The sequence below is a fragment of the Coffea arabica genome, chromosome 8c (genome assembly GCF_036785885.1).
Source record: "Coffea arabica cultivar ET-39 chromosome 8c, Coffea Arabica ET-39 HiFi, whole genome shotgun sequence".
Taxonomy (NCBI): Eukaryota; Viridiplantae; Streptophyta; class Magnoliopsida; order Gentianales; family Rubiaceae; genus Coffea; species Coffea arabica.
In genome coordinates this window covers 8,502,822-8,574,910 of record NC_092325.1, presented here as the reverse complement: position 1 = coordinate 8,574,910, position 72,089 = coordinate 8,502,822, and the positions used below count along the sequence as shown (strand labels likewise).

The window sequence follows — 72,089 nt, the reverse complement described above, 5'->3', positions numbered from 1 at the left end:
TCTCACTTCTCAAACATAAAAGCTTTCAAATGTAAACACAAGATTCGGAAAGACAGATCGTGCAAACTGGAAATAAAATTTCTGCAATTTCGCTGCTATGGGATTCATACCAAACCCAGGTAACAAAATGCAAGCAAAACATCAAGCTTTCATACCAAAACAACAAGATTATGGAGCCCAAGCATCAAGATTCAATCTTGGTTATCAAATTCGTGCCATAAAACCTTAAAAGCCATCGCACAAGGTGAGCAGGAGAAGTGCAGCAAGAGAAAAGAGTAACGCAGGCTAGATTCGGATGAATTTGGTCAAGATTTAAACTTGAATGGCAAGAGTAAAGTGAAACTACATCACCTTAAAAGCTTTGGGAAGTTGAGATGATGCTGTAAGCTTGAGGGAATAGGAGCTCAAACACCGCAGCTACAAGCAGATACGTTCGGCGCCGACGACGCAAGAGCTGCGAATCCAGCAGGTTTAGGCTTCGCTTCTAGGGCGTTCCAGCAGTTTTTCCCAAGAGCTTTGTATACAAAGATTCTTCCCCAAACACCGGAGATTATCCAGATCAATTAAGGTATCCCAGAAGAGATCTCTCCGATGGAGAAAATCGCATCGCAAGGTAACGGAAATCCAGCCTTTTCTAAAAGTTTGTGCAGAAAATTCTGTTTTCCTTCGTTTCTTTCCCCAGATTTTTCTTCACTCTTCTCGTTTCTTCCTCACTTGATTTTTCTTTCTTTCCTCAAACCCTCAGCCCGTAGCTACCTTTCTATCTCCCACTTCAGCCTCCGCACTAGATTTTCCAAAAACTCTCCTTCAGCCCTCGTTTATTTCTAGCCTTTTCTTGCTCATCTGGTTTTCCCTTTTGCTTTTCTTAGCCGAGAGCTCTCTTTCTTTTACCCTAGCCGTCACCCTAGATTCTTTTTTTTTTCTAAACTCCAGCCGCCTCCCTATTCTCTCAGATTTCCCCGCTTGCTAAAAACCAAGCTCTCTTCCTCTCGGCCTTTTCTTTGTTTCCGCCGTCACACCAGCTATTCCAATCTCTCCCCCCTGCTCCCCCTCTTGCATCCCTTTCTTTTTATACGGGACTTCCAACCCTAAACCCTCAGCAAACTCTTCTATAATTGAAGCCATAGGGCTGCCCTGAGCCCTTCCTTGCAAGCTGCGACAAATACGCAGCTTGCATGCCGCGGCTTGCCCTTTTTTTTTTTTTTAAATCACCTAGTTTAACTAATAAAAATAATAATAATTCAAACAAACTTAAACTTAAATAAAATGTACAGAATTAGTAACCAAAAGATAAAAAATAAAAAGCTAAGATTTTCCTCTTTTCCTTCTTTTTTCTTTTTTTTTCCTTTTTCTTCTTTTTTCTCTTCTAAATGAACCAAATAGTCAATAAACAAAAATAAAAGATAAATTAAGTAAAATTGACTAAAATAGATAAATAAAGCAAAATAAAACAAAATTGCTAATCTTACTAATAATTCTTTTTTTCTTTTTCCTTTTTGAGAAATTCTATGCTAAAAACATGAAAAACTAAAAACTAAAAAGTGAATAAAACTAACACGACAAATAAAAACTAAATGCTAAAAATTTGGTGTCTACAGTTTGCCCCTCTTTGTCTGAGTTTTGGAAAAACTTGAGACAAAGAAATAGACACCAAATACTTACCTGTGTTATTCGACCACAAAATGATTCCAACGGACAGGAATTTAAAACGGGACTGACCCGAACAGGAAATTTAATACGGGATTGACCCGAATAAGAATTTTAAAATAGGATCGACCCGAACAGGAAATTTAAAACGGGACTGACCCGAACAGGAAATTAAAATGGGACTGACCCGAACAAAATCTAAAATCATGGGACTGACCCGAATAAAATTTAAAATCATGGGACTGACCCGAATAAAATTAAAATCATGGGACTGACCCGAATAAGCTTTTAATCATGGGACTGACCTGAATAAGCTTTAAATCATGGGACTGACCCGAATAAAATTTAAAATCATGGGACTGACCCGAACAAAACTTAAAATCATGGAGTGCTCACTAGTGGGACTGACCCACGGCTAGTGGCGGTGCAAAAAGGAAATGCTCACTAGTGGGACTGACCCACGGCTAGTGGCAGAATAAAAGAAAATGCTCACTGGCGAGACTAACCCACGCTCCAGTGGCTGTGAAAATGAAAATGCAAAATGAAAAGCCGTATAAGACTTGTTTGGAAAATTATCCAAAAACTTGCTCCAGTGTGATGAATTGGTCAGTGGGATAGAACCCAACTCTACCGAGGTTGGCGGGATAAAATCCAGCTCCAACAAAAACCCAGCTCCAACGCGATATAAGCGGTCAGCGGAATAGAATCCAGTTCTGCCGAGGTTGGCGGGATAAAACCCAGCTCCAACGTGATATAAGCGGTCAGTGGGATAGAACCCAGCGGTCAGCGGGATAGAACCCAATTCTGCCGAAGTTGGCGGGATAAAACCCAGCTCCAACGCGATATAAGCGGTCAGCGGGATAGAACCCAATTCTGCCGAGATTGGCGGGATAAAACCCAGCTCCAACGTGATATAAATGAAACGCTTACTGGCGAGACTAACTCTCGCTCCAGTAGCGATGTAAATGAAATGCTTACTGGCGGGACAAACCCACGCTCCAGTAGCGATATAAAATGAAACGCTTATTGGCGAAACAAACCCACGCTCCAGTAGTGATGTAAAATGAAACGCTTACTGGCGGGACTAACCCACGCTCCAGTAGTGATAAAAAATGAAATGCTTACTGGCGGGACAAACCCACGCTCCAGTAGCTGAAAAATGAAATACTTTGACAATCGGACAATATGATTAGACCCGAGCCTGTCGTGATGAAATTTGATTTGATTTTTGATTTTTGATTGATGATTTTTCTTTTCTTTTTGCTTTTCTTTTTGACTTTTGAGAATCTTTCCAAAAAATTAATTTTGCCCCCAGTGTGATGAATTTTTGCAAATTGAGCCCATAGTTGATTCTGTATCGCCATGTTGTTGCACCTTTTGATCAAATTTGCTTGCAACATTTTCAAAACTGCCTTTGTTCATCGGAGGACTCTTCCCGACACCAATTCCAGTGCGAGGTGTGATTACTTTCATCTGTGCATGCAATTTTTCCTGTGAAAGAGAAAAAACAAAGAAATTGCCACCACCATTTGATCCGTTTTCCTTCGAGAATCGTGTAAACACGAGTCTTTCGACGCCTTTATCAACTTTTGCTGCGGCAGCTGAATGAGTTGAATTTCTCACCCTGAGGCTTTTCCGATTTTCAAACTGACCAGGTATGTGCTTTGTCATATTATGAAGTCTGTGTAGCTGGCTTGGCTGAATTTCAACTATTCCCAAAAGATGACTGAATCCAAGCATACTTTTTGCAATAAATCACGGGGATTGTCATTCACCACAATTCAATGATAAAGAATGAGATATGCAAGAAAATTCACATGTCATGTAAAAATGAATACACAAGAATGCACACCTAACCATTTGTGCTTAAATTCTACAAAAATGCCATGAATGCAAGTAATTTGGAAAAAATGAGTTTCCTAAGAATGTATTTGCAAAAGAATGTTTTACAAAATGACACAGCTTTGGCCAACGGATGTCATATTCGAATCTCTGGGTATCCTTGTTCTGGGATTCAGTATTGGCAGAAGTATGACAAAAATGAGGAGAAATCCACATGAACCAGGTCGCCAGCCGTTCCTCCTCGTGCTCGCTTACTGCAAAACCTTACCTTGGCGCCCTTTCGGGTTTTCACCAAGGTTGCCCCCACCCTTTTTGTTTTTGTTTTGTTTTTCTTTTTTTTTTCTTTTCTTTTTCTATGTTTTTTTTTCTTTTGAGGTGCCCTTTCGGCTTTTCACCTAAGGAAGCAATGGAAGAGCTCAACCATAATCGCCTCAGGAGTGTAAGTTGAACAAAATGCTGACATCAGTAAAATGCGCTTCCCTTATAGACTTAAGCGAAGGCACCATGGACATCACTTGGCAATTGATTAGCAAACTTCCCAATAGAAATACAACAAGTGATGAAAGCCAGGACTTTGGGCTTTTGTAATGGGGTCAGGTGGGGTGTTTTCAAGAAAAATTGAGGCTCGAAATCAAATTTGATGAGAGGTGTGAAATAATCTGAAATTGCATCATTTTGAGATCATCTCCAAATTTTGAACAAAACTGAGGAAAATTTGCCCCAATTTGATTGAATTCTTCTTTTTGTGCTTTTCATTGCATTTTTTTACTTTTACATTTTTCTTCAAAAACTAAATTTGCCCCAATGTGGGGTTCTCTTTTTCTTTTCATCTCTTTTTCAACATAAATTTGCCCCAGTGTGGGGTTTGCCTTTTCTTTCTGATCATCTCTTTTTCAAAATGAATTTACCCCAGTGTAGGGTTTGCAATTCTCAGGGGCTGCCAAACGAAAATTATTGTTCTGATAACTCAAAGGGGATGACTAGGGATGAAATGTTTTGATTGGAAAGGAAAATGGGCTGACTTTTGCCTCGCCCCTTGCATGATTTCCTAAAAGAAATTTGCATAATCAAATAAAAAACTTCTTACACATGTCCGAGTTGATAGGTTGAGGGGATGTTCGTCCATCCATCCCTTTGACTTCATCTTTCATTAGCAAAAACACTTGAGCACTTTGTTCCTCTCTTCAAAGGATCGGTGGCGGACCTTTTTGTTATGAACACAGGCCATGTATTTTGGTAACATTGGCCATGGCACATAGCATTCAACTGCTTTTCATCAATCAGAATCAATCGTTGATGCTGCTGCTTTAACCAATCGGCTTCCAACCTGGCAGGAAAGGGATTTTCTCAATGAAGGAATTTCTCAATGAAGGCTTTTTCGATGAAGGCTTTCTCCATGAAGGGGTCTCTCAAAGAAGAGATTTCTCAATGAAGGGATTTTTAATGGAGGGATTTTCAATGGCTTTCTCAATGCAGGCTTTCCCAAGGAAGGGATTTTCAACGAAAGGATTTTTAATGAAGGGGTTTTCAATGAAGGGCTACATCAGATTCCAGAACAGTGATATTCAAAGGATCAAATAATTTCATCTTTGGCCATCTCAAAGAATTAAAAAATTCAGAACAATAATCAAATAAACAAATAAAACAAATTGTGCATTTCATGAAACTCCAAATCGAAGCGAAAACTAGACAAAACTTAATTGCAAAAAGACGATTCCATTAAGCTATTCACATATGCAAGAAAAAGTTTTCAAGAACTTTAGTAAATAACAACCCCTAGATTTACCGAAATTCCCTTCAAGAGGGAAGATACTCGGCCATCCAAATTGTGCAAAACTCCTTCAGGACTTTCAAATTTCGTCTTTGGAGGTGGATGCCTCAAAGGCGTCTTTGTGTTCGGGAAAAGGGGTTTGTACTTATGTTCGGTCCTTGTTCTGCACTTCTTCTAATCAATATTTCCCCCGCCTCAATCATTTCTTGGACTTTCTGTTTAAGTGCTCTACAATCAGCAGTTGGGTGGCCAGGTGCTCCCGAATGATAGGCACAAGTGTACTGTGGGTTATATCCGCCAGAGATACCATGAGGGTAAGCTGGAGGGGGAATTTCGCCGATTTTACCTGCGGCTTTTAATTGTTCATATAATTGGTCCAAAGGCCGGCCGAAATTGGTGAATGTTCGAGAACGATTTTGATCGTGGGTTTCAGTATGTTGGAGGTAGTTGTAGATGGGTCTGTTTGGTCGGGGAAATTGTTGACTGTAGAGAAGTCGGGGTCGAACTTGTTGGAAGTTGAGTTGAGATATTTGGAAAGGGACTGTAGGCGGACTGGTGTAATTAGGGCGAGGTCGAGGATGAGTGGTATTGGTGTGATAAACAGGATGAGGGTTTGAATAGTAAGGGTAAGGGTTTGAGTAGGTATGGTATTGTCGAGATTTGGGCTTTGAGATAGGGTTTCGATCCCAGACAAAAGCAGTTTCCCCATCTTGCTTTTTGGATTATTGCTTCTTCCCATTACTACCTTGGCTTTGCAAAGCATCCAACTGCGATTTGAGGGTAGACACATTAACAATCTTTCCAGCCTTCACGAAATCATCATATTCTTCAAGTTTATTGACAATAGCGGCAAACGAACATCCAGTCATGCGAAAAATTTCTTCAAAGTACGGCGGATCATGTGCCTTAATGAAAGTTTGTATGATTTCGTCCTCAGTCATTGGTGGCTCGACTTTTGCAGCTATTTTCCTCCACCTTTTGGCATAAGTCTTGTGATCTTCAGATGGTTTCCTCTTTATCCCTTCCAACGTGGTTCGTGTTGGAGCCAGCTCGCAATTGTACTCGTATTGCCTTACAAACGCATTGGATAGGTCCAGCCAGGTCTTTGCTTCTTCGGATTTCAGCTTGAAATACCAGTCGAGTGCATCCCCCTCCAGACTTTCTGGGAATAGCCTCAAAGGCAGATTTTCATCATCTGTTGGCCTACCCAACTTGTTGGCGAACAATCGGTGGTGTGTCTTGGGATTGCCCGTGCCATCGTATTTATTAAACTTCGGAGTTTTGAACCCCTCAGGCAATTGTACATTTGGAAAGAGACAAAGCTCATCATAGTCCAGCACTCCTTGTTTGTTCAAACCCTGACTCCTCCTCATAAACTCATCAAAACGGTCAAGGCGTTTGAGCAGTTTTATATCAACGGGAGCGGAAGATTCCCCCATTTCTGGCTTGGCTTGAACAATATGGTCGGGTAGGAATGGCTCAACAGCAGTGTGATAAAAAGTATGTAGCTCTGGTGGTATGTTTGAAGTAGTTTGGGGTTGTGGGCCTTGTATGTAAGTAGGAAAAAATGAAGGATTAGGAGGGTAAGTGTATGGATAAGTGAAAGTTCCTTCGGGTGGAATAAGGAAAGGTGGAGTAACGGTGGTTTGAGTCGAAGGGATGACAAATAGCTCTGGCTCAGGCTGTCTGTCAGGTACAGGTTCAGGTTGAACTCCGCTGCTAATTAGCTCATCAATCAACTTCCTTTGGGTTGCCATCTCGGTAGCCATCTCACCAAACTTAGTAAGCACTTCAGTCAACTGAACCCCCAAACTCGCCGTCTCGGGTTGAGCGGTAGTAGCAGACCTATCTGATTGTTCCGATTGTGAACTCATGTTTACACGACTCCTCTGGGCTTGACTACGGGATCGCGTTATGATGGGGCTTCGACGAGAAGCTATGTTTAAATATTACCTGAGAATTTTTGAAAGATTGCCTTTAGATTCAACCCTCGCTTAATTATTCCAAAGAAAATAAAGAAAAGGAAAAGAAAAAGGCAAGAGTTAGTAGATATCCAAAAAATTCGGATGCATGTCCTATGGGAGAACCCTTTTTGTGCCAAGGGTAGGCCTAGAATGAGGATGCAATCCTCTGAGGTAGGCACTATACCATACCTGGTGGATCTGATCAACTCATTGAGTGAAAAATAATTTTGAAAGAATTTGGTCAATTGGAGTGACGAGAGATTTGTCAAAATGAGGACAACGTCCGAATAGATTGATCACCTTTGATTTGCAAAACGCACGGTTTGACCTTGACGAACCTCCTATCGAAGAGATTGGAATTCGTTGACAAAATTTCTCAGTGAAGCATGAGTCAAAACCCCAACTGATCAAATAGTTGGATACAATGGATGGTTTTCTCAAAAATCGACTAGATTTCCCAATTTGGAATTCGATATCGAAACCCTAATTGGTCAAACGGGTTGAATGAAATTGACAATTTATTTAAAATCGACCAGATTACCCTAAAAAGGGAAACTAGTCAAATGAATTGAGTGGAATTTAAAAACTTACTCAAATTGACCGAATCATCCTAAAAAGAAATTGGTCAAATGAAATTGAGAATTTTATTCAAAATGGACCGGATCATCCTAAAAAATTGAAATTGATCAAATGAATTGAATGAAATCGAGAATTTATTCAAAATTGACCAGATCGCCCTAAAAGGGTAAACTGGTCAAATGAATCGGACGAAATTGATGATTTATCAAAAATCGACAAAATTGCCCTAACTAATCAAATGAATTGAATGAAATCTGTGATTTATTCAAAATCGACTAGATTGCCCTAAAAATGAACAAATTGATAAAATGGATTGGATGAAATTGATGAAGGAAATGGTCCAATGGATTGAATAGAATTGGGAGCTTATTAAAAAAATCAAGCTATCCACTGGTAGTTTCAAAAAATTATTACGATGCATTAGCCTATGAGCCTTCTAAAATCAAATTTTGGCCTCAATTTATTTATCGTCTCAATAAGAGGAATCATTTGTGAATTTCTTCAAATTAATATCCTTTGCGCAAGGGATTTTTACCAACTTTGATAAAATGGCCAAAAAGTGATTATTAGACGCTCATATTCCAAAAATCGCTCTTATGAAGACGATCGGATCCTACCTTACCTTGTGCACTACCCCTTTGGATGGTACAAAATGTAAACGTGCAAGTCTCTTTGGATTAAGTATCCGAGACACAAGGTGGTTTATTCCTGATACGGGATCCCCTAAATGGCATTCCCTTTCTAGGGTTATGCATGATGCCATTTATTAAAGCAGTAAAATATGCAATTTAAAATGAAACATGACCTAAGGGACCCTTTATTTACCAGGGTAAGCCTGAAATGGCATGACATTATTAATTTATGAATGAAATATACCGAAATTTCTAAACGTGCAATAACCTATCTATAAGGGTAGGTCCTAAAAGAGGATCGTGCCAGACCTCTTATTTCCTAACGTTTGTGAATGCAAAAGACAAGAGACAAGGAAAGTTAGTTCAACACATAATCACATAACACGTTGGACAATTTAGATAAAAGCAACAAAGATATACAAGGAAAGGGGGTGGGATCCCTCCCCTCGTGAATGGTGTCCCTAATAGGGTAAGGTCGACTCTACCCTAGGCAATTCTAATATGGATGCATGAGGCTGGGGTTCGCTAATGCATCTAGACTCGATAAGCTCAGGTCCCCGAGCCTTCAGATTTGGAAACCAAGGGTCATCAATCCCAAGGTTCTTCGTTGGTGGCTCGAGCGATTCCCCAAACACCGCTACGCACACATCGTGTAACGGCTACGTGTTTGAGTGAATCTATCAAAAATCCTCAACCTTTGACTAAAAGCTAAAGGCTATCAACCCAAAGTTTAAAGCGGAAGAGTGAGTGACCCATCGGATCATGCTACACACACACCGTGTCGTGATCACACGTCCAAGTGGGTCGCCTAATCCTAATAGGGTGGAGTGGCGTGACAAGCCACTAAAAGAAAAAAATGAGGGGTAAAAATAATTAAAGCGTATGCACGTATGCTAGTGCTCGTTTGGAGGGGAGGGATCGAGAATCAATGCGAGGCTCTAGGGTAATGTGCCCCCACACCAATGCAATGCAAAGCGCGAGATAAAACAAATGCAACATAGATCCAATCAACCAATCATACATACGCAAGTGAGGGAATAATTTGATACGCGCGCGAGGCAAAAAGTCCTAAAATGAAAAATGCAACCATAATATCCAAATGCTATGCATAAAAAGGGTAGAAAAAGGAAAAGAATAGCTAAATCAAATGCTTGGACCCACTTAGGAAGTCCCCAGTGGAGTCGCCAAGTTGTCGCGCCTCACTTTTTGATTTGGTATGGAAGTAGTGTGTGAGATGTGTATGTGAACGTGTGAAAGTGAAAATAAAAGGCCGTGGGATTGTGAAATGCGACGATTTGGCCAAATAAAGTTCAAAAAGGATTTTTGGATAAAAGAATGGAGTCGCCACTTGGTACGGAGTTAGGGTGTACCAAGTCACCCAAAATGATTTTTGTTTTCTGAATGAAAAAGTAAACAAACCCTTTTTTAAAAACTTTTAGGTCTACGTAACCAAAACAAGGGATCGGGGGTCACATTTGGTAAGGGAGAAGGCAAAAGCGGAGCCTAAGGCACTCCCTTACCCTAGCAAAAGCTAGTTGCGTGACTTAGCCCCACTTTTCCCAATTTTTCTACCCAGGGTATGTATCGCATGTTGGATATGACTAATGGATGCAAAATGGGAAAAAATGCAATCCTAAATCTAAAATATTTCTTATGAGACCTTTTGGTCCCAACCACATGAATTGTGGTGGCCAATGAGGAAAGCTCTCATAGAAGTCGTGATTAATGCAAATGAGGACTCGAGTGTAAGTGTGCAAGTGTGAGAAAATAAAGGTGTTTGTGTGTACAAATGGATTAAAATATAATGGTAGATACATATAAGTGCAATTGGGTGCCATTTGTGAGATAGAAAAATAAATAAGTGATAGGAAGAAAGTGGTGAGAAAGTGTAAATTGAGAAAAGTCTAAGTAGTGAGAAAATGTGGCTAAAATAGTTAGGAGGTGATAAAAAGAATACAAGTGTATGACCCTAAGGGAATGCATCAAGTCGGGCACGGGAAGGACTCCTAACTTTACGATTTTGATTTTCCCTTGGATTAGAAGGAAGAACTAGCGTGCTAAGGCTATTTTGTAGCCACACTCGCTCGTTTCCCTTATCGAAAGGAGACTCTCAAGCAAATGTACCCTATAACTAGCATGAGATGCAAAAACCTAAAAATAAGGGGAAAAGGGGTTCGAGGAGCATGCCAAATGATAAAACTAAGAAAAATGCATGACATGTAGTGAACATGCAAATATGCACTATCGAAAGGGGGAAGGCGACTAGCCCTTTCTATGAATTCCTACTAGCGTTGGACTAGTGGAAATGGACATTGAGCCACAACTAGCATTGGACTAGTGTGGTGACGTACATTCATCCATCTACGACTATAGAAAGCAAGTAGACATGCCAAACACTCATAAACACATAGCACATAACACTTAGCATGCTCGACTAGATGCAAGAACCTAATAAAGCAAGTAACATATAACACATAGGCATGCAACCAAACTAATGAACCTATTACATTTGCTAGCTAGGCACACGTCTTCAGTAGGTCTTCATCAAATGCTCCCCAAGCCCTATCTATTGCAACCCAAGAGGTGTACACATACCCCATTAAAAGAATAACTTAATGAAAGTAAGAGTAAATGAAATAAGGGAACTAAAGAAAAGCAAGGAAAGTAAATTAGACATGCAATTCTCACTTAGCACGTTGGATCACATAGGAGAGACAAAAAAGGATAAAAGAAATTATTCCTTCCCCCCTTTTGTGGTGCTAATAAAGTGGACAAGACTTAACTTGGGCTATTGTCACCACAGAAAAGGATAACTTGGGCTAAAGCCATCCAAAGCAAAGGGTTAATGCACCACTTTAAAGATAGGTAGAATAAGAGGCAAAAAAGGAAACTCAAATCACTTTAGAAACTTCAAAAGGCACTAACAAACCAACAAACCTTCCCTAATTTCGACTTAAATGAAATCAAATAATACATGAAGACCAAGGAAACGGAACGACCCATCCAACTCCCAAATACATAGCATCTACTAAGGACCCAAAAGAAATCCTTAACCAATCATTCAAGTCTAATTGAAACAAATTAGGAACGCCAAAGACCCAAGAGCCAAGAAATATTCAAGTAATCGCAAATAAACACATAGACGTTGAAGCATTTAAATAACTTAAACAACCTATGTTTGCCAAAATTGGGGCCTAATTGGAAAGGAAAACAAGAAATATGAAGGGTCAAGGCATCTCAAATGAATAGTAAATAAAACATAAATGTAAATCATGACACTAATAGAACTCAACTAGTCTCAAATGTCAAAAATTGCTTAAAGGAAATGCCATTAGAATCAAATAAATCATTATTTACATTAATCACGCCCTTAAAATCCCAAGGATAAATGCCCAGAGTTCATATTGCAGTCCACAAAATAGTGATTAGTGCCCAACTAAAAAATCAAGTTGTGGGACTCAAATGCAAATGAGGTAGGACTTAATTGCAAGAAATTACAATATAATTGGGCCTTTGTAGAACGAAGATAAACATGTGAGGTTGAAATGCAAATTTTGGAAGATCTTCATGCATGCATACGTAAAAGTTTAAGCTTCTGCAATTTTATTTAGACAAGGCTTCTGCAATCAGCACTTCACCAAAATCAGCTTTCAAACACAATTAAATCCAAGCAAACAATCACACAATCCTCTCACTTTGCATCATGAAACTCGTAGATGCAAATCTGAACAACTCAAGCAACTTCATGCCAAGCTTTCAAAACATTTCTGCAACAAACATTTCTGCTGAAAGCTTTTCACAACGAATGCAATCTTCCTTTCATTCAAACATCCCTTAACAAAGTTAACCGAACCAAAAACTGGAATCAAAGCAACAAGATAACAAAGCTTTCTTCCCACTTTTATCCTAGAACCTTGATGTTTATACTTCCAGAAAATTCAGCAAAACAAACGCACACAAGCTGTCCGCGTGCACTGCCGCAACAAGCAGAGAGCTTGCAAGTTTATTGCAGCAGATTTCATGCACAAAACTCAGCCAAACATAATTTAAACCCAGGCATCAAGATCATCAAACATTCCATACTTTGCAACATAGCACCTTTGGATTTAAGCGTAAAGAACATGCAAAGCTAGAAACTTTCTGTGACTTCACAAATCGAAAGAGGACCTCTGCAACCTCCTCCCTACCATTTCAGCACACATACGACACATTTATAAGCTTCCAATGGAGCATACAGAAATTCAAACTGATGTCCCAACAAAAAGGCTCTAAACACAGCTTTAATATTGAGCCATAAGACTATGACGAAACACAAGAGAAAAAACATGGAGACTACAACAACTCAAGCTTCTTTTGAAATTCTGGTTTTTGAAAAATTCTTGCAAAGAGAAAAAACCATTTAAATTATTTGCCCCTAATCCAGCACCGAGCCCAAACAACAGGGTTGCCAAATACTCTTCTCACTTCTCAAACATAAATGCTTTCAAATGTAAACACAAGATTCGGAAAGACAGATCGTGCAAACTGGAAATAAAATTTCTGCAATTTCGCTGCTATGGGATTCATACCAAACCCAGGTAACAAAATGCAAGCAAAACATCAAGCTTTCATACCAAAACAACAAGATTATGGAGCCCAAGCATCAAGATTCAATCTTGGTTATCAAATTCGTGCCATAAAACCTTAAAAGCCATCGCAGCAAGAGAAGTGCAGCAGGAGAAGTGCTGCAAGAGAAAAGAGTAACGCAGGCTAGATTCGGATGAATTTGGTCAAGATTTAAACTTGAATGGCAAGAGTAAAGTGAAACTACATCACCTTAAAAGCTTTGGGAAGTTGAGATGATGCTGTAAGCTTGAGGGAATAGGAGCTCAAACACCGCAGCTACAAGCAGATACGTTCGGCGCCGACGACGCAAGAGCTGCGAATCCAGCAGGTTTAGGCTTCGATTCTAGGGCGTTCCAGCAGTTTTTCCCAAGAGCTTTGTATACAAAGATTCTTCCCCAAACACCGGAGATTATCCAGATCAATTAAGGTATCCCAGAAGAGATCTCTCCGATGGAGAAAATCGCATCGCAAGGTAACAGAAATCCAGCCTTTTCTAAAAGTTTGTGCAGAAAATTATGTTTTCCTTCGTTTCTTTCCCCAGATTTTTCTTCACTCTTCTCGTTTCTTCCTCACTTGGTTTTTCTTTCTTTCCTCAAACCCTCAGCCTGTAGCTACCTTTCTATCTTCCACTTCAGCCTCCGCACTAGATTTTCCAAAAACTCTCCTTCAGCCCTCGTTTATTTCTATCCTTTTCTTGCTCGTCTGGTTTTCCCTTTTGCTTTTCTTAGCCGAGAGCTCTCTTTCTTTTACCCTAGCCGTCACCCTAGATTCTTTTTTTTTCTAAACTCCAGCCGCCTCCCTATTCTCTCAGATTTCCCCGCTTGCTAAAAATCAAGCTCTCTTCCTCTCGGCCTTTTCTTTGTTTCCGCCGTCACACCAGCTATTCCAATCTCTCCCCCCTGCTCCCCCTCTTGCATCCCTTTCTTTTTATACGGGACTTCCAACCCTAAACCCTCAGCAAACTCTTCTATAATTGCAGCCATACGGCTGCCCTGAGCCCTTCCTTGCAAGCTGCGACAAATACGCAGCTTGCATGCCGCGGCTTGCCCTTTTTTTTTTTTTTTTAATCACCTAGTTTAACTAATAAAAATAATAATAATTCAAACAAACTTAAACTTAAATAAAATGTACAAAATTAGTAACCAAAAGATAAAAAATAAAAAGCTAAGATTTTCCTCTTTTTCTTCTTTTTTCTTTTTTTTTCTTTTCTTCTTTTTTCTCTTCTAAATGAACCAAATAGTCAATAAACAAAAATAAAAGATAAATTTGGTAAAATTGACTAAAATAGATAAATAAAGTAAAATAAAACAAAATTGCTAATCTTACTAATAATTCTTTTTTTCTTTTTCCTTTTTGAGAAATTCTATGCTAAAAACATGAAAAACTAAAAAGTAAAAAGTGAATAAAACTAACACGACAAAAAAAAACTAAATGCTAAAAATTTGGTGTCTACAGGTACGTCAGGTAGGAATTTCGATTGTAGATAGTTTACTCTTGGGACTGGCCAGTTCGAGATGTGAATTATCTTATTTCGGATTCTCGTGCCCGAGTACTCCAGAGTTGAAGCGGTACTAAGTACTTGAGACTTGCATTTTGGGAACATGAACATGCTTTGTTTGGCTAGAATGAGTACAAGAGGTCAACGGACGTCTAGTTTGGATAGAAAGTGACGTGAGAGACCGAACGGGGTTATTTAACTGAGACTGGGACGACATATTGCCTTTTCGTTTGATTTGCCCTTGCATTGTTACTACATGACTTTTGTTTGTGGTATGATAATGCCTACATGTGTGATAGTGACTGCTTCTGATTATCTGTCTGATGTGATATGTTTCCTTGTGTATATGGTATGTTATATCGTGTATATGTTTCTTTGTACTTGGTACGTTAGATCGTGTTGTTTTCGACAATTTACTTCATTTATTTACTTAAGTTACCTTTTGGAAAAGAAAAGAAAAGAGATAGAGAAAAATATATATATGGACGGGAGACGTAGCTCGAGAAGGGTCTACGAAAAATATATATATGAACTCTTTACCCCACCCACCTTGGACATTAGGAGCATTAGATGAAGGGTCTACGAAAGGAAGTCAGATCGGATCAAAGGAAATTTCTCGAGAAGGTCAAATAGTAGCTCCTCGATTGGTCTGTAGATACTGTGGAAAGGCCAATCACACCGAAAGTGATTGTTGGAGGAAAGGGCGAAAATGTTTGATCTGCGGAAGTGGTGATCATCAAGTTAATAACTGCCCAAGGAAATAGTCAGGGGAGAGTTGTATTCAACCCCTGGATGGAACCAAATCAAAACTAGTGAAAGAAAGAGGGGATCGAACAAATGTCTCGGCAAAAGTTTATGCCTTAGACAACCAACAAGCTCCAGAGTCATCTGAGGCAACTGAAGGTATAAAAAAAAATTTCGAGGACGAAATTTCTTTAAGGGGGAAAGAGTGTGACGACTGGAAATTTTTTTTATATTTTTCTTAAAATCACCTTTTATTTGGAATTTATTACTTTAGAATAGTTTTACTACTCATTTATCCCACAATAAATGCAAATAAACATAGAATCACGGATTTTTCCTTTTGTTTTCAAGTTATCGTAAATTAGGGTTTTTACGCCTTTTTGTAGCGTGTAATTATTTGATACGAAGAGTGTATCAAATTTAGTGATAAAGAGTGAGTTTTAGATGATATTAAGTGTGTGATTGGAAGTGAGAATAATAAGTAAGAGAATTATAAGTGAAAACCCTAGTACGTGCGATTTAAGAAAAATCGGGTTGAACCGACGGGTACCCTTTGTTACCAATTGAGTGCACCACTTGACCAATTTTCTTACCATAAAATATCTTGATATTAGTGAAAAATATCAGCCCTTAATCCAGCTTAAGATGGCCGAAAAAATTGACCAAGAAAAGGGAGAAAAAAAAAAGGAAAAATTGAGGTTGAATCTTGTGGTGACACTTGGCGGTCATCCAACTAACTTTGACCCAAACCAATTACCATCTTATAAACCTTCTTGAAACTTCATTTTCTCCTCCATTCCAGCCTCTTGGTCATGAGTTTGAGAGAAAAAAAGGAGAGGAAGACAAGCTAGCAACTTCACCTTGAATCCAACTAAGTTGAGTGAAAATCCAAAATCCAAACCGATTAAACCTTCATTTTAGTGCTTAGATAGTTGTGTATGGTAAAAGTTTGGGAAGAAAGTGTTTGGTTTCTCACCTACAAGGAGCTTTTGAAAGGTACCATGGCTGCCTATCCCTTTACTCTTCATTAATCTTGTTTAAGTTTGGATAGAAATTCATATTCTTGGTTTATGACGGTAAATTTGCTAGTTTGGAATGATATGTGGAATATGGAGCTAGGATTTACATTTGCAGCCTTGCTTATGGTTATTCCTCTAGTAATGGATGTTATAGTATTAGTAATTGTTGGCTTTGATGCTTGAATGGTTACTAGATATGAAACTCTAGAGGAAAAGCTCAAATTCCAGGTTTAAGTTTTCATATTCCCCTGTTATGCCTGGTTCTAGTTCACCATGATAGAGGCTGAATTAGGTTTAGTCTAAAACATGAAAGTTATAGAGAATAATGTTTTATAGTTTTCTACAAAATTTCATCCCAATCCAAGCACTGTAGCTTGTGAAAAGGCAAAATCTTAGACTGCCCTAGGTAGAGTCCAGCAGACAGTTTTGACATTGCCTCACGTTGGCTGCTTTTTTTCACCTTGATCCGTATCAAACCAGTCTTTGGCCAAAACATGAAACCTTTATCCCTATGTCTTAGATTTCCAATGCCCCTAAGAACGCCTTAATCGAACTTCTATAGCCTGAGTTATTGCCGTTTATGCATAGTGCGGTTAACTAGCCCGAATGTGAGATTTTGGTTCTATAATTTGAAATTTGACCAGGATAGACTGCGAACTGACTGAGTGGTCTTCATCAAAATTGTAGGTCTTTGTCTTAGCTTCGAAACGGTATAAAATTCATACCAATTCGATAAATGTAGCTCCATTTGTGACTAAAATCCTATAAGATGTTAAAGCTGCTATTTCCTCTTTTGGCTTCAAAACTGAAATCTAGTTGCACTATTGAAATTGTGATGTACTTGGGTGATTTTGGAGCCTAATTGAAAGCTTGTGGTGATGATATTTCTTGAGTGTGATGTCAGGGATGCCTTGAGAAAAATAATGAAGCCATAAATGGCTGAAAAATAGGTAAACACAAAGGGCGTGCTGCCCAAATTTACACTCGAGGACTAGGTAAGGATTTGAGGACGAATACTACTTGAACCATCTAGGATATTTGCGTCTTCTTATATACCTAGAATTCGGCTGAACTTGTACCCTTGGAAAAATGAAATTTACGACTAATAGAAATACATTTTCTTTGTTACTTCGACTCAAATGGAGATTTAAAAGTTTTACAAGCGAGATAAGTTTTACAAATATTTTACTCATGTTCTTTGGTTCACCTAAACTTTGGATGGTTTAACCATAATATTTTCCCTAGGTTGTTATTAGGGTTCCTTGGTGATTGAGGGTATTATCCGGAAGGATACTTTGGACGTTATTTCGCTTAAATAGGTTAGTGTTCCTTGTTTGTTATATTTTCCTTGACTTCATGGTTTGTTGTTATCATTTGATAATGTGTTAAGTGCTTTCAATGATTGCCAAAACGAGTTTTCTAGGCGAGTGTGTACTTTATCGCACTTGACCTAAATGAATGTGAAATTTTAAATGATTCAATGATTGAAACGTTACTTGTGCATGAATGTAAGCCTTTTGGCTGAACTAGGCCCTGTCCTTCGTTACCGATCGACTCGAGCTAGAAGCGGACTCGGTCGGGCGATATACTCGAGTATACTCGAGTATTATCTTGTAGTCTGGTGGAGTCTGGCCAATGTCCGGAAGGGGGTGAAATGAAATGAATGAACGATTGATATTGTAAATGAGGGGTTTTACCTACAAAAATGCATTTTCAAATGATTGGAGGAATAAGGGAATGAAAGGAGAATGAATGAATGAATGGCTCCCTGTGAGCACGTATCCTTTCAATGAATGTGTTATTATCGCTTTATATTGTAAATGTTTCTTGACTTATTGTTTGATTATCGTTTTCAATGGATTTATTGTTTGCTTATGTGTTCGGAACCTCACTGAGCTTTTAACTCATTCCTTTAGTTTTGTTTTCCTTAACAGGGGAAGACGAGCAAGGACGAGAGCTCTGTATAGACTAGATGTGACTGGTTTCTTGAATTTTTATAATGGTTCTTGCTCTAGCGTTTGGCACGGGTTGGATGTATGAAGACTTGAGAATCTTTGTATATTTGAGTCTGTACTCCCTTTTGAGATAGAAATGTACATAAGTTGCTTTAAGTTTTGGATTGTTAATATGTTTCTTTCTTGTGGGTTTGTTTCGGATTTGTTTAAGGTACGACTGAGTCCCGGCGAGAGCTGGACAGGCGGTCTGCCGAACCTTTTGGTTTGTCTTAGGGGAAGGTGGGGTTGTCACACATAGAGCCCACTGCAACATTTTTCATCCAAATAACAACACCCACATGAAGCTACAAGTTTCATATCAAATATCTATCCACTAAAACCAAGACTAGAAGATTAGGTGATTACCTCCTAGTTTTTGAGATGAAACAAGAAATTTTACACCTCCAAGACTCAAGAAAAACCAGCAAGAAGATGCCTTTCCCTCAGCTGAAGTTGCTCTCCAAGTGAAGTGGAAGTTGTGTGATGATTTGTGAAGGTTTTGGGCGTGAAATAAAAGCTAGAAGATGAAGTTTTTCCTTCCCTTTGTTCCTTCTTGGTGGCTGGACGAAAATGAGAGGTAAGAGATGAGAGAGATGAGGGTTTGATGATGGTGAAGCTTCTTGGAGAAGCTTGGTAGTTGTGGCATTAATGTGGCACAAAAGTCAACTCTCAATAATGCGCGTACGCGCGGGTTTCGTGCCTGTTTTCTCTCAGGTTTGTTTCACTTGTACACTAAACCTCTAATGCACCTCCTTTAACACTATAATTATTCACTCTTAATAGTCTAGTATAAGTTTCTTAAGTCTCCGTTTAACCATTCCAACTCGATATACGCAAAATTCCAATTCGCGCGCAAGAAGGCGAAATTTACGGGAAATTCATATAATGATTATATAATTAACTGCTACTAATGTAATTAATTATAAAATAACCATTTTAGAAATAAAACATGAGTCCTCAATTCTCCAAGATTATTACACTCTCGAATCAAATGTAGTCTCAAAAAACGTATAGTCGCTATTTTTTACTAAACGAGCCCTAGAAAATTAAATTTACTAACGAGACGGTTTAAAAATATAATTGAGATATTATTTCATATAAATGGATTTAAAATAATTGAAATAAATTATTCGGAGAAAACAGGTGAATAAATAATTAATTAAGCCATTGAAATAAAATTATAAGTGAGGAAAATTTGGGTCCTCGCAGCAAGAGAATAGGGTTCTTCTCGAGCAACTTCGTAAGTGAGTATTGGAGAGTAAATTAGGGTGTGAAACTTTTATATTAAGAAATAAGATCTCTGTATCTCGTTATGTTTATAAGTGATGATAGTAATCATGTAGAGATTCAAGAGTTCGTCAATATTAAACAAAGAATAGTTAAGATTTATATTCTGGGGTAACGTAGAAGCAAAAGAATGAAAGAGTAATATGGCCAGAGCTTCTATTGTGAATAGTTATTTATTTTGATCCCTTGATTTACCTGACAAGCTAGCAGTTGACTTAAGCCAACGGGTGAGATGACAAATTCGAGAGAGATGTGTAAGGAAATGGAGATTCTTCAAAAGTAGGTAGAATTTCAAAGAAAATTGGCTAACTACTGGGAAGGAAGGTAGAAACAAAAATATGTAGAGAAAATTGAGTTGCTACGCAAGAACGTGAAACTGGAAAAGAAATACAAAGGAAATTCTCAAACTGGTCAAGTCGTGACTTCTCACGTAACTTGTGGATACTATGGCAAGTCTAACCACACTGAGGCCAAGTGCTGGAAAAAACAAAGAAAATGTCTGAGGTACGGTAGTGTCGAACATCAGGTTTCAACTTGCCCTGGTGTTTCTAAAATGAGGAAATACTCACCAGTATGCTAGATCCACTGCAAAGCAGTCGAGTGCCAGAAGGGGGTGATTAATGCTAATGGCTGTGAGAGAGATCCAAGTAATGGAAATAATACGAGTGGGGATGGATTTGACTCCATTCGAAATATAGGGGTTGTAGTTTTACCCTAATCTAGATTGGCATTTTAGAGGTGGTAATCTTTTATGAAAGGGAAAGTCCTTTTGTTGTTTTATATCTTGGCAACTCGGCATGCTGCTCTGTTATGATCTTGTTGTTTCCCTTCTCCTTTTGAAATGATTTGATAAACCTATCCTAACTTGATGTAATTATTATGATCTTTTATAATATATGAAAATTTACTTTGTTTTTAATTGATTTCATGATTTATATGTATATTTAAACTTTGCCCCACACTTTTAGATTTGTAATAAGACATGAACGATAGTAGACGTGATCGAGATCATACTTGAGAGCGTAGGCAACCCCGGGGTCTTGGAAGTGACCAAGGATTGATAGTAGACCAAAAATCCAGAACTTAGGGTTGAAGCTGTGACTCAATGTTTGATTGCCAACTTGGTATGTTAAAATTGTGAGTTCTGAGTTGGTGAAAAGAAATATTTGATAGATTTAATTAGCCTAACAATTAAGGGACATGATATAATATTTGGAATGGAAGTTTGAGGCTATACATAAACTATCGAGACTCGAACAATGTGACCATTAAGAACAAATACCCTTTTGCCTCATATATATGAGAATTCTGTAGACACCAAATTTTTGGTGTAATTTCATTTACTGTTTATTTTTAGTTTTTTTTATTAGTCGTGTTAGTTTATTCGGTTTTTAGTTTTTAGTTTATAGTTTTATTTTTTATTTTTTATTTTTAAATTTAACATAGAATTTCTTGAACAAAAAAAGAGAGGGAAAAGGAAAAAGGAAAAAATGGAAAAAGAAAAAAATGAAAAAATGGAAAAATGAAAAAAGGGGGAAAAAGAAAATGGTTCACAAAAATACGTTTATTTCTCTTAAATTCAATCTTTTGGCATTTTGTTTATTTTTGTTAATTTATTTTGAAAAATTGAAAAAAAGGAAAATTGAAAAATAGCCATTTTTGTTTAGTTTTTTGTTTAAAATTATTTTTTTTGTTTTGTTATTATTATTATTACCTAGTTTGTGTAATTTTGTTATTATTATTATTTATATTTTATTTTATCATTTCTGTAAATATCAAGTTGTTTAAAAAATATATATATATGCTCGTGGCATGCAAGCTGCATTTTGCCGCAGCTTGCAAAGGGATCATCGAGCGGCTCCTTAGTTGCAAATATAGTAGAAGATCCTGGAGTTTTAGGTTTTGGGGGTTGCCCATATAAAAGAAAGGTAGCCGGCAATAGAAAAGGGGAGGGTTTTTGGAGCCGCAAGAAAGAGAAACAACGGTTGAAAGCTAGAAAGAGAGAGAGGGAGAGCGGGTGGAGAAGGACGGCTGACAAAAATCAAAGGGAGGACAGCTGAGAGTTGAACGAGTGAAAAACAGAAGGGGAGAGACCAAAAAGGAAGGCTAGGAACGGCTGGGGTTTAGTTAGAGGGCAGAGAGGAAAAAGGAAAAGAAAGGGTGAGGTTGACGGCCGGAAGAGATGCTGGAAAGATAGAGGGCAAAAGAAGAGGAGTATTGCGATTAAGCTCTGGAGCGAAGGCTAGGTCTTGGGAGGAAATTTCAAGAAAGCTACGGCAGTAAAGGATACAAAAAATAAAAGGAGCTAATGGTGGAATAAGGAAGATTTCTGGGCAGAGGAAAAGAAACCCATTATAGGGCTGACGAGGTTTTGCATTCAAGGTAGAATTCCGATCGAAGCCTCAGCCGCTAAATCTGAGATCCAAGTTACGGATCCTCCAACGCTGGGCATTCCCGGGGCAGCTCTCCCCTCATGAGTGAAGACTTATTTGTCTCAGCCTTACAAGGTGCTAAAGGTAATCCCTTTTGCCTTCATCTCTCATGCAAGCTCAGATCTTGCTTTATTTCTTTCATTTTGCTGTTTTTTTAGAGTAGCCCACTGGTCGGATTTTGTTTCATGGTTGGAGTTGTTTCATGCTTGGGTCCTATTAATCAACATGTTCAGTTGTTGAGGATTTGAGGGATGGATTCACTAGTTTTGTTTGAAGCTTTGCACGATTTTTCTGCATCAAATTTACAGAAGCATTGTTGTTGAAGAAAAAGACCGTTCTTTAATGCTCTTTCGGCAATTGATATTAATACCCGCTACATGAGGTTGCTAAAATCCTGAGGCACCAGAAAATTGCAGACGCCTCTTCGCAATTTGCATGTCTACGTTTCTATCTTGTTCCCTTAGATAGCATTTGTTTGCATTTAAAATTTATCCCTTGATTGAAGAATGATTCATCATGTTGATTTCCAGTTTTTCAAATGCATAAAGAACTCGCTGTTTGCTTTTTCTTTGTTGTTGATTCACTGGCCGCGATAATGTCGTTTTTGCTCCTTCGTTCTCCTTTTGCTGCAAACAATTTCTTTCTAAGTTCATAAAGCAAAAGCTTGGTCGAAAGTTTAAAGGGGGAGGAAACTTCCTGGTCTGTTGCAGCAATGAAAGAAGATACCGTTTTGCAAATGTCTGATTTCTTCGCTGCTCCAAGTTCAGTTTCGATTGCTGATTTTTGTGTCCAACTCCCCTGTTGAAAGGTCGGAAATGTTGGAAAACTGGCCTTTTATAGTCTAAGTCTTTGTTGTGGAAGTTATTAACTGTATTCGGATGGAAAGAGTTTGCATCAAAAACTATGAAATAGCGGTAAAAAGTTGCAGCAAGGCTTTCTTTCGTTTTCCAGATTTGCAGGATACTTTTCTAAGTTTGTTTTGTTTATTGGGTTTGTAGTAATTATGTGGTTGTTGCTCAGTCTAAGGCTCGGATGTTGGTTGAAATGCTTTGTTGTGTTTGAAGTGAAACTTGTGTGCGAAATGGAAGCTACAACTGCATTTTTTTTTGGGATGGCAGAGGGCCTTCATTAGATGCTTCAATCTTTATTGCAGAAATGTTTCCCCATCCTCTCGTTGTTTTCTTTTCTTTCTTTGCACATTGTTGCTCCAGAATTTCTGTTTAACAAACACTAGTTGACTGAGTCGATGTTGGCAAGTTATGCTAGAAGATTGGAATGATTTTGCTTGTTAGAGTCACAAGTTATGAGGAAGTGCAGCTGGTTTGGCATTGCAGAAATTGTTTGTTGCAGAAATTCTCCTTCTACGTAGATTGCATGCATGAAAATCTTTCAAATTTGGCACTTTGGCCCCCCAAGTCTCCCTTTGTTTCACTATGGCCCTATAAACTTCCACTGCTTTCAATTGGGTCCCTAATGTAATTGCCCATTGGCCCCCAAACTTTCTTTTTCTTTAAATTTGACCCAAAAACTCTGTTAATGCGTGCAATGAAGTCTTTTATTCTTTTGACTTTTTGAATGGGGGTTGTTTATATAATTTAATTGATTCAATTTCACGATTCATTTTAATCTCATGATTATTTGCCAAATAAATTGGTACCTTGACCATTTCTTTTATTTTGGAGGATAAATAAGTTGATTTCACTCCATTAGAGCTTCATTTCAAGGGCGGTATAATCTCTTTTACCCTTTTTGTTTCTCTCCTATGTGGACTAATGTGCTAATTGAAATTTGCATGTCTACTTGCTTTCCTAGCCTCTCCTTATTTCCTTTCATTTATTTCATTTACTTAAGTTATTCTTTTAATGGGGTATGTGTACACCTCTTGGCTTGTAATAGATAGGGCTGTGGCGAGCAATTTGGTCCATTCTCCCTCTTTCCCCTTTTGTTTTAGTTAGTGAATGTAATAGGTTCATTAGCTTGGTTGCATGCCTACGTGTTAAGTGTTAATTTGCGTTGTTAGGGCCTTGCATCTAGTCGAGCATGCTAAATGTTATGTGCTATGTGTTTATGAGTGTTTGGCATGTCTACTCGCTTTTCATAGCCATGAATGAATGTGATGGATGAATGTACGTTTCCGCTAGTCCAACGCTAGTCGGAATTCATAGAATGGGCTAGTCCAACGCTAGACCCTTAGGGATTTCCCCTCGTTAGTACATGTTTGCATGTTTCACTTCATTTCATGCATTTTTCTTAGTTTTATCATTTTGCATGCTCCTCGAATCCCTTCTCCCTCCATTCTAGGATTTTTGCATTTCATGCTAGTTATAGGGTTCATTTGCTTGAGTGTCCCCTTAAATATGGGATATAGACGAGTGTGGCTTTTTCTAAGCTTTAGCACGCTTGTATCCCTCTATAAAAGGGCAAATTGAGTCACGATTTAGGTCTCCCCGTACCCAATATGCATGAATTCCCTAGGCTCATGCATTTTTCAATCCACTCTACCATTTTATACTCTCATTACACTTTCATTTTTTTCCTCCCATTTTGCACACGTGCTCCTTTATATTTTCACTTGCACACGAACACTTTTATCATTATTTGCACACATGCACTTCATATTATCATTTCACATACCGTACCTTACCAACTCACGTGTACATTTTCATTTACACATTCTTGTCTTTTATTACTTTTTCAAACTCATATCCTCACATTGCATACATGCATTCCATTCATTTGCATCCCACTCGCATTATTCGTTCAAAGGATCGTTATTGGGCTTCACAATTAATGTGATTGGCACCACTCAACCTTTGAAGAGAAATTTCCCCCAATACCCCTAGGTCTAGGGTTTGCATTCATGTAGTACATCCAAATGTAATAAATTTTTTGGTTAAAACATGAAGATCTTTGATTAAATCAACGCAACTAGCCTTGGCTAGGTCGAAGGGGTGCCTTGGATTTTTATCCTTGCCTTCCCCTTCGTCAAATGTGACTCCCGAACCTTTTTCGTTGGTTTACGTGGACTAGGAGTCGTTTAAAAGGGGTTTCTTACTACTTTTTCCTATTTTTTCTAAAAATTCATTTTTAGGTGACTTGGTACACCTTAACTCATTACCAAGTGGCGACTCCAATTGTTTCAAAAACCCTTTTTAAACTACATTTTGGGTCAAATCGTCGCATTCTCAAACCCCCATTTAGACCCACTTTTCTTTTAAATCAAAATTCATTTTTCAATCACAAAAATACATTTTTTAAACCATTTTATTTATTTATCAAAAAATGGGGCGCGACAAATTCGATCAACTGCAAGGAGCCATGGTATTATCCAACTTGGATTTAAAGTAGAGTTATTACCAGTTGAAGATCCTAGAAACTGATGTACTTAAGACCGCTTTCAATTTAAGATATGACACTTTGAATTCATAATTACGCCCTTTTGGGTCGACTAATGCACTAGCAGCAATTATGGACTTAATACATCGGGGTTTTAAACCGTATTTGGATCAATTTGTGGTGACATTTATTGATGGTATATTGACATACTCTAAGATTCGAGGAGATCATGAAAGATACCTGATGGTAGTTTTACAAACCCTGAGAGAGTACCAACTTTTGTTAAGTTCAATAAGTGTGAGTTTGAATGGGAGAAATAGGACTTGATGAGAATTTGTCCTATGAAAAAAAAGGGGGCTGGTACAAATTTTAGATTGAAAAGTAAAGGAATTAAGACGGAAACAAATCTCTCTAATAAAGGTTTATGGAGAAATTATGGAATGGAGGAAGCGACTTAGGAAATAGAAGAGTAAATTCGAAAGAAGTGCCTAAAATTATTCCTAAATCAAGGTATGAATTTCGTGAATGGAATGGAGGAAGCGACTTGGGAAATAAAAGAGTAGATTCGAAAGAAGTGCCTAAAATTATTCCTAAATCATGGTATGAATTTTGTGAACGAAATTCTTTTAAGGAGGGAAGGATGTAAGGACCTGAATTGTTCCTACTTTTAATTCTATTTTACTGGCTTATTTAATTATTTATTCACCTGTTTACTCCGAATAATTTATTTCAACCATTTTAAATCAATTTACATGGAACCATGTCTCATTTATATTTTTAACACGTCTCGCTAGTAAATTTAATTTTTCTGCAGCTCATCTAGTAAGGAATAGCGAATGCACGTTTTTCGAGACAATATTTGATCCGAGAGTGCAATAGTCTTGGAGCATTAAGAATGCTCAATTGTAGACTAAGAAAAGTTAATTGAGAGATTAGATGTGAGTGAGTTATATTAAGCTTTTACCGCGCGCTCGTCAAAAGTTTCTCGAAAGTCGCACCACGTGACTAATTGGAGATTTGAGAATTTAATACTAGACTTGTAAGTATGAGTAGTTACAATGTTAAAGGAAGTACCTTGGAGGATTAATGCATGAGTGTATCAAACCCGAGAGAAAATGGTAGTATGAAACCCTATTTTGCACTATTAAGAGTTGACTTTTGTGCACCATCTTAAAGTGGCTTTTTCCATTCTCTCTCCAAGTTTTCATCACACAAAACCCTCATATCTCTTACCTCATTCAGCCGACCAACCAAGAGGAAAAGGGAAGAAGGAAAACTCCATTACTGTGGTTCCAATTCACTTGCAAATTTTCATCCAACTTTCTAATTTCTTGGAGATTCATCCTAGCTTGGAGTAAGAAGCAATCTTGTGGAATTTCTTGGAGGAAATTTTGGTGAAAAATGTGATTTTCTTCAAGGGTTTTAAGGGTAACTACTCCACCTCTTTTATCTTTCAAATTACAAGAAGTTTAACGGTTAATCTTCATGGGTTTACAACCCTAAGCAAGAAAATAGGTTAGAGGACTTGAGGAAACCATTTACCTTGCTTTAATCTCTAGGCTAGCATTCTTGAGGAGGCTTGTAGATAGCTGACTTGAGGCTATGTTGCTTGGTTAATGTTGTTTGTGTGATGAATGAGAGGATTACAGTTAGAAAGTGGAGAGAAAGTTGGAAAATGGTGGAGGTTGAGCTGGCCGAAAATTCTGTTCATGTTGTTATGTTTTAGTTTCAAAATTTTGATACTTGGTTGACTGTGAAATTGATAGATATATGTTTTATATTGTGTGTATAAAGTGTCTTTCAAAAATCGTATCGGATGGTTGTGCAAAACTTGAGTTTTGGTAGAGGTTCGAATCTGGAAAACGTATAACAGTGCACTCGGACAGTGCTTCTTTATCTGAACATAACTTTTTGTACAAAAGTCGAAATTGAGTGCCGTTAGTGGCATTCAAAACAAGACATTCGTAGCTTTCCAACAGTATAAAAATCCCTTGCTAGTTCATTTTGAGTGATGTGTAGCAATTCAGCAAATTGGCTATTCCGTTTTGACTGGCTGTTTGAATGAAACTGGGAAGCTGCATATTGTGGCTCGATTTTGTCCCACTTGTGAAAAGATTTTCAAAATGATGTCTTCTGATAAATTGCATCATTTTGAACCTAGTTTCCAACGCCATCAACCATTCTCAATTTGGAGTTGTATAAAGTTAGATATGGCTTGATTTCAAAAATGCGACAAAGCTGAAAACGGAAAACTTTTCCCTTTCTTGCTGACAGAATGGTCAAATCTGTTTTGGGATCTTATATTTCAAAAATTTTATTGTATTTTAACCATTAATTTCTGAATAAATGATTCTAGAATCTTGGTTTCAAAAATGGAGCCAATTGGGGCTGATTTCGTCGGATGAAACTTTTGGAAAAGAAAAGGGAATAGGATGGCAGATTCACTTTGAAAGATTTCATGAACTTTGGTCATTTTGTTAACTTCCTTCCCGTGCAAATTTTTATCTAAACTTTGATAGAGAGGTAGTCCATATAGGGAGGTTTAAGTGTACCAAATTTGGCGTAATTTCAATACCATCTTGATATCCAAATGATGCCCCAAAGAATCAACCGACTTTAAGCTGTTATACCTGGTTGCTCAAAACTCCAAATTTAGTTCTATTTGAAACTTTGTTTGGGGCTCTTATTGTGTTATAAATTTCAGAGACTGATTTACTTTCTGTGAATTTTGCCGAATTTTCAAATATCGCTGAAAACCAAGACAGGTTCTGTCTTGCTTTCTTCAACCAGCAACTTTGATCTGAGAAATGAATGCATTCCATTTAGAATCTTGGAAAAGTGTCTTCTAAGAACTTTTAGTACTTTGGATCTAGTTTCCAACGGTATAAATTTTTCTATTTTTGGACATACGAAACTCAAGATTTGATTTTACCAAATTTGTCGCGCAAAGTTGAAATTCTTGATTTCTTAGGAAATGAACTTTTAAGAACTTTCCATCCTCCTTTGCAATTGTTGGACGGTTTTAGGTGTAATTTCATGGTGGGATACACTGTTCCGTTAGAACTTTAAACCTTCATTTCAAATCTTGGTTTCCGAAGGTTAAACCTCTCTTAATGTGTTTTCTTGGTTGTTCCACTTTCTTGGTTAACGACACCTTATTTTATACTTGAATCTTAGAACCTTAGTTTTGATATTTTTCTATGAAATGAGTGGAGTTTTGGATATGTTTGACTCCATTAGTTTGGAAAAAAAAAATGTGAACACTCTTTACCTTCCAAAGTTTGGACATGAGATTTAAAGTTTTCGGAAACGAGAACCATATACTTTTTTTCTCGATTTTCGTATCGAAAATGAATATTGTACTTTCTTTTGGAATTGAGATTTACTACCACAACTTGAATAAAAAAAATGACTTTCGAATTCTCTTTGAGCATTATTCCAATGTTTTAGCTAGAAAAGCTTCTTTAACTTGACCTGACTTGAATTAATGCATTCTTAGATATTTTCAAATGCTACCCTCGTGGATTAAGTAGTAAGTAATATTTGCATTCAATTTGATCGTGTTATCTCTTGTGTGAGAGTAGCGGGAATATTACTAGACCTTGGCTGAACACCTGGGTATTTTGTAATTGTGCATGTCTCAGGTGATCAAGTGGATCCTGAGGAGCTCGTTTGATCTTCCCTTGCTCTTGCTTTACATTCTTGATTTTGGTAAGTGTCAAGTGCATGACTTGTTGCCTAATATGCTTCTAGTTGAATATATGAATTTAACTTGTCAAGATGAGTGTGTATTTTATCGCACTCGCTCTCCTTACTTGACTCGTTACTTGATTTACTCGACTTGCTGCTTGACTTGCTCATACTTGAAACTATTCTTATGTGTGACTCGGTGTCAATTAGAGCGATGTCTTATTGACCACTCCTACTCGTGGGGGATGCCCAAACTCATCGGCTAACTTTGCAAATCGAGCCAGCATGGGTTTAGTCGAGAAGCTTAGTAAACCATGAGCAAACACGAAACTTGATCTATTTGAGAGATCTTGCTTGATATATTCGCGTAGTATTGCCGTGATATACTCGAGTAATATTAAAACCTTGAAGAGCGGGCCCGGTAAGGGGGTGTAACGGTGAACGGGGTTTGGAGAAAGTGGAGTCTCTACAGATTTGATACTTACTTGGTTGATGGAGTGTCAACATGGAATTTGATCAAGACCTTGACCTTGCTACGTGAAATTTAGCTGCTGAAAGCTACAGTATCCTTGAATTGTTTGTACTTACTTTTTCTACTTGAAATGTTAATTACTCGAATTTTACTGTTTTACTTACTGTATAAATATTGTTGTTACTTGGATTATATGGTTGCATGTGTGTTTCTTGGCCTCACTAAGCGTTCGCTCACCCTATTAGTTTATTTTCCTTAACAGGAGCTTAGATTGAAAAGAATTTTGGAAAAGATGACTTGTGTACTTTTGATTAGACTTTTGGGATGTATTTGACTAGTCGACTCATAGTGGTTGTATTTTGGGAGGATTGATATAATTTTGAGAACTTGTGATGTAAGACTTGAAAGTTTTTTTTAGGGAAAGACTTTTCCTTACTTTAACTTTTATTTATTGGTTGTGAAATTTTAAGTTTGGAATTGACTTGTATCGAGTTCTGGCGAGAATTGGATAGACGTGCCGCGAATACCCTTGGATTCGCCCTTAAGAGAAGGGGGAGTCACATTCTCAATTGGTTAATTGTACAAATTTTTTATAATGATTTATCCTTTTTTACTAAAACGACTATCGATGCAGTCGCAGGTAGAATTTTGATGGCAAAATCACCCCAAGAACCTCAAGATTTGATAGAGAAAATGGCGGCAAACAATTATAAATGGCTAATGAAAGAGACAATCCAAGGCGCCAAATAGGTATGATTGAAATTGATACTATCAATTTTCTTTGTACTGAAATGAGCAATATGATGAAAGTGTTGAATAGATAAGTCGAATGTGGTACAAGTTCATCTAATGTACATGTGGCTTATAGTTCCATGTTCGGAGGTGATTATGATACTAACGAGTGTGTTGATCTTGAGCAGGCTCAATTTGTTAATTATTACAATAGGAATGCTCAAAATAACTCGAATACATACAATTCGGGATGAAGAAATCATCCAAATATTGGGTGGAAAGATCAAGGCAATCCACAAAGGCCGATTAATCTGTTGGGATTCCAACCAAGACAACCACAGACGAATACTAAACCGGATTGGGAGATTGTGGTGAAAAAATTGGCAAAGGGCATCTCGGAGAGGTTCGAGCGACTAGAGGGACGATTGGACCAATTAACCGAGATGTATAGAAATATATAGGTTCAAATTGATCAAATTGCCAACTCAATCAACAACAGAGATCATGGAGAATTGCCTAGTAAAATCTAAATCAACCTGAGAGAGCATGTCAATGTTATCACTCTTAAAAGTGGTAGAATGGTTAAGAGACCTAACTCTGGTAATTCAAGTGGTGATAAAGATAAGGAGCAAGAAATTGAACGAGTGAAAGAAAGCCAAAATGATCATGCTGTCATTGATATAGATGTATCTTCTCCCAATTTAAATTCTAATGCGATTCCTTTTCCTCACAAGTTAAAGAAAGATGGAAAGGATCGGGAGTTTGAGAAGTTCCTAAATATTTTTAAACAATTGCACATTAACATTCTTTTCATTGATGCTATCACACAAATTCCCTCTTATGCGCGTTTCTTGAAGGATATCATGTCAAAGAAAAGAAAAATTGTAGATAATGAGATGATAGCATTAGCTGAAGAGTGTAGTGCATTGATTACGAACAAACTCCCTCCTAAATGGAAAGATCCGAGAAGCTTTTCTATTCTTTGTACTATTGGTTAGTTGCATTTTTCTAATGTTTTATGTGATTTAGGTGCAAGTGTGTCACTTATGCCTCTATTGATTATTCGGCGGTTGGGACTTCAAGAGTTGAAAGCTACCAATATTACTTAGCAATTGGCAGATCGGTCAATTATACATCGAATTGGTATTTTAGAAAATGTGCTCATAAAGGTAAGAAAATTTATTATACCTATGGATTTTGTTGTTTTAGATATTGGGGAAGATGTGAAAATGCCAATTATTCTAGGAAAATCATTTTTAACTACTGCACGAACTATAATTGATGTAAGGTAAGCTTGTATTTCGGATTAATGGTGAGGAATTGGAATCTAATCTGATTAATAAAGATGGGGGTATAGAGCCTATTGCTCTTTCTTCTAATATGCCATGTGACGAAAGGATTAACTAGGAAATGAATGAAGAAGTCAAATCTATAAATATTCTTGGTACTAATTTTTATGGTATAGGATCAAGGGAGGCAAGGACAAGGATGGAAGTTGGCTTAATAAGTTTTCCATTCCATAAAGAAATAGGTGAAAAGTTTAGTTGAGTCAAAAAAGGCAAGCAAATTCTACTCCAAGGTGAAGGCAAGCCTTTACATGGCAAGTCTAATACTCCTCCTTGGCATTTGAGGAAGTTGGACTTTAGAGATCAATGCATGACTCATCACACGGTGGAATGGCTTGGGAGTTTTGACCCGTGGTGAGAAAATCACTCCCTAATGTTCTAAAACAAGCCAAACCTTTTGAATCGAACCAATGACTACAAACAAAAGCGCTAGTTGGAAGCCAACCTAATGTTTTTGTTAATCATGTTAATTTGGTGTGATTTCGCATTTAGCACGTATATTTAAGTTATTTTGTTGTTTTTCTATTGTCAGTTTTAAAATGGAAGCGAGGATGGCCATTCGAGGTGGAAAAAGGTGAAGTTTGATCAAGGAACTCAATCATTCGATTTGTGTTAAAGGTGTTTCGATTTGTTAAAATGGTGTAAAATGCATATTTTGATCATTTTACATGTGCATGCAATGATAATTTTGGCAAAAGAATAATCTAGATTGCATTTTGAGTAATTGCGATAGATTGCATAATTTTAGAAACTTGAAGTTTCTGCAAAATTTGCAAAAGAATACGTAAAACTCAGAAAAACGCGAACAAAGATCGCGTATTCTCTAATTTGCGTACCCATTTCTATAAGTTCATAACAGAAAACGCGACTTTGAATACGCGACTCAAAGTCGCGTTTTCTCTGAAGAAACGTATTCACATTTGCGAAGTTATAATCGAAAACGCCACTTCAATGTGAAACTTTAAGTCATATATTGATGAAGTTGCGTATTCATTTCTGATAAATTGCACAGAAAACGCCACTTAAATACACGACTTTAAGTCGCATATTGACAAGTCGCGTATTCTTCACTTGTTAAAAAATTCAAAACGCAGCTTTCATTCTTCATTCTTCCTTTCTTCTCCAAATCGCGTTTTCTTCCCTACACCAACACATCTTCACAAATTCTCTCTTTTAATCCACTTTTTTGTCAGAAAACATCAACCCATTATCATTTAACCCTCATAAAGTTTTTTAACCGATTGAAATTTAAGAAAAACAACTAAAAATTGGTTTTTAAAAAAATTTGGGCTAGAATTTTTAGTTCTTAAATTCATCAAGTTAAGGTCAATTGGAGTGACGTTTATAGGGCTTTTTTGCATAATCATCATCTCCGAACATCACTCTTTACAATTGAGGTAAGTTTATTCATCAACTCTTTGTATTTTAGAAGTTGGTATTTTTCAATTTTCTGAGTTTTTTGACATCTTTTAATTTCAAATTTTTGATGATATTTATTGATGTTTTTGGCCTCCAATTTGCTTATTTAGGCTGCTTAAACATGATTATATATTCCAATGTAGCAATTTGTTGTTTAATGGATATTTAAATTTTAATATTGCTATATTTGAAAATAATGAAAAAATAGTTTAAACCGATATTTGGGCCATTTTGATTATTAATTATGGCTGCATATAGTTGAGTGATGATGTTTTGGCATGTACATTGTGCATAGGGTGTAATTTTGATGAATTTTGTGAATTAATAGGATAATTTTTGCTTAACCATGTTTATGGCCAAATGTGCATTATTGTTGCTAATTAAAGATTGCCATAATCATGATTATTGCTAATTTCATTAATTTGGACATATTTGTTACCTATTTTGATAAATTGGATATTTTGGCAAATTTTGGCACTTTTTATGTCACATCTCATATGTTATAATAGTGGTCGTTTATTTATGTTATTTGATTTTTTTATGATATGGAGATATGTGTTTGTGGTTATTTGAGTCAATTGTGATTATTTATGGTCAAATCTATGAAATATGTCTTAGTATATGTAGATAATTAAATTTCTTTTCTTAGGTACCATGGTAAGAGAAAAGCAACAAGTTAACTATTCATCCTCTAGTAATGACGAAATGGAGGTGAGTGAAGATATTGAAGAAAGTGAAGAAGAAAGGTTACCTTCACCCCAATCGATGAGGAGATGACAAGGGGAAGGCATTTTTCGTAGTGCCGAAATTACTCTCTTTGATAGTGCCAAGTTCACAAGTTGTATGAATTAAGAGTGGCATGAAGCGCACGCTAATTTGGAGTTTCTCTTTGAGATGCATTTGAGTTCGGAAATTAAAATGGTCTATCGTATCTCGGAAGCGTTTAACCAACTTGGTTGGGCGCCGATTCTCACATTGCCAACTCACTACTATCTGAACTTGGTGCGCGAGTTTTGCACTAATATTGATAACAAAACATGTCACAATAACGACTTGATGGAATCGTGGATGCGTGGGAGGCGCATTTCTTTATTACGGGAGCATTTAGCTGCTATTTTGGGTTGTAACAATCAAGTTCGGACGGTTGATCTGAAGAAGGGTTTTGTCGCACCCAATAGGCGATGGGATCCATCGCACGCCATGAATAGGTTTGATCTTGAGTATCAACCTTTTCAATCTTCAAGGAAGGAGACGATGGTGGCAAGTGCCTTTGAACCTCGCTATCGCCTCATTATCTATATGATGGCGTATAATGTCATACCCAAAAGACTGGCCATATGGAGATCCAAAAAAATGACATTTATTTTCTTGATTATATGTTTTATAATCGGGAGTCCTCCTACACTCAAATTCCATTGCCGAATATCATCATTAGTTACAGAAGGTCTACAGCAAGGCGGCGGACCCCTTCGTTCAAGCTGACATTTTCTCGTCTTCTCTTTTTGGTGTTCGAGCCTCAAGACGTTAACTTGCAGGGTGTAACTCGCGAGTTTGTTAGGCCTAAAATCGGGTTATCAGTTTCTTCACTTCGTCATATGGGCATTGATACGGAGAACATTTCTCAACCTACTTGAGAAAGGAGACAAAAGGCACGTCATGCCCGAGAGGAAGCCGAACCTTCTACTGCTGCACCTCCTCCTCCACCATAGCAATCAAATTGGTTGCGGCTCTTTACTCGCTTGGATGATATCGAATATTGGTTGGGACGGATGGACACTTGTTTAGAGTGGATTGAATATCATCTAGGCATTCCTTCACGTCATGACGGTGATGAAAGATGAAGCCAATGATTGAAGCTGCACCTCTAGGATGACTCTTGTTTTTGTTTCTTGGTTTTCTTGTCATTCTTAATCTTTTGTTTGTAGGATGTTTAACTTGCACTTTTCTTTTTACATTTTATCTTTTGGATAGTGTTACTAGATATTTGTGTTTTTGGCGAAGGTTCGTGATTCATGGTTGATCTGGATCTCAGCCATTGCACTGGGGAGTACTTCTTTCTATCTTTTGTTATTTTTCTTTCCCTACACATTGAGAACAATGTGTATTTTAAGTATGGGGGAGGAAATGTGTGGTACTTGTAGTATTTTTGTGTTTATTGATTGGACTTGATGTTGGAATATGAATTACACTTGAATGTTGTTAATCTTGAGTTTGCTGGCAGGGAGTTTCGTCCAATTTTAAGGGAAAATTCTACCAAAATTTTTTCAAAATTTTATCAAAATTTGCAAAATTGCCCCAAAAAATTTCAAATTTTTTCAATTTTATCCAAAGAACAACAAGTTTCATACCTTTAGTAACTCAAATTCTTTCTATTTTTGAGATAAATATAAGTGACTTGAATACTTCTTTTCTCGTTTAACTTGAAAATGATTACTATGTGATTATAATTATTGCAATCATAGGAAAGTATATCTTGTAAAGTGGAGAAAATTATGCCTACATTTTACATGTTTGATTAAATTTCTTCTCGTTACTTGATTTTATATAGTTAAATGATAAATATGGTCAATAAGTGCAATACTCTTCTCAATGTTTATTATTTCTTCACTAAAAAAAAAGAGAGAGAGAATAAAAGTTGTTCTATTCCAATGGTTCTTGTACTTAGTAATCGGGAGTTTTCATCTAAAAATGTCGATTTTCGTGTCAAAAGGTACTTATACAACTTGAGTAATCTTTAGCTATGGTATATGAATAAATCCCTCTTTAAATTTGAATAAGAAGATGATTATGGGATTAGGCAACATTTTTATTGACCATATGAGTTACTTGCTTGTGAAATTGGATAAGGATGAAAAATTCAGTTGAACTAGTTAAACTTATGGTATAATTGGCTCTCCATTACTTGATATTATGAGTACTTGAACTTAATTGAGTGATTGCATAATGGTTATTTATCTTGTTCTGAGGAAATGAAATTGAATGGTACACATATTTTTATTTTAAAAATTTTGGGATCATTGTTGGTTGGTATTTCTTATTGCTGGAGGACAAGCAATGGTTCAAGTGTGGGGGAGTTTGATAAGAGTATATTTTACGTATTTTTTAGTATGTTTTATTTAGTTTTAGAGCTAATTAACTAGAATTTTAGTGAAAATATACATTTTGTAGTTTAAGTGGTAAAAATTGCATTTTTATGGATTTTAATGGAGAAAACTTCATGTTTTTGTAGGTTTAATGATTCAATCATCAAATGGCATGAATTGAGAAGAGAATTGGATGATTTGAAGTGGTTTAAAGAAGACATGAAGTGCAAAACATTCAAAAGAAGAAATCCAAGTGAAGATAGTTTTGACACCTTATAGTATTTCGGCTATATCTTGACTTATAAGTATCGGATTGAGGTGATTCTTATACAATTTTAAAGTTAAGAGATAGATCTACATTGAGGGTATTTTGGTCATTTTTCGTTCCACAAAGCTCCAAATTGGATGATTCTTGAAACATTGTGATGCGGATACGGGTGTGCAATAAATAATTTCAGCCTTGGGTCAAGGATCCTTTGATCAACATTGGTGGTCCGATAACAAGATCAAGATTCAAGAAGGTGAAGGAAGCTTTACGAGCCTTGATCATTCACCATATAAGCAAGGAGCAAACTAAGTTTGAAGATTTGATGGACCATGAAGTTACCTTGCTCACTTGTACATTGGAAGTGAAAGAATGATCTCATACTTGTTCGCTTAGTTGGTAGTTATTTTAAAACTGCCTAGTTTAGTAGTTGTTAGTCGTTGAGTATTTTTATTACTTATTGGGCCTTATCGGGAAGCCTTAAAGAGCTGGCTCTTTATGCGGACCAAATTCCTGTTCCAGGTTTATGTGGGCCCGATTTGCCCTAGTTTTGGCCTATAAAAGCCACCTATTGTATGAGTGAAAGGAGATTATTACAACCAGAAATCGTGAGGAATTTTCTTTCAAGTTCTTAATCGAACTTACTCTTGAATTCTTGAGTTCATTGTTTAGGATTCAAATCTGACCTTATCGATTAGCTTGTTCCCTAATCGTGGTGTCTCTTCATCCATCATTATTTGCTTAAGGTTGCTGATTACCTTTGTGTGTCAGAGGTCTTGAGTTCATGAGAACAATCGAGTTCAATTTCTATTGGGAGAAAAGATCCAACTCTGATAATTACAAGGTTGGGAGGGTCTAGGAGGGTCTTCCCCTAGGGTTGCTCATCAGTTGGTAATCAGAGTATCAGGTTAATTCTCTTTTAATTGAAGTTGTTCATATCTTGTTCGTTTGTGTCTTTTGTCAAAAAAAAAAAATACTGTACCAATACTGTTCATCGTTACTGTAGCGATTACTATTCATCATTACTGTACCGAATACTGTTCATCGTACTGTAGCGTATTGTTCATGTTACTATTCATCCGAGTAAAAAAAAAATCTGTTTGGGTGTTGTCATTTTTTTGTGTTTTCTGTCCAAGTTCTTGGGTCTGTTATACTTGTGTTTGGATTGTTAGGGTTTAAAGACAAAAAAAAAAAAAGTCACGTACCTTATATTGTTTTAGTGTCCAAGTTGCTAGAGTATTGCTGGAATTTTTCTTTTGAGTATTGCTGAAATTCTGTTTTGCCTATTTCTTGAGTATTGATTGTTGTTCTTGCAAACCCTAAACACCACAACGTAATTTGGGAAAGTTCTTGAGTTTCTTGAACAAATTCTTGAAGTTCTTGGACCACGAAGTCTTGTTTTGAACGTTCTTGAACAATACATCAAGAACTAGGGTCTTCTTGGAATTTGCACAACCTTTCATCCATTTTTCTTGAACTTGTTGGTGTGACCTGAATTTGTGTTCCTTGAAGAGCCGAAGCAAAAAAAAAAAAAAAGAGAGAAAAAAAAATGAAAAAGAGAAGGAATCGGCTCTCACACAAAGGAAATCAAGTATCCCAAATCTCGAGTTTCCAATTCTTGATTAGTCTCCAAATCTTGATTGGTTTCCCAAAACTTGAGTCGCCAAATCTTGATTGGTTTCCAATTCTTGAGTTCCCAATCTTAATTAAATTCTAACAACCCCAAGCGACCTAACCAGGCCCCAAACACCCCAAATCAGTTTACAAAATCAAACCTAAACCGCCACAAACACCTTAGCCAAACTGCCTTTAAATTCTTGGGTTTCTAAAATCGGTTAGTTTTTGCGAGCCGATTTCCCTGAAATTTGAGGACTGGTTTATACATTATTTGAGCACCCTAAAAGCACCACTTACCATCCAAAATACTGACCAGAAACTCAGCAAAAACAGCAGCTCAAAAAAAAAATTCTAGCTTCGGGTAGAGTTTTTCTAGGATTTACAAAATTCTGCTTTGTGTCTTATTACTTGCTTATAGGGTAATTAATTCTGGAATTTTTGAGAGTTTGAGTTGTTTTAAGAACTTCGAGGAGGGAAATTAAGAGCGAGTGTGTTTTTCTTGAGTGATACATGAGTGCTTTGCAAGGTAGACTAGGATACACTTGTTTTGCAGGTTTGACAATATGTCTCAAGAGGGGAACATACCTGAGTCGTCTGAAACTGACGTGTCACTCAAACTGGTGCTCCAAGCTCTTCAAAAACAAGTGGAGAGACATGAAGTTGTAATACACAATTATTAGACAGATTGGCTGCCATTGAGATGCGAGGTACCGGAGATACACACAATAGGGCTTTGAGTGTTCAAAGTGCTGATCATGATGCGGATGATGAGGGATATCATTCCAACACCTCATTTCGATCAAGAAAAAGCCAAAGGGAAGTGATGGAACACAAACATAAACCCCAACGGGAGAACGAATCTCTTAAGAGGAGGGGTTCCATACAATCTACCTCTTTAAAGCCGGTTTATACAAGAGGTGATAAGAAGGTTCATTCAACATTTTCTAGGCCTAAACCTAGAGTTGAATCGCCTCATGAGGAGTCATTTTGGGAGACATATCAACGTCTTCTACACCAAAAACAAATGGAGTCAAATGGATGCCATCAAAGTGAGTTTTCTAAGAAGGAGGCAGCTGACCCTATTCCCAACAAAGGAGTATCTCATCCTATTGAACCATTTGTTGAGGAGGTTGATAATGAGAAAACAATCGAGAGCATTAAGCTAGATAAAGAGATGGAAAAATCTGATGAGATGAGTGGTAAAAAGGAAGAAAAAAGAGAAAGTGAGCTGATTTTGAGCAAAAATGTGAGGGTTTATTGTTTTCCTAACGAACTTACCTTTGCTTTATTTTGTGTTTCTTCATTTGTGCAGATTAAGCAAAGTCAAGTGAAGTTAGTCATGCCATGCTCCATTCCAAAGTCATTTGTATAATTCACTAGTTTCCACGGAATTTGTCTTTTAGAAATTAAATCTATTTGGGATCACCTCATGGAACAATTTCAATTCAAATCTGTCCATACCAAAGGGGAATCAATTCAAACCAACCATGAAGGGAGAATTCCAAACTTTGACTCTCATTTACTACCTATGGTTCATTCATCATCTTTACCTTCTTTTGAGTATAATTTCTATCCTAACACTTGTATTTCTTATGCAGATTTTGAAGGAAAGTGTAAAAGGCTAGCAATGCCTTCTCAAGTTGAATCAATTGGTGGAAGGAATAATGAAGTGGCAAAGGGAGTATTCACACTTAAAACTTGTTCTATACTTTCTTACCATTTAGTTGATGATGTACTATTACTTCTTTACCCAATTTTTAATTTGTTTCAAGTTGAAGGTTATTTTGTTTTTGTAGGTTGTAAAGCTGTCTAAAATTTTCCAGTTTTGATTAAAGACATACAACCTGATTTCGTGCTTAATCCAACTAAAGGTGGTGATCTTTCATGCTTATTCACACAGCCAAAAGCTGGTGGCCAAGTGCTCAATTTGTCAACTTCAACTTGTGCTAGTTCGAGTAACCCTCATGAAGTGGACTTCAATTGTTTGCTACCTTATATGTTGGAAGATGAGAATTGTGTGTCACGCAACATCCCAAAGCTGTCCTCCACGAATTGTTTAGTGGCTCATCCATGCAACAAGTTGCTCCCAATTTATCCATGCAAGATGATTCAAATCAATGTCAACTAGTGCTGGATTTTACACCTTTGCACAATCAAGGTGTCAATGTGAAGATTCATGACCAAAGGCTAATTAGAGAGTTTTGGATTGCCACTTGGGATTTTCACACGCCTTACACAAGCTCTTTCCTACCTTGGCGCATGTCCTTGTTTGAGAGCTTCTCGAAGCTGACCAAACGACATGCAACATGACTCGTAGTCATTCATCTATTTCCAACATTGCTGTCCTTTAAGCGTACCATCGATTTGTGGACAAATCACTTTCAAGAGGAGATTTTGAAGATTCGAGGACGAATCTTTTCGAGGAAAGAGGGAATGATGCGGATACGGGTGTGCAATAAATAACTTCAGCCTTGGGTCAAGGATCCTTTGATCAACATTGGTGATCCGATGACAAGATCAAGATCCAAGAAGGTGAAGGAAGCTTTACGAGCATTGATCATTCACCATATAAGCAAGGAGCAAGCTAAGTTTGAAGATTTGATAGACCATGAAGTTACCTTGTTCACTTGTACATTTGAAGTGAAAGAATGATCTCATACTTGTTAGCTTAGTTGGTAGTTGTTTTAAGACTGCCTAATTTAGTAGTTGTTAGTCGTTGAGTATTTTTATTACTTATTGGGCCTTATCGGGAAGCCTTAAAGAGCTGGCTCTTTATGCGGACCGAATTCCTATTCCAGGTTTATGTGGGCCCGATTTGCCCTAGTTTTAGCCTATAAAAGGCACCTATTGTATGAGTGAAAGGAGATTATTACAACCAGAAATCGTGAGAAATTTTCCTTCAAGTTCTTAATCGAACTTACTCTTGAATTCTTGAGTTCATTGCTTAGGATTCAAATCTGACTTTATCGATTAGCTTGTTCCCTAATCGTGGTGTCTCTTCATCCATCATTATTTGCTTAAGGTTGCTGATTACCTTTGTGTGTCAAAGGTCTTGAGTTCATGAGAACAATCGAGTTCAATTTCTATTGGGAGAAAAGATCCAATTCTGATAATTACAAGGTTGGGAGGGTCTAGGAGGGTCTTCCCCTAGGGTTGCTCATCACATTGGAAAGTTAATTCAAAGGGTTACAACTTTCGTGTTTGCACAAGAGCTAGTTCGGCCTTCATTATTGAGAAAATAGCAGATGAAATGATGTCAAATTCACAAAAGTGAATACGCGACCCTTGAATACGCAAGCTGAAGTCGTGTATTCCAAGGTCGCATATTCTCACCTGATTTTTGCAACTTACTTAGCCACTTGCTCTGTTTTCACACTACTTTCCAACTCTACTTCTGACAAGAATTTCGGTTGCACATGTTCAAGGGACTTTTTGGGAGAAAAAAAGGAGTTTTATGTCTTGTCCAAAAACCACTTTTTGACTCTCTTAACACAAGGGATGTAAGAATCATTAAAAAGGGAGAATAGGACATTTTTAGAAGTAGTTATGATCAGATTTTTGCATTAGAATTTAGTGGTTAGTCTTGTTCTGCCCTCTCTAGTTAGAACTTTTGTGAGAACAATTAGAGACTTCATTGTACAGCTCATTTGTTGAAGAAATAGAAGATCATTGGGAGGTTCTTCACTAATCTTGGCTTAGCTTTCTTTATCTATTTTTTACTTGTGATTCAATGTGTATTCATGCAATGAAGCAATGTTCTTTCTTGTCATATATTATATGAGTAGCTAAATTTTTAGATCTAAGGAGTAGATGAAACTTTTGGCTACTTGATATGAACAGAATATGATTTACACTTGTTACACATTGTATTAACTTGTCTATTTAAGCATGGTTATAATTTGTTGTTGCTTGATCACCAATAGCAAACTTTTAGCTGTTATTATTCAATGAAAGTTAGTAATAATGATGGAACAATATAAATAGAACTTGAGTAGTATTCTCATGAGAATAGAGATACATTTAAATGGATTAAACTTGTATTTCATGAAGGAAACAAGAGTAGATCTAGTTATTAATCATGAGAATAGGGAAAACTAATCTATTTTAGGCCATTTTATCATGAGAATGAGATTTGGTAATATTGAAAATGAATTCCTAATTAAACAAGAGTTGTAACAAGAGGTAAATCTATTTATTTGTATCTTTGATGCCATAAATTGAATCTATATCCCTAGACTCAAGTATTTGGTGAATTTTCACCATTGTTACTTTGTAAATATCTAGTTAAGACTAGTTAGATAGTAGTAATTACAACTTCTCTTGCTTAGGTTGATTATTAGTCTAAATAATAGAGTAAGTAAGAACCTAGTACTTGCAAAGTTGCTCTCTGTGGGATGCACTCGATATATACTCTAAACTACTAGCTTGAGCTGTGTACTTGCAGTAAAATGGGTGTAATTTTTTGATATATAAGTACAAGTTTAATTTTGAATTGCACCCATTTTTACTCAAAATACAATCTAGATCATTCTTTTGGCAAAATTATCATCTCATGCATATATAAAATGATCAAAACATGTATTTTACCCCTTTTTAACGGATCGAAACACCTTTAACGCAAATCGAATGGTTGAGTTCCTTGATCAAATTTCACCTTTTTCCACCTGGAATGGCCATCCTAGCTTCCATTTTAAAACTGACAATAGAAAAACAACAAAATAACTTAAATACATGAGTTAAACGCGAAATCACACCAAATTAATATGTTTAACAAAAGCATTGGGTTGCCTCCCAACTAGCGCTTTTGTTTGTAGTCATTGGCTCGATTCAAAAGGTTTGGCTTGTTTTAGAACATTAGGGAGTGATTTTCTCGCCACAGGTCAAAACTCCCAAGCCATTCCACCGTGTGATGAGCCATGCATTGATCTTTAAAGTCCAACTTCCTCAAATGCCAATGAGAAGTATTAGACTTGTCATGTAAAGACTTGCCTTCACCTTGGAGTAGAATTTGCTTGCATTTCTCGACTCGACTAAACTTTTCACCTATTCCTTCATGGAATGGCAAATTTATTAAGCCAACTTCCATCCTTGTCCTCGCCTCCCTTGATCTTATAGCATAAAAATCAGTACCAAGAATATTTATAGATTTGACTTCATTCATTTCCTAGTTAACCCTTTCGTCACATGGCATATTAGAAGCAAGAGCAATAAACTCTATAGCCCCATCTTTATTAATCAAATTAAATTTCAATTCCTCATCATTAATCCGAAATACAAGTTTACCTTTTTTCACATCAATTATAGTTCGTGCGGTGGCTAAAAACGATTTTCCTAGAATAATTGGCATTTTCACATCTTCCTCAATATCTAAAATAACACAATCTACAGGTATAATAAATTGTCTTACCCTTATAAGCACATTTTCTAAAATACCAATTGGATGTATAATTGACCAATCTGCCAATTGCTAAGTGATATTTGTAGCTTTCAACTCTTGAAATCCCAACCTCCGAATAACCGATAGAGGCATAAGTGACACACTTGCACCTAAATCACATAAAGCGTTAGAAAAATGCAACTGACCAATAGTACAAGGAATAGAAAAGTTTCCTGAATCTTTCAATTTAGGAGGGAGTTTGTTCTTAATCAATGCACTACACTCTTCAGTTAATGCTGTCATCTCATTATCTATAATTTCCTCTTCTTTGACATGATATACTTCAAGAAACGCGCATAAGAGGGAATCTGTGTGATAGCATCAATGAAAAGAATGTTAATGTGCAATTGTTTAAAAATTTTGAGGAACTTCTCAAACTCTCAATCCTTCCCATCTTTCTTTAACCTGTGAGGAAAAGGAATCACATTAGAATTTAAATTGGGAGGAGATACATCTATATCCATGACAACATGATTATTTTGGCTTTCTTTCACTCCTTCAATTTCTTGCTTCTTATCTTTATCACCACTTGAATTACCAGAGTTAGGTCTCTTAACCATTTTACCACTTCTAAGCGTGATAGCATTGAATTTCAATTTTACTAAGCAATTCTCCATGATTTCTATTGTTGATTATATTGGCAAATTGATCAATTTGAGCCTTCATATTTCTATACATCTCAGTCAATTGGTCCAATTGCCCCTCTAGTCGCTCGAACCTTTGCCAATTTTTTCACCGCAATCTCCAAATTCGATTTAATATTCGTCTGTGATTGTCTTGGTTGGAATCCCGACGGATTAACCGACCTTTGTGGATTGCCTTGATCTTTCCACCCAATATTTGGTTGATTTCTCTACCCCGAATTGTATGTATTCGAGTATGGGTTGTTTTGAGCATTTCTAATTAGTAACAAATTGAGTCTGCTCCAGATCAACGCACTCGTTAGTATCATAATCACCTTAGAACATGGAACAACAAACCACATGTACATTAGATGAACTTGTACCATATCCGACTTATCTTTTCAACATCTTCATCATATTGCTCATTTCGGTACAAAGCATATTGATGGTATCAATTACCTCTTTCATTAACCCATTGATAATTATTTGCCACCATTTTCTTTATCAAATCTTGATGTTCTTAGGGTGATTTTGCCATCAAAACTCCACTTGTGACTGCATCAATAGTTGTTTTAGTAGAAAAGGATAAACCATTATAGAAGTTTTGTACAATTAGCCAATTGAGAAGCCCATGGTGTGGACATTTTCGAAACAAATCTCTAAACTTGTCCCATGTTTCATATAATGATTCACCATCCAATTGACTAAAACTAGTAATATCCATTCTAAGTTTAGTTGTTTTGCCTGGTGGAAAATACTTATTCAAAAATGATCTAGACAAATCATCCCAAGCAGTGACAGTATTAGGGGCATGAGAATACAACCAAATTTTAGCCTTGTCCCTCAATGAAAATAGGAACAAGCTTAGCTTTATAGTATTGTGACAGCCCCACCTCCCCCTAAGGCGAACCAAAGGGCTCGGTGGACCGCTTGCTCAACTCTCGCCGGGACTCACTACAATCCTCAAATAACTATAAAAAAATGTAAGACCACAAGAACAAGTGTAACAATAATTCCAAACTTAAAACATATACGTATATACATTTCTATCTCAAAAGAAATACAACTCAAATATACAAAGTTCTCAATTCTTCATACATCCAACCCTTGCCAAGCGCTAGGGCGAGAACTATTACAAAAATTCAAAAGAACTAGACTAGGCTAGTCTTTACAGATCTCTCGTCCTTGCTTGCATCCCCTGTTAAGAAAAACAAAACTAACGGAATGAGCTAAAAGCTCAGTGAGGTTCCAGACACATAATCAACTTAAACAAGGACATTAGTCATGTAATAACAAGTAATCCAGAAAACATTCATGATGTGCGACGGATCTAGGCGAACACCAAGTTGAATTAATTCGCGGAACTTTGACCCTGCTAGAATTACAAGTCACGAACTAAGGATGCTCCTTAACCCAAGACTAGCAAATTTAGTGAACCAAAAGTATAGATAGAAGAACGCCACAATCAAGGAGACTACTTGATTGATAAGTTCGATGAACAACTTGAGATTAATTCTCAAGTATTCAAGGGAAATTCTCTTGAGGCAAGAGAGAGTGAATAAACTCACGAATATTTTATAAAAATCCGAATTGTCCCTTTATGAATGAATACCTAGGCTATATATATAGCCTTACAAAACTCAAAACCCTAGAATGTCCACTGGACGATCTTGCCCTTCATTAAGGGTGGATTTGTCCAAGTTGTATTAACTTAATATCTAGCAACTAATTAACTAATTTAAGACTCTGGATTCGGTCAAAGTGGAGTGTAATTGACCGAAATTATTTAGTGCTAACAAACAACTAATAATGGTAACTAAAACCCTAATTAACAAGCTAGTAATCCGCGAACTAGTCTTCACTTGATTCTGCCACCTGAAGGAAAGTTTATAGAGTAGTTTCTCCATTATGTAATCCTTCAATGGTCCTCAAGTCATCACTAACTCGTTCTTGAATCGTGCAAACAAGAGCTTGAAGTGATTCTTGAAATCTTCTAGCACGCGCTCTTGTAATCGGACCACTTGGTATTTGCATGACTTGAGCGCTAGAAGTTCGAGCAGCCTTGAGCCCCTTCTCATTAGTCCCCTCCTCTTGAAGGCGATTTGTCCCCAAATCAAACTCATCGTCTGCATGAAAAGGACTCAAGTCAGATACGTTAAAAGTAGCATGCACTCCATACTCACTTGGAATTTCAAGTTTGTAGGCATTGTCATTTATACGCTCCAGGACTTGGAATGGACCATCCCCCCTGGGAAGTAGCTTACTACGCCTTTTGATTGGGAACCTCTCTTTGCGCATGTGTATCCATACCCAATCACCGGGCTCAAAGACCATCTTGCGGCGCCCCTTGTTGGCACTTTGGATGTATTGAAGTGTACGCTTCTCGTTGTTGGCGCGCACCTTAGTGTGTAACTCACGTACATATGCAGCTTTGTGCTTACCATCCAAGTTAACTCTCTCATGAACAGGTAAAGGAGTTAAATCCAAAGGTGTGAGAGGGTTAAAGCTATACACAATTTCAAATGGCGAATAATGTGTAGCAGAATGAACAGTGCGATTGTATGCAAATTCCACATGTGGTAAGCAATCTTCCCAAGATTTAATGTTCTTTTTTATAATTACGCGCAACAGGGTAGATAAAGTCCTATTAACCACTTCGGTTTGACCATCAGTTTGTGAGTGACTAGAAGTAGAAAATAGCAATTTAGTACCCAATTTACACCACAAGATTTTCCAAAAGTAGTTAAGGAATTTGACGTCCCTATCAGAAACAATAGTGCGTGGCATGCCATATAATCTAACAATCTCACGAAAGAATAAATCTGCAACATGCTTAGCATCACCTGTTTTATGACAAGGAATAAAATGGGCCATTTTGGAGAAGCGGTCAACTACCACATAGATTAAGTCATGTCCTTTTCTAGTCCTAGGTAGGCCAAGCACGAAATCCATTGACAGATCAACCCATGGTTCATGTGGGATTGGTAAAGGTGTATAGAGACCATAAGGGTGTACCTTTGATTTTGCTTGGTGACAAGTCACACACCTTTCAATGTGCCGTTCTACGTCACTCCTCATGCGGGGCCAGAAGAAATGCTCTTGGAGAATCATTAAGGTCTTGGCAATGCCAAAGTGTCCCATTAGTCCTCCTCCATGAGCTTTTCTCACTAGGAGTGTGCGCATGGAGCTCTTGGGAATGGAAAGCTTGTCCTTGTAGTATAAGAACCCTTGAGAGATGAAATAGTGCTCATGAGAGTGTCGTGGCAAGGAGACAAAAATCTCACCAAAATCTGAGTCAGTGGCATAAAGATCTTTAAGAAATTCAAAACCAAGCAACTTAGCATCTAATGTAGTGATAAGTGCATACCTTCGTGAGAGTGCATCAGCCACAACATTCGTCTTACCTATCCTGTATTTGATCACAAAGGTAAAACTGTCAATGAAGGTAATCCATCTCGCATGTCGCTTACTCAATTTGTCTTGGGACTTGATATGCTTGAGCGACTCATGATCTGTGTGCAAGACAAACTCACGAGGGCGAAAGTAATGTTGCCATGTTTGTAGAGCTCGCACTAAGGCCATTAGTTCCTTATCATAGGTTGAGTAGTTTAGAGCAGCTCCATTCAACTTCTCGCTAAAGTAGGCAATCGGGCGACCCTCTTGGAGTAAAACAGCTCCAATACCTATACCAGAAGCATCACACTCTACTTCAAAAGCTTTGTCAAAATTAGGTAAACTAAGAACAGGTGCATGTGTGAGCTTGTGTTTAAGTAATTGGAAAGACTTAGCTTGTTCCTCGCCCCAATGAAATTGCACATCTTTCTTGACAATTGACGTAAGTGGGGCCGTAATTGTGCTAAAATCCTTGACAAAACGCCTATAGAAGCTTGCCAAACCATGGAAACTTCTCACCTCACTTACATTGGTAGGGGTTGGCCATTCACTAATAGCCTTCACCTTTTCTTGATCAACATGAATTCCCTGCTCACTTACAACATAGCCTAGGAAAACCAATTGATTTGTGCCAAAGGTACACTTCTTAAGGTTAGCGTAGAGGCTCGCCTTGCGAAGTGCATCTAGGACCATTTGTAAATGCACAACATGCTCATCTAGACTCCTACTATAGATCAAAATGTCATCAAAGTAAACGACCACAAATTTACCAATGAAAGAACGTAAAACATGATTCATTAGTCTCATAAAAGTACTTGGTGCATTGGTTAGCCCAAAAGGCATGACCAACCACTCATAAAGACCATGTTTTGTTTTAAATGTAATTTTCCATTCATCTCCTTCTTTCATGCGAATTTGATGGTAACCACTTTTCAAATCAATCTTAGTAAAAATGATAGCACCATGTAATTCATCAAGCATGTTATCCAAACGAGGTATGGGATGGCGGTACTTTACCGTTATGGCATTAATTGCCCTACAATCAGTGCACATTCTCCATCTTCCATCTTTCTTTGGACCATGTAGAACTGGGACAGCACAAGGGCTTAGACTCTCGTGAATCCAACCCTTACTAAGCAACTCCTCCACTTGTCGTTGTTGCTCCTTGGTTTCCTCAGGATTAGTCCTATATGGTGCCTTGTTTGGAAGGGAAGATCCAGGAATGAAATCAATTTGATGTTCAATTCCCCTTAATGGAGGCAAACCATTAGGTATATCCTCAGGAAAGACGTCTTGATACTCCTGTAAGAGGTTAGTAATAACACTAGGCAAAGAAGCATCAAGAGCATTAGTGAGTAAGGATTTCTTGCCAAATAGAATAAACAAAACCTGGTTAGAATGCAAGGCCTTTCTCACATTTTTCACCTTGGCAAGCATGCTGGGTTTTCTCTCCTGTATGGGCTCTATGGTCGAATGAGAGTGATCCAATTTGCTTGAAAAAGGGTCGACCAACTCTAATTTCTTAGCTTTGGCATTTTCCTTCTTGGTGGAAGCATGCAGGTCATACTCTTTTTGTAGACTTACTTGATCCTCATGCACTTGTTGAGGTGTAAGAGGTGCAAGTGTAATCTTTTTGCAATTATGCATGAAAGAGTATTTGTTCAAGAAACCGTCAAAAGTGACTCTTTTGTCAAATTGCCAAGGACGCCCTAAGAGTACATGTGCAGCTTGCATTTGTACCACATCACACATAACATCATCTTCGTACCTACCAATGCGGAATGTAACTAAAACTTGTTTATGAACACGTACCTCTCCACTGTTGTTTAACTATTGAAGTTTATAGGGACGGGGGTGTTCACTAGTTGGCAAGTTTAGTTTCTCCACCATCAATGCACTAGCAACATTAGTGCAACTCCCTGGGTCAATCACTAAGCTGCATACCTTGTTGGTCACATGGCACCTGGTGTAAAAGATGTTGTCACGTTGAAACTCATCTTTACTAGCTTGAGTAGCTAGTGCCCTTCTTGCTACCAATCCAACTTTGTCTTGAGTTGGCACTTCCTCTATCTCATCTTCCTCTTCAACCAAGGGAGGCATGTCTTTGTACTCCTCCTCTTCATCATCAGTGACAATGTCTCCATTTGGTAGTACAAGCATGGTCCTTGGATTTGGACATTGGCTTACAATATGTCCAACTCCTTGACACCTCCAACATTTGGTGTCACGATTCCTAGGTTTTGAAGTTTCAATTGTTGATTTTGACACAACCTTGGAGTCGGTTTTTGAAAAAGGCGGCCGTGAGCTTGACCCTTGATCGTGCTTCGGCTTTGGAGTGGTCCAAACATTCGACCCTCTCTCTTCCCTTCTAGGCTGGAATGGACGAGAAAATGTTTGTGGATGAGGGTTATAATTTGTGGTTGTACCCCTCCTCTTGAGCCTTTGCTCAATCTTGATAGCCTTCTCCACCATATCTTCTATCTCCACATAGTATTGAAGCTCCAGTTGATCGGCTATTTCAACCTCAGACCATTGAGAAATCTTGCCATTGTAGCCTCTCTATCTTCTTGAATATCAGCTCTCAACATGGAGATTTCCATGTCCTTGTAGTAGTCCTCAACTGAGCGTTGACCTTGACTCAAGGTTTGAAGTTTTTGGTACAAGTCTCTATGGTAGTGACTTAGTACAAATCGCCACTTCATAAGCCTCTTGAGCTCAGTCCAAGTGGTTATAGGTAGTTCACCACACCTTCTCCTACTTGTAACCACTTGTTCCCACCAAATTATGGCATAGTCGGTGAATTCGACTACGGCTAGTCTCAATTTTTGTGTATCGGTGTAGTCATTACAATCGAATACTAGTTCTACTCGACTCTCCCATTCAAGGTACGTATCCGGATCAGATTTGCCTTGGAACGGAGGAATCTTCATCTTAATCCCTTTGATTGCATCACCAATTGCTTTCTTGTTTCGCCTCGGTCTTCCTTGCTCGTATGCCTCATGTTTCGAATCGGCATTGGAGTCACTAGATTCATCCAAGATAGGTTGTCTCCTAGATTTCCTAGAAGAGGCTTTAGATGAAGTTAGTTGATCAATCTGCTCATGGATTGTTTCCAGCCTTTGGTCAAACCTCCTTTGCATTTCTTTCCACATAGCATCCATTTTAAGTGATAATTGAGCAATGGTAAGTTCATTTTCCTAAGACATGGTGAAACCTGCAAAACTTGACAAATTGTTAGGAGAAAAGGCCTCACTCGCTCCCTTAAGTGTTTCACTCCTCTCGTGTTTTCACGTCAGTGCTTATGTCACTCTAATGCTCTTCACCAATTCACTTCTCAAGCCAGTTGATTGTTTCCTTTGAAGAAATCAGAAATTTTTCTCAAAGAAGGTCAATCAAACCTTAATCAAATAGTACCCAATTGTACCAAAGGAACAAAGAACAAGAGTAGAAACGGAAGGCTCAAGTAACAAATTTGACAAGGAATGGAATAAAGAAAGAAAAAAAAATGATGTTCAAAAAAAGAAAATGTCCAAGTGCAATGGTGGAGTTTCCCAAGTGTTTTACTTAGTTTCCTAATTGAATTTTGGAATCAAGTTAGGTGTAGAACCTCTTTGGAAATCTCCCTAAAGTCGGCAAGGACTTCCTTAAAAATTTTCCAGATTTGGTAGTTTCCTAACCTCTAAAATTTTCCAGAATTTTCTCTTCTTAAATCCCTCTCAAAGTCGGCTAGAACTTCCTAAAAATTTTCCAGATTTGGTAGCTTCCTAACCTCTAAAATTTTCCAGAATTTCCTCTTCTTAAAACCGACCCTTGCCCCCCAAATTTTTCGTCCCTTACTCTCCCTCAAGAACAAACAATTCGGCCCCCTCCTCTTTGCTCCACACAAGGACAGTGTTGACGCTTGGTTCTAATCAATGGCTTCACAAGATGATACAAGCGACGTCACTCAAGAATTCCCCAAGTGGCCTGCTCAAGAAATTCCCAAGAGGTTTACTCCTAAGCCAAGGAAGCTCCGTATGGATGCAAGGACGTACAAGAAACTTTTTATACGAAGGGAGGTGCAAGTCTTCAAGAATCAAGATGATCAAGATCCTCAAAAATCTCAACGGGTGATACAAGTGATCAAGGCTCAAGGTGCGCAAGATTTTCAAGAGGAAGTTGGTCAAAACTTTTGAGTATTCTTTTCTTGATGTAATTTTCTGGTTTGTTGGAACAATTGCAACAAGACAGAATTTGGCAAATAAAAGTGCGGCTTCCTTCTTTGTTGTTTGCTACCCGAATGCCTTTTCTCTTTTCTCTTTTCCTTTTCGTTTTTGACTTAAAGAATAACTCAACTACTCGGCTGCTTTGGGAGTAAAATTTCCAGAAATAAAGGTCAATTTCCAACTCGCAACCCTAATTCTCCAAGGCTAAGAAGAATCTCCCAAGAGTTACAAGGACCTCTTAGATAGTTTACAAGAACTTCAAGAAATCCTAGATTAGTGTAGCCCCTCTTCAAGATTCCGCCCCAAACAAGTTTAACCACAAAATCAGTTTAGGAAATTAACTAGAACAACTTGGTGGAGTAAACTAAAGTTTGGACAGATTTGGCAAGACTTGCGCCCAAGGAAAGCCTAGTTGCAAGTGAAAACCCTCGCCGTCGGGAAATTTTTTTTTTTTGATATTTAAACAGAATATGCAAGGAACAAAACACGGCTACACTTGAAGGTAGATTTCAAGAAAAATTCACGCACCAAGTAATGCACGAAGTGGACACGAAGCAAAAGGAAACAAAGAGCGATGCAACAAGAACAAACAAAGGCGGACAGAAATTTTTTTTTTTTTGTAATAATAATTGGACTTGACACAAAGAGAGACACGACCAGTCAAGGCTCAAGGCTCAAGGCTGCTCGAACTTCTAGCGCTCAAGTCATGCAAATACCAAGTGGTCCAATTACAAGAGCGCGTGCTAGAAGACTTCAAGAATCACTTCAAGCTCTTGTTTGCACGATTCAAGAACGAGTTGGTGATGACTTGAGGACCATTGAAGAATTACATAATGGAGAAACTACTCTATACACTTTCCTTCAGGTGGCAGAATCAAGTGAAGACTAGTTCGCGGATTACTAGCTTGTTAATTAGGGTTTTAGTTACCATTATTAGTTGTTTGTTAGCACTAAATAATTTCGGTCAATTACACTCCACTTTGACCGAATCCAGAGTCTTAAATTAGTTAATTAGTTGCTAGATATTAAGTTAATACAACTTGGACAAATCCACCCTTAATGAAGGGCAAGATCGTCCAGTGGACATTCTAGGGTTTTGAGTCTTGTAAGGCTATATATATAGCCTAGGTATTCATTCATAAAGGGACAATACGGATTTTTATAAAATATTCGTGAGTTTATTCACTCTCTCTTGCCTCAAGAGAATTTCCTTTGAATACTTGAGAATTAATCTCAAGTTGTTCATCGAACTTATCAATCAAGTAGTCTCCTTGATTGTGGCGTTCTTCTATCTATACTTTTGGTTCACTAAATTTGCTAGTCTTGGGTTAAGGAGCATCCTTAGTTCGTGACTTGTAATTCTAGCAGGGTCAAAGTTCCGCGAATAAATTCAACTTGGTGTTCGCCTAGATCCGTCGCAGATCAATTCACAATATAAAGCAATGATAACACATTCATTAAAAGGATACATGCTCACATGGAGCTTTCGTTCTTTCATTCACCTTCCATTTCCTTATTCCTCCAATCATTTTAAAATGCATTTTGTAAGTGAAAACCCCTCCATTGACATTGTCACTCGTTCATTCATTTCATTCTTCCCCCTTCTGGACATTGGCCAGACTCCACCCGACAATGTGGTAATACTCAATTATACCAAACTTTCACCCAGGGTCATCAAATCGCCCAACCGAGTCCGCTTCTAGCTCAAGTCGACCGGCAATGAAGGGCAAGGGTCCAGTTCAGCCAAAAGGCTTACATTCATGCACAACTAACATTTAATCAATTAAACATTGAAAATGTCACATTTCATTTAGGTCGAGTGCGATAAAGTACACACACGACTAACAAAATTCATTTTTAACAAACATTTATCATGTAATCAAATATCTACCACAACTAATCATATAGTTAATGGAAACATAACAAACAAAGAACACTCACCTATTTAAGCAAAATAACATCCAAAGTATCCTTCCGAATAATACCCTCAATCACCAAGGAACCCTAATAATAGCTAAGGGAAAATATTACGGTTAAACCATTCAAAGTTTAGGTGAACCAAAAAAAATCCAAATAATTATTAGTACGAAGTACAAATATGGTTTTGGAAGTGAAAAGAGTACATTTAAACCAAAGGACATGAGTAAAATATTTGTAAAACTTATGCTCGCTCGTAAAACTTTGAAATCTCCATTTGAGTCGAAGTGACAAAGAAAACGTATTTCTATTAGTTGTAAATTTCATTTTTTCAAGAGTACAAGTTTCGGCCGAATTCTAACTTATATACTTCGATAAAAGAAGACGCAAATATCCTAGATGGTTCAAGTGCTATTCGTCTTCAAATCCTTACCTAGTTCTCGAGTGTAAATTTGGGCAACACGCCCTTTGTATTTACCTATTTTCCAGCCATTTATGGCTTCATTATTTTCCTCAATTAGTCCCAAAGTCACACATAGATAATCTCATTATAATAGCCGTTCAATAGGCTCAACAATCATCCAAGTACAACACAAGTATAATAATCTAATCGAAAATCATGTTTTGAAAGCAAAAGACTAAATGGCAGATTCGACATCTTATAACATTTTAGTCACAACTAGAGTTACGTTTATCGGATTGGTGTGAACATTATACCAGCTCGAAGCTAAGACAAAGGGCTACAACTTTCATGAAGACCACTCAATCCAGTTCACAATTGATCTAGGTCAAAAATACAGATTACAGAACCAAAATATCCTTGTCAGTATGGTTGCCAGTACTGAATTCAAATGACAATAACTCAGGCTACACAATTCCGTTTAAGGTTTTTTCAGTTGCATTGGGAAGCTGAAACATAGGGCTAAAAGTTTTATGTTTTGGCCAAAGGTTAATTTGATACGGATCAAGGTGAAAAACGTAGCCAGAATGGTGAAATGTCAAAACTGTCCACAGAGCTCTACCTATGGCAGTCAAGGGTATTTTTGTCTTTTCACATGCTACAGTACTCGGATTGAGCTGAAATTTTGCAAGATAGAAAACATCATTTCCTACAACATTCATGTTTTAACCTAAGGCTGATTCGGCCTCCATCATGGCTGACTGAAACTGGACAGAACAGGGTAAGATGAAAACCCAAATCTGGAATTTAGTGATTTTAAAGTGTAAACTTCACCTTTCTAGCTTAAACCACTACTACAACTTCCTATACAAGATTATATACACCATATACCATCCAAATAATAAGAAATATAAGTGAACAATTCAAAACTCTTACTCAAAATTCCATCACCAGAATCATTAAAATCACTTAAATTAGGTATCACAAGGCAAGAATACAAGTTGCTCCATAACTTAAACAAGACCAAGGGAAAGGGAGAAGATGGACAGCCGTAATACCTCAATAAAAGGCTTACAAAGAATATCCTTCACCTCTCCTTGTAAAATTTTAGCTCCCCAAGCTTCCTAAGCTCTCAAATTAAAAGTTAATCAGTTTAGTTTTCTTGATTTCTCACTCAATCAAGCTAAGCTCAAGATGGAATTGAAGTTTTCTTCCTCTTGTTTTTCTCTCAAGGCTCATGGCTGGAATGGCTGAAAATGAAGAGCAATTTGAGTGATTTTTGGTGATAAATATGGAAGAAATTGGTTGGTCAACAACCTTTGGATGACCGCCACTTGTCGCCATGAGATTAACTCTCAATTTTTTCTTTTCCTTGGCTTTTTCTAGTCAATAATTTCGGCCAAGATGAGCTGAGTAAGGGGCTGATATTTTGCACTAATATCAATGATATTTTATGGTAAAAAAGTAGTGGTCAAGTGGTGTGTTCAATCGGTAGTGAATAATACCCGTCGGTTCAAGCCGATTTTCCTTAAATTGTGTATATTAGGGTTTTATCTTATAATTCACTAACTTATTATTATCACTCTAATCACACACTTAATATCATCTAAAACTAACTCTTAATCACCAAATTTGATATACACTCCGTGCCGAATAGTCACACTACGAAAAGGCGTAAAAACCCTAATTTGCGATAACTTGAAACCGAAAGGGAAAACCCTTAATTCTATGTTCATTTGCACTTATTGTGGGGTGATTGGATAGTAAGGCTATTATAAAGTAATAATTTCCAAATAAAAGGGGATTTTTAAGGAAAATATAAGGGATTTTATAAGTTCTCACAATCACACTACCAAAATGCACACAAAAACACACACCAAAATCCTAGTATGCACAAAACCCTAACTTATGTCATTCCTTTAGAAAAATCATAACTTGAGTTATAAATATCAAAAATTTATACAACTTCTCTTGTTAAAAACTAGACTTCAAATACTAAGAATCTTTAGAAGTCATCTCAAAGAGATTTAGTTCATAAGTTGGTCCAAATTGAGCCATAAGCTACTATAACATTCCTATGTTTACTTGTGCAAGGCAGAATTTTTATTCAACTTTGCCAATTTCCTGGAATTTATAGACATTGAATCAAACTCTGAATTTTACATCGTAAGAAGCCCTCTGAGTCTAGTTTCAAACGCAATGAATAGAACTTAATTCCGACTTTCCTATACAAAGTCATAGCCAATTTCCCAAAACTGCGTAGAGCCTCCTGTGAAAATTTCTAGATTTTCTAATAACTTGAGATTATGAAACTTTTCTTAACAAAATTCACTCCCTTGACTCAAATTCAACCATTAAAGCAACCAAGAATCAAAGGTAAGTGAGTTCACATAAGGGTTATAAAGAAAAGTAAAATTTTGGGGACTCAAATTCATTTTGATTGTATCACATATCTCCAAAAATGTGGTTTAGTGTGCATTTGGGTCCTTTACGCCATTACATCCAAATTGAAATTGTTGCACCATTTGGATTAATGATGGTTCAATCTAAAAATTATTAGCATTTATCGTCGATCATGCTATACTTGTTTGAGATCCTTGGGTTCCCGGTAGAGCAAAATCCCTAAGAACTTGCCTATTTGCTTCGTTTTTAGTGATTTCTACTTTAAAAGGTCGCTCTATCGTGATTCCCTCTATTTGTTGTCGAACCTCTTCTTCGTATTGTTGTGGTGTACGCCTTCTTTGTATACATAATGTCTTTTCAATTTTTGGATCAAAAGGTGCGACTATCCGTAAAACCCGGTGCATACACTACAAACAAAAGTAAAAGAGATTGTGTAGTAATTAATTTACAAAAACTAATTAAAATTCTAACTTAACTAGAAGCAACGTTTAACTAACTAATATAGAGAATGTCTAAATTAATAAACCTTGTTAGGCCCTAATATTGCCACTCCTCAGCAACGATGCCAGAAACTTGACGGGTTTTTGATATAAGTACAAGTTTAATTCTGAATTATACCCGTTTTACTGCAAGCATACATGTCAAAATAGTAGTTTAGGGTATATATTGGGTCGATCCCACAGTGAGCAACTTTGCAAGTACTAGGTCCTTACTTACTCTATTATTTAGACTAATAATCAACTTAAGCAAAAGAAGTTGTAATTACTACTATCTAACTAATCTTAACTAGATATTTACAAGGTAACAATGGTGAAAATTCACTAAATACTTGAGTCTAGGGATATAGATTCAATTTATGGCATCAAAGATACAAATAAATAGATTTACCTCTTGTTATAACTCTTGTTTAATTAGGAATTCATTTTCAATATTACCAAATCTCATTCTCATGATAAAATGGTCTAAAATAGATTAGTTTTCCCTATTCTCATGATTAATAACTAGATCTACTCTTGTTTCCTTCATGAAAATGCAAGTTTAATCCACTTAAGTGTATCTCTATTCTCATGAGAATACTACTCAAGTTCTATTTATGTTGTTCCATCATTATTACCAATTTTCATTAAATAATAACAACTAAAAACTTGCTATTGGTGATCAAGCAACAACAAGTTATAAGCGTGCATAAATAGACAAGTTAATACAAGATGTAACAAGTGTAAATCATATTCTGTTCATATCAAGTAATCATAAGTTTCATCTACTCCCTAGATTTAGAAATTAAGCTTCTTATACAATGTATGACAAGAAAGAACATTGCTTCATTACATGAACACACATTGAATTACAAGTAAAAGATAGATAAAGAAAGCTAAGCCAAGATTAGTGAAGAAGCTCCCAATGATCTTCTATTTTTTAAACAAATGAGTTGTACAATGAACTCTCCACTTGTTCTCACAAAAGTTCTAACTAGAGAGAACAAAACATGACTAACCAATATGTTCTAATGCTAAAATCTGATTATAACGACTTCTAAAATTGTTCTATTCTCCCTTTTTAATTATTCTTACATCCCTTGTGTTAAGAGAGTCAAAAAGTGGTTTTTAGACAAGACATAAATCTCCTTTTTTGTTCCAAAAGGTCCCTTGAACATGTGCAGGTGAAATTCATGTCAGGAGTAGAACTAGAAAGTAGTGTGAAAACAGAGCAAGTGGCTGAGCAAGTTGTAGAAATGAGGTGAGAATACGCCACCTTGGAATACACAACTTTAGCTCGCGTAAGCAAGGGTCGCGTTTTCACTTCTGTGAATTTGATATCAATTTATCTACTATTTTTCTCAATGATGGAGGCCGAACTAGCTCTTATACAAAACATGAAAGTTGTAGCTCTTTGATTTAGCTTTTTAATGCTTCAAGAATCAAATCCAATTTGGAGCTCCAATGACCAAAATACCCTCAACTGGTCAGAACTCTGTTTCAGTTCGACCATTCACATGTACTTTTGTATTTTGACAAGGAAATGACTAAACTGGATTTCGATATCTTCATACCAAATGTAGATGTATCTCTTAGATTTAGAATGGTATAAGAATCACCTCAATATTGTGAGACCCCGGTTAGTTCTTAAGTTTGATATTAGGTTATATTCATTGTTTGTGCGGTAACATTAGGTTTTAGGACTAATTCGAAAACCCTAAGTTGGGGTTAGGATTGAAACCCTAGTTTTTGTATTAATCATAAGTTCGAATAGTGATTAAAGTTAATTATGCTAGTGTGTGTTTTAGTGCGGGTAAGTATAGGATTTGATCCATTTTAGATAGGTTAAGTGAGTTTAGAAGTTAGGAAAACCCTAAACTAGAAGAAAAGTTTCTAGTGTTATGATTTGTTAGAATTCTAAGTTGGGTTTAAAACCCTAATTTTGCCTATGACAAAAATATTGTTGTTTAATTGCTTTTATGTGAGATAAAGTATGTTTAAGTATAGGTGATTAAGATAGGAAAGTGATTAGTGAAGCAATTAAGTGTGATTACATGTTTGGATTAGATTAAGTTTACAACTTATGGAGTAAATTGATGGAAAAGTAAAGGTTTAAGGGCAAGAGTGGAACAAAAGTTAAATTGAAGTACAAGGGCTAAGAAGCAAATAAAGTCCTTTTGTGTGATTGGTTGGCTAATAAATATCTCTCCTAAGTGGGTTTGCACCACATATAAAGTCATAGGAAACACAACTAAGTCATTGGATGACAGAACAAAACAAACAAACAAGAGGAAGAGAGAGAGAGTTGGAGCCATGAGAGGGAGAAGAAGAAACCAAGGGGAATTTTGCTAAGTTCAACCAAATTTCTTCCATAGATTCTCATCTTGAGGCATAAAGAGTCCATCTTGGAGCTAGCTTCAGTTTCTTAGCCATCATACAACCTTCATCTTGAGGTAAGAAAGCTTCTATACAAAGTTAAAGGTGGTTGATGATACTTGAAATGGGGGAAATGATGATAATAGTTGTTAGTTGTCATTGATTATGGTTTCACTTGTGTTTATCACTTGTTTTTATGGAGTAATTTGGTTAAATTTGGGCCTTGATGATTCGGCCATAGGAGCCCTAATTAGGGTTTCATGCTAAACAAGTTATGAAGATTGTAATGGTTGTGTTTGATGATTTGTTTTATTTGTTTGGCGAGTGGATGGTAAAAACTGATTTGGATTATGGAACCCTAGGTTTCCTTAAGTTAGTTCAGTTTGGCTAATGTTTAGTTAGTTAGGGTTTGGTTAGTAAGTTGTTAGATTAAGTTTGGTAAAGCAAATAAAGTTAGTTTAAGGATCATGGTTAGTTTTGGCAATTTTGTAGTGGCTTAGAGGGAAAACTTCAGACCATTTGTAGGTCATTTAGAAGTTAGTATATGTGTGTTTATTTGGTATGAAAGTAGTTAGAAAACTTGCATGAGAACCATGAAAATGAGCCATGCATTTGCGACATTTGAAACCGGCAAAACGGGTAACCAGGGCAATTCAACATCTGAACTTTGACTCCATTTTTCTTGAGGTTACGTATGGATTCTGTGACGGCCCCACCTTCCCCTAAGGCGAACCAGAGGGTTCGGCGGGTCGCCTGCCCAGCTCTCGCCGGGACTCAGTCGTTCACTACAGTCCTCAAATGAATTATAAGAATAAACCTCAAATATTACAATATAAATCTCCAATATTTACATGTCATAAGCGAAGCGGAAACAATTCTCAACTATACATAAAATGATTCCAAATCCAAATTATACAAGATATATGCCATCCAGTCACGTGAACAAGTACTACAAGTCCTTCCTTCGCCTTGAGCCCTGTGGAGGGGAATAAAACATTTTGGGGTGAGCTAAAAGCTCAGCGAGTAACCAATAAAACCAGTAAGCAAATCAGTTTCACAATCGTTCATTTCAGTGATGCCATGATTCCAAGATCAAATGTACATTTATTGCTCTCGTGAGCCAGTGAAATCGTTGTACTTAAACACCCAACGCTCCAACCAAACATTTAACAGTAAACAATCAGTGGGGGAGCCATTTGCTCCAGATGAACAGTACACAGAGGTGGAGACGTTGGTGTTCAGCACACGAATTCCAAGTACCCATTTAAGCCAAAACATGACATGGGCCACATGCAAGCACTCATGATATGCAATCAAGTAAATAGTGCAATAAACGGTTCATAAGTAACTTTGGAAACAGTTTAGGGTCACTCACCTCCATGGCTCAGAAACCATCCATCATATATCATTGCCTTGCTCAAATCCAAGTCTTAGATCACAAACTCAATGCAAACAAGTCCTTTAAAAGTTCGGACAGCACTTCCTCCAAATTTGCTTACTTTTCCAGCCATCATGGCTTTATTATTTCCTCAACCAGTCCCAAAGGTACACACACAACAACAAGTTCATCCAATAGCCATTCAGCAAGCTCCAAGTAGTACAAAGACAAGTCAAGCTGGGAAAAAGTCCGGAAATGAAAGTTAAGCTCAAAACCAGAAAAATAGGTTTTGACGTCATTTTGCGGTAATGGTACCAAAGGCACTACGATTATCGGATGAAGGTACAAGACCCACCGTTTCGAAGCTAAGAGACAGGGGTACAATATTGCAGAAGGTCACTCAACCCAGTTTTGAGTGTAACCAGGTCAAAAACACAAGAAACTACACCAGAACCGGAAAAACAGATTCACAAAAGTATTCTAGCGGAAACATCATAAATCAGGCTATCCAAGTCCAAATCCAAAAATTCCAAAACCAGCTGAAAGCTAAGAAATAGGGATAAATTTCATTAGAAGGCCTCAACAACTAATTCGGAAGCAATCCTGACCGAAACAACCAATTACAGGCGCAATTCTTACATTCGGGTAAAACCAGAACAGTAATAGTAATTTTGACTTTTCTCACTCTACGCTACTCCGATTGACCTGAAATTTTGTAGGCACCTTTAAAATGTCATTCCCTACAACTTTCATGTTTTAAGCCAAGGCCAATTCGGCCTCTAACTAGGATCTAAAAATTCGGACAGAATGCTCCCTCAAGAACCCTAATTTTCTGAAATTTCTTCCAAAATAGAAATTGATTGCAATTGACCACTTTTTCCACCTCATAGAGTCCTTAAACATCATTTCCAACCATCATATATCACCACACAACCATGTTCATATTAAAACAGAAAAATCCCCAATAATTATAAAACTTCACCAATTCAACCAAAATCAAGATATAATCCATCAAACCATCTCTTTAACTCACATAAGCCACTAATTAAACATGATTGAGAAGAAAAGAGAGGTTCCTTAGCTACTCACCTTACCAACTCAAGAAAGGAAGCAACTTAGCACCTTGGTCTTCCAAACCACTTCACAACCAACCTTAATACCATTAAACTAAGAGGTTTTATGGAGGAAATCCAAGTTTAATCGGTTAAATTGTTTGATTGGAGCAAGAAATGAAGAAGTAAGATGAAAGATTTCCTTTCTTTTCTCCTTGTGAAGCTCAGCCAAGATGATGAAGAATGAAGGTAATTTTGGATCAATTTGGTACTTATTTGATAAAGGTAGTAAGATGGTCAAATGTCAAAGTCCAACTTTCAATAACAAGGTGACACTTGTCACCCTTTAAGCTTGAGATTATCTTCTTGTCTCTCCAAGACAAATATCTTAACACCTTGTAAAATAATATCACTCAATACAAAATTCCTACAAGTTGTCAAAAATATAATGCATTTACCGCACTAGCGGGTCCCACGTCCAAAATACGCTTTTAATTTCTTAAAAACTAACCGATACAAGAAAAATCATTTTAAAACTATTTTTGCTCATAAACTTTATCTGGGGAATTTTTCTAATCAAGAAAATGTAGAAAAGGTGGGCGTTAAAAAAATAAACCCTAGAAAATTAGAAAATTTCCGAATTCTCAAACTCATTTTTTTTTCGGGGCGTCACAGATTCAGGGTTTTCTCAAAACATGAACGTTGTAGCCCATTAAGCCCTTGTTGTGCCTACAAAATTTCAGCCCAATCCGATCTGTAGATCCTGAGTTATGGCCAAAACCTTCCCTTCTGTTCTAAACCCAGGATTTTGCTACGTTTCTAGGTTTTGCCTCGGACCATGTTTTGTCCGTCTTGATAACGTGCGAATTGGGTGTTAATCCCTTTATAATAAATGTAGATCTTGGTCTTAGTTTCGAAACGGTATAAAGTGCATCCAAATCCGAGTTTCGTAGCTCCAGTTATGACCAAAACAAGATCGATTATCAGAGCTGCTTTCGAATTTGGACAGTTCTGACAGGGACGTTTGAACCCGTTTTTTCCCATGCTATGTATTGATTCAGCTTTTGGTCCAAACATGAAAGTTATAGCCTTATGAATGCGATTTCTGACACCTTTGGAATTTCTTGATTTGGATTTGTGAGCTGGGAGTTGTAGTCCAGCAAACAGACCCTGTCTGTCATCCTATAATGCAAACTTCTGGTACTGTTTTCTATGATTTCGACCTGCTTTCATTCAGATCTGGGTTGAGATGTCTAAATAAATGTTGTAGCCCTTCCTCGTAGTTTCAAAACGGTGTCTCACCCACCTTGATCCGACATTCCTAACCTAATTTTTGATCAAAACGGTTTGGGATGGCAAATCTGGCCGTTTCCATTTCCATGTCCGTGTGTCGTTTCCGCACTTGCATGTGCCGATTTTGCCGTTTTACTTGAGTTATGCATGTTAGTAGCCGTTTGTGATATATTGTGATGCAATTTCCTATTTCAGACGGTGACAGGTTAGATGGTGTCGATGGGGCCTACTAGCTGTACACGTGACGTGATCATTGTATTTTTGCTATACGTATTTTGGGGGAAGTATTCAGGCCGTTTATGTGTATAAACTGCTTATATGTTTTGATGTGAATAAAAGGGGGACTTAGGCGAGAGTGTACTTTATCACATTCGACCTAAACCCTAGTTTGTACCTATGTTTCTTCATGAGATGTGTATACATGAACTCTTTTGGTGCTGAACCCCTTGAACTTAGAGCTCGGGGTGACTTTTGTGAATTTGTGAAATAAGATGAAGTTGTGGGCCCGATCTCAAGACTTAAAGGGACTATTCGAGCCGGCTGGGGCTTGGTCGAAACTAGTCCAACCTAGTCTTGAGGTCACCAAGTTCGTAGGTTCCAGTTGTGAACCAAGTTTGTGACCCAAGCTTGTGACTCAAGCTCAAGTTTGTGATTTCGTTCACTCGAGCAAGTTTGTGAGGTGATTGGCCAGTGAGGGTGATAAGGTGTTAGATGGGAGTACAAGTGGAGTTCTACAGACCCTTATATGTGGTCGACGGAGTGTCGACAGGAGGTCACGCCTGGCGAACGACTTGGCTTTGGAGCAAACCTGTATCTTTACTTGTGTTGTTACTTATATCTGTTAATTTGACATTTTGTAACATAATTGTTTATTTTAATGTGAAAATTTACGTGGTTACCCATGCTTACTTACTAAGCTTCTAACTTACTCCTTTCCTTTTGTTTTCCTTAGCAGGGCCGACGCAGGGATACACTTTGGCACTTTCAGTAGTATAGTTCGTGGTGCTTGTCTTAGTTAGACATTTAAGATGTTTGTTTTTGTTTTGGTGGTTTGTATAAGGACCCTCCTTAGGGTCCACTTTCTGCTGGTTGTTATCATAATGTAATATAGTGGTTTGGATAGCTATTTTTGGAGGATGTAATTAAAACTCTTTTGGGATTGTATATAGTATCCTTTTGGTTTATTTAGCTTTTATTGCTTTAAGTTTTGAGTCCTGGCGCGAGTTAGGCAGGCGTGTGACAACCCCACCTCCCCCTAAGGTGAACCAGAGGGTTCGGCGGACCGCCTGCCCAACTCTCGCCGGGACTCCGTCGTTCACTCAAGCAAATCAGAAATAAAGCCACCAGAAAGAGCAAAACAAGGATCCAAAACTTAAAACAAAATTATATACATTGTTATCTCAGAAGGAAGTACAACCGTCGAAGATACAAAGGTTCTCAATTCTCCATACAACCAGCCCACCAAACGTTGGGGCGAGAACCATTACAAAAGAATCAAAAGTACTAGGCCGGCTAGTCTATACGGAGCTCTTATCCTTGCACGCCTTCCTCTGCTAAGGAAAACAAAACTAAAGGAATGAGCTGGAAAGCTCAGTGAGGCTCCGAACACATAAGCAAACAATATACTCAATGCATTGACCATATAGAACTAATAATTCAAGTAAAATTTACAATATAAAGCGGTAATACATTCAATAGAAGGATACGAGCTCCCGAGGAGTCATTCATTCATTCATTCATTCTCCTTTCATTCCTTTATTTCTCCAATCATTTGAAAATACATTTTTGTAAGTAAAAACCCTCGTTCATTCATTCGTTCATTCATTTCGTTCACCCCCTTCCCGGACATTGGCCAGGCTCCACCAGACTTCAAGGTAATACTCGAGTATACCAAACGTTCACCCAGGTCACCATATCGCCCGACCGAGTCCGCTTCTGGCTCGAGTCGATCGGTAACAAGGGGCAGTGGCCAGTTCAGCCAAAAGACTTACATTCATGCACAAGTAACATTTCAATCGTTCAATCATTGAAAATTTCACAATCATTTAGGCTGAGTGCGATAAAGTACACACTCGCCTAGAAAACTCATTTTGGCCAATCATTGAAAGCACTTAACACATTATCAATCAATAATAACAAGCCAATAAGTCAAGGAAATATCACAAACAAGGAACACTCACCTATTTACGCAAAACAACGTGCAAATATCCTTTCGGATATTATCTCAGTCACCAAGAAAACCTAAGAGTAAATGAGAAAGAATATTACAGTCTATCTAGCACAAACAAGTAAGTGAAATCAAAGAAGAACCGGCAAATGATAAGTAAAACGTATAAAGACGCCTTTATAGTGAAAAGGGTATATTTGGATCGGAGGACAAAAAATAACTAGGGTTTCATAAACCAAACACAAAACTAACTCAAGCGGGTTATAAAATGTCTGGCGGAAAACACTTGGACCAAGGACAACTCGGACTCCAACGAGATAGGCTAAAAATATTGTTTTCGGAATCGTTTAGATAGTTCAAAATCAACTCATACCCAAGCAGCTAGTATAGATGAAACATCATGATAAAATCATGTGAAAAGGAGGACAATACTACCTTACGTTCACACTTAAAATCTCACTTAAAAGTGGTTCACTTGTGGCCGAGAAAACCCTAAATCATACCTCTATATTTTGGGAAGGAGTAAGTAGCATTTGAAGTGTTAAACTAAAGAGGTATCATGTTTTAAAATGGAAAGCCGGTCATGGTATTGGCCAAACAAAAGTATACAAGTTCAAATAGAAACTTAGCCCTCGAGCGAAAATTTGGGCAGCACGCCCTTTGTGTTTACCTAATTTCCAGCCATTATGGCTTCATTCTTTTACTCAATCCAATCCAAAGTTATCCATAACACAATTTCAGTTCAATAGCCATTCCATAGGCTCAAAACAATACAAGAACAAAAATTAAGCTAATATCAAGTGCGGAAATGAAATTACAAAAGACAGATTTGACGGGTTTTTCCGGAAAGAACACATATGAGGCTACCCTTATCGGATTGAGGTGAAACTTATACCGTTTCGAAGCTATGACAATTTCATACAACTTCCATGAAGGTCACTTAGTTAAATTTCCAGTGTAACCTGGTCAAATTCCCAATTTACAAAGCCAACTTCCAACTATATGGCTAATTAACCGCACTGCACTAGAATGGTCATATCTCAGGCTACCAAAGTCCGTTTAAGGTGTTTTTGTAGGTGTTAAAAAGATAAGACAGAGTACTAAAACTTTCATGTTTTGGAATATGGCTAAATCCAAACGGATTATAGTGAATAAACACAACCAAATAGACTAAGCTGTCCACGCGGAACTCTGGAATGTAACCTAGAACAGCGAGGGTATTTTGATTTTTTCACAGGCTACGTTACTCCGATTGAGCTGAAATTTGGTAGGTACCTATAAAATACCATTCTCTACAACTTTCATGTTTTGTGATAAGGCCAATTCGGCCTCTAACATAATGCAATAAAACCGGACAGAAAGAGGGGAAAGTTTCCAGAAACCTGGAATTTTTTGGGATTCAATGAAACTTTCTTCATTTCTTGCTCCAATCATCACTACAACCACTTATATAAGCTTAGATACAACATATATCATCCATATAGCAAGTATAGGCAGCAAATACCTCAACAAATGAAGCTTGCAAGAGTAATACTTCACCTCCTCTTGAAATTTCTGGTTCCTTAAGCTTCCCAAGCTCTCAAACTATTGATTAATCGGTTTAGATTTCTTGTTTTCTCACTTAAGTGGACCAAACTCAAGATGGATTATGATTTCTTTCTCTTGGCTTTTCCCTCTCTTTCTCACGGTTCATATGGAAGAAATAGAGGCTGAAATGAAGTGCAATTGAAGCTTCAAAGAAGGTTAAAATGATAACAAGTAAGTTGGGTCAAAGTGGACACATGTCACCCTTGGATTGGAAGTCAATTTTTTTTCTTTTCTCTCTTGTTTTCTTGGTCAACTATTGTGGCTGATGTATGAGATATTTTGAGGGTTAATTAGCTGAAATAAAATGTGAAGATTAAAGTAATAAAGTATGGGTCAAGTGGTGTGTTTACTCGGTAACAAACGGTACCCGTCGGTTTGAGCCGATTTTTCTTAAATCGCGTATACTAGGGTTTTAACTTATAATTCACTATCTTATTATTACCACTTCTAATAACACACTTAATATCATCTAAAACTCACTCTTAAGCACCAAATTTGATCCTTACTCCATACCGGATAATTACACTACGGATACACGAAAAATCCTATTTCACTTTGAATTGAAATCGGAAAGGAAAACCCTAATTTCCTATGATCATTGGCACTTTTCTAGGGTGATTTAGTAGTAGGATAGTGTAGAATAATAATTGCCAAATATAACGCATTTACCGCACTAGCGGGTCCCACGTCAATAATACACTTCAAATTAACGTACACTAACTCATATTAGGAAGATGATTTTAAAATTGTACTTACTTGTAAAAATGCATAGAAAATTTAATATTTTCAAGGAAAGTATAAAATATAGTCAAAAATAAAATAAAATAATGCTGAGAAAATGTGAAAATTTTTGGGTCCTCACACTCTCTCTCCCTTAAGAAATTTCGTCCTCGAAATTTTTACCTTCAGATGGCTCAGGAGTTTGTTGGTTGTCTAAAGCATATACCCTTGCCAGCACTTCTGTTCGGTTCCCTCTTCCATTCGCTTGTTTTGATCTAGTCCCCTCCAGTTGCTGGGTTGTGAGAACCCTGAAAAATGGATATATAAACTAGTGCATATTTCCTTTGCATTTCTTTTATTCTTGGATAATTTTTAGTATTACTTTTAATTGTTCGCAATTAAGTACGTAATAATAGGTTTACAAAAAAAATAATATAATTTTCCTAAGTTATGAAATTTCTTGGTTTTATTTGACTCGATTAATATCCTTAGGGTTAGCTTAATTTGTCGTCTTAACATAAAATGATAGAATACTTAATTCCTTTATGCTAAATTAATGATAATTGAATCGATAGACTTACTATCTTTAAATAAATTATTTAAGTTCCTATGATTAATTCTAATTAGTTGCTAATGTTAAATGTTAATAAGAATTTCCGTGTTAAGATAAAAAAAACCAATGAATTTTAGATAAATATTATTCTAATATGCTAAACATACTTAATGCGTGAAAATTCGATAAATATATCCTTATCTTTCTTTGTTTTCAAATAAGTGAGTAAAAATAATTTTTATGTGCAAATTGACACCCTTGGATTAAATTATTATTTCACTTGACTTTATATTACTAAATCGATAAATTTCGAGTTAGACTAACTCTAATTCTTGAGAAATAATAATTGGAAATACTTATAACTAATGTAATCGCTAAATAATATAAGAATTTCTAGGAACCTTAATATTCAAGTTTAATCGATAATTATTCGATAAAACTACCCAACTCATGACCTAGAGTTAGCAGCAGTGATTTTCGCCTTAAAGAAATGGAGACACTACTTGTATGGCGTGACTTTTGAGGTTTATACGGACCATAAGAGTCTTAAGTATTTGTTCTCCCAGAAGGAATTAAATTTGAGACAAAGGCGATGGGTAGAATTTCTGGAAGATTATGACTGTTCAATTAACTACCACCCGGGAAAAGCTAATGTGGTAGCTGACGATCTAAGTAGAACGGTCCAAGTAGCAGGGTTAATGGTTAAGGAGTGGGACATGTTAGAAGAAAATAGTAGTTGGAACCCTCGTTTGGAGAAACTGAAGATCTTACTTGGGAACTTATCGTTAAAATCGCCATTATTAGAGCGTATCAAGGAGGCCCAGAAAACGGACCCTGTGATTCAGAAGAATTTGGAGAAAATGCAAAAAGGGGAAACCCTAGATTTTAAATTGGGGTCTGAAGGTGTATTGAGGTTCCGAGATCGAATTGTGATTCCGACAGATGAAGAGATAAGAAAAGAAATTTTGGAAGAATCACATCGATCAAAATATACCATACATCCAGGTGTGACCAAGATGTATCATGATGTGAAGGGATTGTACTGGTGGGAAGGTTTGAAAAATGATGTAGCAGAGTTTGTTCAGAGATGCTTGATCTGCCAACAAGTAAAAGCTGAGCATCAGAAGCCCTCTGGTTTATTACAACCGTTAGAAATCCCTGAATGGAAATGGGAACATATCACAATGGATTTTGTAACAGGTCTGCCTAGAAGCCAAAAAGGATTTGATGTAATTTGGGTAATAGTTGACCGACTCACTAAGTCTGCACATTTCCTACCCGTAAGGATGAACTTTTCTCTGGAAAAACTGGTCAAGTTGTACACAGAAGAGATCCTAAGATTACATGGTATTCCTGTAAGCATTGTGTCTGACCGAGACCCAAGGTTTGTCTCACGTTTTTGGCAGAAATTTCAGGAGTCTTTGGGGACCAAGTTGAAATTTAGTACTGCGTACCATCCCCAAACCGACGGGCAGTCGGAAAGAACAATTCAAACTTTGGAGGATCTGCTGAGGTCGTGTATATTGGATTTTGGAGGTAAATGGAGTAATTATATGACCTTAGTAGAATTTGCGTATAACAACAGTTATCAAGCCTCAATTCAAATGGCACCTTATGAAGCTTTGTATGGGAGAAGGTGTCGATCTCCGATTCATTGGGATGAAATAGGAGAGAAGAAGATTTTAGATCCAACAGTGATACCTTGGATAGAAGAAGCCCAGGAGAAAGTGAAACTAATTAGAGAATGGCTTCAAACCGCTCAGAGTAGACAAAAGAGTTACGCCGACACAATAAGGAAATATTTGGAATTCGAAGTAGGGGACAAGGTCTTCCTAAGAATTAAACCCTTGAAGGGCGGAGTAGTACCTAAGAAAGGTAAGAAGCTAAAGCCAAGATATATCGGACCTTTCGAAATTCTGAGGCGAGTTGGGAATGTAGCATATCAGCTGAAGTTACCCGCAAGCATGGCTAAGGTTCACGATGTATTTCACGTTTCCATGCTTAAGAAATATTATTCCGACCCATGTCATGTGCTGCCCCTGGAAGGAATTGAAGTGGATGAGACGTTAACGTATGAAGAAAGACTAGTCAAGATTTTGGAAAGAGAAGTAAAGGAACTGAGAAATAAGAAAATTCCTCTGGTGAAGATTTTATGGAGAAATCATGGACTTGAGGAAGCAACGTGGGAATTAGAAGAAGAAATGCAGAAAAAGTACCCTGATTTATTTCCTTAGAAAGTGTGAATTTTGAGGACAAAATTCTTGTAAGGAGGGGAGAATGTGAGAACCCTGAAAAATGGATATATAAACTAGTGCATATTTCATTTGCATTTCTTTTATTCTTGGATAACTTTTAGTATTACTTTTAATTGTTCGCAATTAAGTATGTAATAATAGGTTTACAAAAAAAAATAATATAATTTTCCTAAGTTATGAAATTTCTTGGTTTTATTTGACTCAATTAATATCCTTAGGGTTAGCTTAATTTGTCGTCTTAACATAAAATGATAGAATACTTAATTCCTTTATGCTAAATTAATGATAATTGAATCGATAGACTTACTATCTTTAAATAAATTATTTAAGTTCCTATGATTAATTCTAATTAGTTGCTAATGTTAAATGTTAATAAGAATTTCCGTATTAAGATAAAAAAACCAATGAATTTTAGATAAATATTATTCTAATATGCTAAACATACTTAATGCGTGAAAATTCGATAAATATATCCTTATCTTTCTTTATTTTCAAATAAGTGAGTAAAAATAATTTTTATGTGCAAATTGACACCCTTGGATTAAATTATTATTTCACTTGACTTTATATTACTAAATCGATAAATTTCGAGTTAGACTAACTCTAATTCTTGAGAAATAATAATTGGAAATACTTATAACTAATGTAATCGCTAAATAATATAAGAATTTCTAGGAACCTTAATATTCAAGTTTAATCGATAATTATTCGATAAAAATGGTTTAGGTATATTAGGGTATAATTAGGCGTTCAAATCACACTTGAGGATAATTTTTAGAATTAAGTTGGAATTGAGAAATTAAGTTGAGATTAGGGAACAAAGTGAAAAGGACAAAAATACCCTTACCTTTCCATGCAAACCAAACAAGACGTCTGACCGCAAATCAAATCACATTTGCTATTACCAACTCGATACGCAACCAATTGTTATACGAAATCGATTCTTACACGAAACTTCTATTCCTTAAACAACGGCACCACCAAACCATCATTTCTATCTCACGGCTAAAACCACAATACCATCATCTCTATCTCACGGCTTAAGACACAATTCAATTTCCTTCTCTGCACAAACACAAACCGCAACTTCCTTTCTTCTCTGCACAAGTAAACCACAAACCGCTTCCTCTCTTGATATCGAGACACCACCATCACCAAGTCTCATTTCCTTCTCTGCACACTCCACCGAAACCACTGCAATTTCTCTCCACAACCACACCATGCCTCTTCCTCTGCCTTGACCGAGAGCATCCGAGAGAGAGGGCTGCTTGGTGAGCTGTATCCGAGAGCTAGGAGGAGGGAACGTGAGTTGCCAGAAATTTTCTGGTCCTGCCGTGAGTTGGAGTGAAGCCAGGGAGGAGATTTGCAGGAAGCTTCACCATTTTGCACCTTCATCCCCACCAACCGACCTCAAATCCACCAGCCACAACCAATTCCAGCCGCAACTTAGGAGTCAGGATCCACCGACTGCACTTGGCCGAGAGCTAGGGAAGAAATTTCTGGAATATTTCGTGTGAAGGATTAGCTGCTATCTGAGGTAATTTCTGGTCTAAGTAGGATGATTATTAGTTGAGCAAGCTACATCTGAGCTTGCATGTTCAGATTATGCAGTCGGATGTTGAAATCCAACCATTAGAAAAAAAATTCTGTTTTGTCAAAATGTTGCTACCGAGAATTTGAGGAGATAATGCAACTCCATTTGTGTTTTTCTGTGGCATCTGAACACCTAAGTGCCTTTAGCTGAGTGAAGAATTGAAGATTTAGACCATGCATGTTGAATTGTGCATTCGGATGATGTGTTAAAGCAGAGAAAATTTCTGGTTTGGTTAAGAAAATTTCTGCCGAGGAACTGGCTTGAATTTGTAATTTTATTTCTGACT

At 37.2% G+C, this 72,089-nt stretch overlaps 1 protein-coding gene and 1 non-coding gene across 2 annotated transcripts; one reads left to right on the top strand and one right to left on the bottom strand.

Moving 5' to 3' along the window:
• Positions 1 to 44,660: 44,660 nt before the first annotated feature.
• Positions 44,661 to 44,767, top strand: LOC113707552 (small nucleolar RNA R71). The gene has a single exon (XR_003452275.1). It is a non-coding gene; the product is annotated as a small nucleolar RNA R71 (small nucleolar RNA).
• Positions 44,768 to 45,921: 1,154 nt separating this feature from the next.
• LOC140013359 (uncharacterized) lies at positions 45,922 to 49,899 on the bottom strand. Its single transcript, XM_072062625.1, has 4 exons — positions 49,372 to 49,899; positions 48,390 to 49,056; positions 47,081 to 47,717; positions 45,922 to 46,540 (listed from the first exon to the last, which is right to left on the bottom strand). Exons 1-4 carry the CDS (start codon positions 49,897 to 49,899, stop codon positions 45,922 to 45,924), a joined length of 2,451 nt encoding a protein of 816 aa, XP_071918726.1.
• Between the last annotated feature and the right edge of the window lie 22,190 nt (positions 49,900 to 72,089).

Excerpts from the sequence above, each read along its gene's own strand:
- LOC140013359 (XM_072062625.1), bottom strand. The coding sequence starts at position 49,899 with ATGGTGGAGAAGGCTATCAAGATTGAGCAAAGGCTCAAGAGGAGGGGT. Across the intron at positions 49,057-49,371 it reads GGTGCCATGTGACCAACAAG|ATTACACTTGCACCTCTTAC; the intron begins GTATGCAGCTTA and ends AATTGCAAAAAG. Across the intron at positions 47,718-48,389 it reads CATGCTTGATGAATTACATG|GTATTGGAGCTGTTTTACTC; the intron begins GTGCTATCATTT and ends CTTCTGGTATAG.